Below are 72089 nucleotides of genomic sequence, written 5' to 3' on the forward strand. Positions count from 1 at the left end.
CAAATAAAGCTAAAAGTGTAGATTTGAACTGTTTATCCCAAATGTACATCCTTAATTTGTTCACACCTAATTTTACAAAACAGGGAAAACTAATAGACAAATATGAATCATAAATTACTTCTGTAAGAGTCAGATGTATGTCAGCACAACGAGGATTACGTATTATCTGAATTCTCTTATAAGAAAACAAAATACTCAAGGTCAATTTCGGCTTCATTGCGATATGATAGATCATGTAATACTATGTTAAGAAAAAATATAAATTAGTCTATCTCCTTTATACATAATTTCATTTCAGAAGTGACATTTTGGGTAGCCTTACATCTGTGCATATAGAGAGTACACTGGAGAAATTAGTTTCAGATTTGTAGGCAAAATTTCTTTCACTAGTGAGTCACTGTGTTTTCAGGAAAGATGACTCTTAATGAGAACACATATGTTTATGCTAAATAACCCGTAAAGGCAACTGAGGTGGCACAATCACCTCACTATTAGGAAGATTGATTTTGCCTCAGTGTATTGCTCTGCAACAGAAGTACCCTTCAGGTAAGTTCAAAGAGTTATAAAGCATGTAGTTTAAATGAACAGTGACGATTCCAAGAGAGGCGGGAGAATTGTAGCTCACCACTGAAAACATTGCAACTCCCAAGGAAGGCGAGCAGTCATTTGTCAAAACAAACATGGTGTCTTTTTTTTTTTTTTTAACTTTTTTTACATGTTTAATAACATCTATTAAGAAAACACAGTTATTTTCTTTTAGGCTCAAAACAAGACTATACTCTATTAGGTGCTTATTGGAGGGAAAGTATTATTTCCAAAATAATGAGTATTCAAAACAGTCTGAATATTCTTCAAGTAACATGATTCTAAATCTAGCATTGTAAGTTACTTTAATTCAAACAGCTTAGCCTTTTCATCATTTCTTTTCTGTATCTTACTGCTCAGTCTTAATTCTCTAAGCACTCAACTCAAATTCCATATTTTTTTTTACTGCAATCAATATATTCATTTGTGACCACTGCCTCTTCTGCTTCAATTACTTATTTAACATCACTTTAAAGCCTTTGTGAAATAATACTTATGTTTCCTTAAAATATTGATTTTGGATGAATTTTAGTAATAATTCTATAGTTACTTAATTTTAATACATTTCAATTGAACTTTTTAGAAAGAAGAGATCACATACTAGCAAAACATGAAAAAGCAGCATCATGAAAATACTGTTGCAAATCATTCAAAAAGAATTTCTTTCTAGCATAGATATTGCATCTTGAAAATTGTTCTTTCCTCAGTATTTCTAATTAATGTTCTTTCTAAATATGGTCTTTGAAATCTAAAAGCAAAGGAGAGCAAGAGAGACAGATGGGGGCAGAGGAGTAGAAAAGAAGAAAGTGGCTGGGGGAAAAGGGAGAAAAGAGAGGAAAGAGAAGACATCTCCAGCTTCTTCTAGGCTAGCCTCAGAATTCACATAGAACCACTTCCACTTTATTCTAGTCTGTAGAACCCAGTCACAGAAGCTGTCCTGAACCGAGGGAGAAGAATTAAAGGGTGGAATTCTTGTATAGGGAAGTAGCTAACTCATTATGATACATCTGTAATCTGGAATTCTGCACAACTATCCAAAATGAGAACTGACTCCAAGAAATAAAAATCTGGGCAGATAGAGGAAGGTGCAAGAGGCATGAATTGTATTTTTAAAATGACTTTGTTCACATAGTTTCAATTTTAATTTCTTTAATTCATTACACATCATTATATAAAATATATAATACCAACTCAAAGAGTAGTGATTATATTAATCCATGCTTTTTACTTAGGTATACTCTTCCTAGATGCTGAAACATTTGGAGAAAAGGAATAAAATGCTAATACATATGCCATTCTTTAAAAAGCACTGGAATGCTTGACTATAGACAAATGTGCATAAAAACAAATGATATCATGTGCTAACATTGGATAAGATACCCAATTTAAGTACTTTTTAAAATTACTGTTTAAGTACTTTCTTTTCACATTTCTTTCATAATATATCTTTATCTTCTGCAGAGAAAGATGCAAAGAGTAAATAATAATCTGTGAATACTTACTTCAGAAAAATGGAGTAATATGTGAATTGGAAGATATTTTAAAAGCTGAGTTGAAATATTTTGTTAAGACAGATAATATGACTGAGGGGGTAAAATGCTTCAGTATGTTTGTAGGTATTCAAGAAGTCTATGGCAAGGTCACAGTATGATGCAATGCTTAAGAGAATAAAAACATTAGAAGGGAAAGGAAAAATGATGAGAAAAGAAAAAAGTGGAAACAAAGTCTATGTAAATAGGGAAGAGTGGAGGGGATGAAAGGCCCACAGGTAATGGAGAAAAAATAAGAAGCAAGATGCATCATGTACAGTTACAAGCACACAAGGATAAATGTAAACATATTGTATACCTAAAATGTACCAATAAAAGAATTTAAGCAAAAAACAAAAACCATTACTATTGCACATAGTTTTAGAATGGAATACTTTGTTTCAGTAAACATGTTGTGCTTAAAACTTTTGTGTATTATTGCATTTGCCACTTTATGAAATTGTATTCATGATTATGTATAGCTTTGTGAATTTCTTATTCTACAGGGCAAATACAGCAATTGAAAATATTTTTCATGTTGCTAAAATTACATTAAAAATCATTAACTAAAATACAACTTAGGTATCGTATTACAGTTGTAATTTAATGGGTCATTTTACTTTTAAATAAGTATTTAATTTCTTAAAATAATTTTAGGATATGTACCCAATTGATATTAATGTAAAATGTGTGCTAATATAATTCCTCCATTTACTATTATTTAAGATATGATTTTTCATACAGTGTTCTGGTGGCTCTTCAGTAGAAATAATATTCATATTTAATAGTAGTTGTGATGCATTTTGGACAAATATAATAGTGTAGACATCCAGCAGTTCATGCAGTAGTAAAATTCTATGAAACAAGTTTTTAATGAAGCAGAATATATATTGACTAGAGGGGAAGAAGAATGAACCTGTAGACCCTCCATCTGTGGCTGAAAGGTAAATAAGAGGTTTACATGCTACAGAGAACATAATATTGACCAATAATAAAGACATACATGCTCAAAACATTTCAGCTACTAAAATCATTTTCACTCAAGAGAATTCATGTCACCTATCTGTTTCCATGTTTCAACTATAAATGAAAGCATTATACTAAAATATTTCTAAGCAGACTTCAATTTTCTGCATCTGTGTCTAGTTAAGGATTCAAAAAGGAGAAATAAAAAAATGAAAAGTCAGAATGACATAAATGAGAAAATGTTGTTATAAATAATATACAGCACATTAAAATGGCAGGTGTTTTAAGGTAATACTGACAATTAGTTGTGTTTCATTCATGAGTTCATGATGTAGTGATTTTCATTTGAGTAATGGTGATAATACATATTTGTACACATTTGTAAATCATTCTAAAATTAACTGATATCTGTTTGTGGCAGTCAAAAATTGGGATAACTGCAAAATACATTACAGATATTTTATTGTCAGTTTAATGACTTCTTCTATGTAAATGTTGCATCAAATCCTATTGATTGAAGAAGCTACTTACCTATCTCATTAGATTGAACATAAAACACAGTATAGAGGATAACATCAAACTGAAGAATATTTAAATAAGAGTAATGAATTACCCATTATATTTTTGAATAGTTAACCAAAAGATAGAATCCTGACCAATTCATTTTTTGTCCCTTGAAATGGTACAGTACAATGTATTATTTTGTCTGGAATATTTTTACAAGGTAATTTGAAATTTAACATTTTTCTTTTTAAATATATTTTTACTTTAACTGACACATAAACATTGTACATACTAACAGGTAAGCATAATGTTTTGATACATATATGCAGTTATAATGCTTAAATCACGTTAAATATGTCTTTTTACATGTTTAATTGAGGAAAGATTTGGCAGTGTAACAATGGAGAAATAAAGGAAGCTAGCAAAATACAGAAATTTTTACTGGATTTGAGAAATTGATTTAGGAGATGGGAAGGTTAGGGAGCAATTTTCAGTGATCAATAATATATTAAGGACAATTAGCAAAGAACCGAGGCTAGAAAAAGAGGCAACATAATATCATGTAAAGGAAATTTAATCACAGAGCCTAGAGCAAAACTGTGATTAGCTAAGAATTCTTGTTAGTAATGAAACTAATTTACCGTTTTTGATTCATTTTCCAGGAAACCTTGTGATTCAACCTGAATACTAAATTAGACAATTAGTATGAAACAAGATATCCAGGGTTTTCAAAGATATTCTTTTTATTTTTATCAAATTAGACAAGAAATCTCCAAGTCTTTCTAAGGATTTACGTTACACAAATAAAATCAAATAATCTGAACCAATCCAGTCTCCAATCTTTTGTTTCTACTGGAAATGTTTAAATATCACAGACATCTGGAGTTACGCGCGACACACACACACACACACACACACACACACACACACAATCTAGTGTGAACAAACTACTTTGGAAATATAAAAGTCCTTGGCGTATTCTTGAGGAGAATTTAAGCAAAAGAGAGCACAAGAACTGACGGCCAAAAGAATCATAAGAGACTGCAAGAAATATATGCGAGCGATGCTTTGAAAATGTGACTGAGAAAATAAGCAGAATGAATGGAAACCGAAGGGGTTTCTGGATTTGAAATAAGGCTTTGGTGTCTGCGTCTTTATTTTAAATTCTCTATTTCCGGACCAGTGTTCACAGAGAGTGGTAGAAAATTTGTGGTTACTATTTGGTTCAAGGGGTAGGATGGCAATGACAGTACCTGGCTGGGGACGTATCTTGTTTTATGTAAGATGAGACTTTAAGACAATCAAATTATCATTCTCTGCTTTGCATAAACCAAATATAACTTTAATTTTCACATTCTTACTTCATTTTCAATTTTTTCTTTTTTGGTGGGGGGAGGGGTACCCGGGCTGGAACTCTAGTCCTTGCGCTTGCGCAGCAGGCGGCGAAATCACTGAGCTAAATCCCGGCCCTCTTCTTTATTTTTAAAATTCAGGTTATTTGTTTTATTCTACTTTTCAGAGTCCAGCATTTTAACTTTTTTTTCTTTTGCAGAACTAAGGATTAAATCTAGGGTCTCTGCACTGAGTTACTTCTCTAGCCTATTGTTGTTGTTAATAATAATAATAATAATAATAATTATTATTATTATTATTATTATTATTGAGATAGGGTGTTGCTCAATCACTAAGTTGCTCAGGCCAGCTCCAACTTGGGATCTTCCTGCCTGTCTCCTACAGTGTTGGGATTACATGTGTATGTCACCACCCTTAGCTAAGAATTTAGCTTTTTATTCCTTAGTTATTAGTAGTATGAAAATTTAGCAATTTAAGATATGAAGTTTCCTGTAGATTTCTCTTCAATAACATGTTATGCTGTGGAACCTAATGTTTCATTTTTATTAATTTTACAAATAATTTAATTTTGAGAATGGAATTTCCACTTCGATAAAAAAAATACTTAGTAATATATTATATCCTGAAAAAGAACATTTGTATCTTACATTTGTTATATTATGGTGAAAAAATGTTTCTAATGTTACAAACTTATTGAATTTTATGTAAATTAATGACTAATACTATTATCAATACAATGCATTTAGACTCCATGTAAACTTGAAAAGGAAGCATGTTCTGCATATCTGAGCTATGTAGAAATACCAAATACCCACAATGAACATAAACACTGTAAGTCATAAAGATAAGCCAAGAATAATGATAACATGAATGAAAATGGAGAAAAGGGATTTTGAGAAGGGGGAGGGAAGGAGGTGGGAAGCAGAAGGGGATTCAAAAAAGAAACACACTGTGGTATGTACATGTACCCATTCCCCAGGATGAATGTAAACTTCATGGGCTGCAAATGCATGCTAATAAAATAAAAATTGAGATTATAAAAAGAATAATAGATTTTTAAAATTATATATCCATTGGATCTATCTTCATCATAATGTTTATATTATCTATATTTATAAATTTTCTGGCCCAAAACTTCACCTGTGTTAGGTTGAGAGTAGTGTCAACATTATCAGGTTCCTTCTTGCTTTATTAGTTTTTACTTTACTAAATAGTGCATGGAGAGACATAATTTGACTTAATTGTGAATTGTGGTATTTAGAAGTTTAAATGTGTTTTTATCATTCAGTGAGTTTTGAGCTTGAATTCTAATTTATATGATCAAATTTGTTACTCATGCTGTCCTGTTATTTCCATTTGCCTGAAACTTTTATCTATCTTTCATATTTATGAATGTATTAAGTTGAATTTATATATTTTTATGTGTTGTTATATTCACTTCTTTTCACTTTATGATTTTAATAATATCTTTTTCTTTTCACAGTTCTTAATGCACACTCTTAACACATTATTATGGCCTAGACAGGCTTTACTATGATTTGGTGGATTTTTCCTCCTTTTCATCATGTCTGTTCCTTAGCCCTTATTATTTTTAACATGGTTTCTTACCAATACTGGCAATGTTAGCAACTTTGCCATTGCAAGGGTTTAGAGACACTTGGCCCTGGGTTATGCCAGGATGCCTGCACTTAGGAAGCCTCTGCTGCCACAGAGCTGGGACATTCCTTGTTTGCTGACCCCTCATCAGATAGATCTTCTTTCAAGATATTCCTGGACACTTCTCCATTTTAACTGTTTTTTTCAAATTCAGGCCTCTGTAGTTCTATTTGTTTTACAGGCATGGAGTGGGAGAGTGGAAGGTATTATAAGATGTCAGATCAGTCTGCTTATCCTTATTGTAACCCACTTTCATGTGAAATTTTTTTAGTATCCCTACTGTCTGTTGCTATGTTAATGCCCTATAATGATAATGGAAGAAACAATGGTAAATACAGGGACATGTGCGATCACACAGGCTGCTTCTGAAATCACAAAATTTTATCTCAAGGAAGAAAATAATAATGACTCATAGAAGTTGGGGATCTCATTGGACATACACCGAAAACACTGTGAGTGGTATCAAGTCTTCACATACAATTCTAATGGAGGAAAAGTTCTCAATAGGTACACAGGTTATGACAGATGGAGTAACTGGCTGAGAACTTCATTCTAGAAAATTGTAAAAGTTGAGCATCTGCAAGTGACTGAGTAGTAGTTTTCTTTGCCTTCAGGTTCCCAATTACAATATGGAAGAGAGTTAAAAAGATGGAAACAAAACAGAAAAAGCTCAACACATGAAGAATTAAATGAGTGACTGAAGTAAACAAGATAATAGAGGAAGCAACAGAAACCATGGCACACATTTATAGGTTTATAGGGGGGGTTGCATCTTAACACCCTGAATGCTCTATCATAACGGACACAGTATAGACACAGGCAGTGATGGGCAAGGTAGCCTCAGTAGTATGTGCCACTGTATTCTCCAGGACAAGGAAAAACAGCTAGACAATACAAAATTCATAACTTAGAATCTTGGCTTCTCCACCTTCGCAATCTAGTATATGTTGTAAAACATTAGAGTGTGTGTTTATCAGCAAAATACGAGTATTTTCATCATTAACCTGTTTTGAAATGAGCTTGTCATTGGATGTTGACATGTAGAGAAAGTAATTTGTTTGTTGCATTATTCTCCAGTAAAATAATCGCCTTTTTATTTAAATAAAATGTTCTTCTTAATGTCTATAGTGTAGTGCTCCAAATTAGTAATTTATAGTATAGCTATAACATTAAAATGGACTTTTTTAAAGACATATTTGTAACAGAACTGGAATCCTCTTCTTGTACAAGGATGTAGAAATAATGAATTGAATTGAGATGATGCTAAACAAAACAGAGTGTGACGGACGGAAATACTTTCTTATACTCTGACATCTATGGCCCCAGTTTGGGACTGTCCTACCTTGTGAATTGGGCTAGTATGAACGTTTTCAATTGAGACTCAGTCACCTTTTTTTTTAAGCCATTTTTTAAAATGATCACTATTGGCACATTTTAGGTATACATTACGATCACATTCATCACTGGGAATTTGTACCTGAAAACAGTACTGAGATTCCACCACATTCCAGAAAGAATGGCTGCTATCAAGAAATCAACCAATAACAAATGTTGGGAGGGCTGTGAGAAAAAAGGAACCCTTCTCCACTGCTGGTGTGAGTGTAGACTGGTGCAACCACTGTGGAAATCATTGTACAGATTCCTCAAAAAGCTAGGATTAGATGTTCCATTTGACCCAGCTATTCCCCTGCTAGGTATATCCCTCAAAGAATTAAAGGCATCATACCATAGTGATTTATGCACTCCTGTTTATAGTGGCACAGTATGTAATAGCTAAATCTTGGAAATAGCCCTCAACTGGTGATAGGATAAAGGAGACTACATCACCCATCTCCAGGGGATCATTGCAGCAATTCCTATTTATTTTATTTTAGTAGCATCACTTTGATCTGAACTGGAGATGAGTAGTTTGTTTCTATGACAAAAATGTTCATTAGGGGTCTAGAAATACTAACCCATCAATAATACATTATCACAATGCATTATAAACAAAGTCAATGCAATATTAGAAAATTCAAATAACCTATACTTAGCGATTTATTTCCTATTCAAAAAGTAAATTTAATTTTATATTTTACAGATAATGAAGTATTAGTGTATTCATGCATAAATGTTTAGTCATGGGCAATTACCAGCTCGAGTGAAACACTTCAATGTATATATTCCACTTTCAAAACCCGTGAGAGCAGTTTTAATTTTTAACAAAGCATTACCTCCACTTGTAATATTTGAAGAAAAAATAGATGCTTAAAAATTCCACATAAAATAAAATTAATAATGAAACAAATTATTGGCACTATTCATGGTTAATGAACAGAACATAATATATTTTCTAATACAAATTACCAATTCTCTTTAACTATGCCTATTATATACCTATTAGAAAATATCAAACATTTTCCCTTTACTTCATGTTATTGGCACTTTATTTCAAATGTTACCTTCCTTTCCTTACATACTTTATTTCACTATTAGGAGAATGTGCAAACTGTTATACAAATAGATAAAATTGCTCTTACTGAGAAGCATATGGACCATTTTCACTCTAAACTGATTTGCTTTTTGACCAGATAATTGAACATAAAAGAATAACAGAAAAAATATATACTTATTTTAGACTCTGTGCTACAGAAAATCATGTCAGAAACTTGATTATAATAATTCTACACAGTTAAGAGGAGATAAAAAAGAAAATTGCACAGTTATTTAATTGAGAAAGTTTCCATTTTGCACTATACTAGTCTTTGAAAATATCCTGTTTGTGATAAAGTAAGTCAATTCTAGTTTAGTCTAGAGGATCTAGCTTTTTGGTGGTTGGACTATATTAACTTGAAATTTAGTTCTATGATTTCTTGTTTGCTAAGTCTGCCTTACAACTAGGTCTTCACAACAGGTTTATGCTATGAAGTCTTGAATTGAAATCATTTTGATGTCTTTGTTTCCTTGTTCAGAATCTAATATGCATCTGTCTTATTGTCAAATATTATTCTTCAGTAAATAGTATTCAAATTGAGGTTATAATCATTAGCTTATATTTAAGATAATATCTTTTTTTTTTTTTTTTTTTGGTACTGGGGATTGAACTTAGGGCCTTGTGCTTGTGAGGCAGGCCCAGTGCCACTGAGCTAAATCCCCAGCGCAAGATAATATCTTAATTATGAAAATAATAATTAGATTAAATCTTTTAATCATTATCACACCATTTCCTCACAATAGTAACAGTAGGGATGAATCACTTATAATCAGTGCTGAGCTAAAATAAGTACAATCCAGCTTAGTCCTTCCACGTGAATCCTATGACTTTTAACTTAGGAATTATTTATTTCCCACTTCCAAAATTATCATAAAATTTAACTCTATAAGTAAGTTTTACTGTGTTTTAAATCTCATCATATAAGTATTATATAATTTCGTATTTTCTCATAATACTCATACATTTTTTTAAACATGTAGTTATCTGCAGATCTGATCGAATTTCCTTCTAAAGATCTTACTTCATTGGGTACAAAGATCAGATTAAATAAATATTTTCTTGTCTGTCTTTATAAGTATGCTACCCAGCTGTTTAGAGAAGTTGAGAGCCAGTCATCCATAAAATATACCTGTTTAAGCGAGAACTGAATTTGTTCAAATGCTTATTGCCTTGCAAAATGTGTTTGCACCATTTATTTTTCACCGTGGCTGAATTGTGACCTGCCCTGTAAGGCAGTATTCTCTCCCGGTAGAGGAGCCCATTTCCTAACTCCCTTTGAACTTGAAGAATATTCCTGACTGCTGAGTAAAATACAAATGGGGATAAAAATCCAAGATGAAAGAAGTACATATTTATGGAGGCAAATCCTTCGATGTGTGAGAAAAAATGCTGTTTATTTGCATTAGACTACTTTTTTAGACTAAATTTATATTATGTTTAAACTAAAGAAGTCCGGTTTCTATGTAGCTTTATGTGAAGAAATTTCAAACTATTCAGCATCCTAACTGTAACAGAAGCTTCTTTTATCACTGATCCCAACTATGACTATTAACTTTACATTCTTGGAAAGATTTACAGAATGTGAATTGAGAATGTTATAAAGATGGAAGTTTGATATAAAAGATATGTTAAGAAATCACAGGAAAATTACCAAAGATAGGAATTTCTTAAGGGAAAGATGGTACTGTGTAATCTTGAAAGAAGTGGGAAAAATGGGAAATACTAAATGACAGGATAACAAAGCAACATTAAAGAGTAAAATTAGTAGAAAAAACCAGAAACCAATACATTTCTTGAAAGTGTGAAGAGTAAAACAATTATTATAGTGCCAATATATTTTCGTAGAGCAATTAAATATATTAACTATTGTATTAATTTTTACACAAAAATTTGAACAATAATAATTTTGTTAATCCAGTTTCAAGGTGTTAAATAACAAACTTAGAGACTTAAATACATTAATTTTTCCTTCCCAGATCTCAGAGAAGAATATTATAATGCCAGATCTTTTGAAACTCCAAGTAAGAAAAGTTTACTCTATAGTTCATCAATGATCATAATTAAATTGAATATTTCAAGTGCATATAAACATGAAATCATAATACTATCATTACATGTGAGAGATGAATATTACCTAACTTTAAAATGCTTATACTAGGTACTTTTATAAAATTAATAAGAAAATAAAACAGAAAAGGAACCATAATATAAATTATCAAGAGTAAGCTAAAAAGAAGAGTTTAATAGTCTGTACTTTTGATATGGAAAACATTGTGAGTACTAATTTCTGGATATACAGTTTTCTGTAAATTATTCCTATTTTTATGTAAAATTAATCTTTATTTTCAAAAAAGCCTGATAAGTCCTTTTTGTATAGTTTGATAGGTCTAACACATTTCACTTCAGCTAAAGTTTGAATCACAATTGATTCAAATCATATTTGTTGAGGCAAGTAATCCCTTATTAAAATTACAGAACTACAAAAGGGAATTTATTAGATTGGCTTGTAGAATCAGAGGCTAGATAGTCCTCAACGGCTGACTGGATGCTGGAAAGAGAGAACCCATAGCTGCTCAGTCAAGAAGCCTGAAGCTTCACACCAAGGATGCAGGGCCAGTCTGAAGCCGAAGGCCCAGACGCTCCCTGCAGATTTACTGGTGTGGATCTTCACTGCAAGGCTGGAGAAGCTGGGGCAGGGGTCCACAGGCCACAGCAGCAGCTAGACACACATTTGAGCATTGGCTTTAAGCACAGGTCAACTTCCTCTTATTTCCCATTTTCATTCCAACCAGGCTGCAAGCCTATTGGAGCTTGTCACCACAATCATGATGCATCTTTGCCCCTCAGTGTGCTGGTCTGCATGTCAGCCATCACTGCAAAAATCCACAGCCACTTCTAGAAATGTACTTCTCCGATCTCCTATACATCTCATAACGCAGTCAATTTTTAATCAAAATTAACAGTCACACATACTGATAACTTATTTCATAATATTATGTTTCTTTTTCCATAACTCATGAAAACTGCATTGTAAGCATCAGGATTGTAAACTTCAGCATTGATTAAAATCATATTTCCTACAGGGAATATTACAAAATGACCAATGCAAGGGAACTATTTAAAACCTTCCTAGTAACATGAAACCTTATGTACAGTCTCTGACCTGCCCTTACACATTTTCATCCACTTTTAGCCACTTGGGGGATATTAAATTGTCATCTGGAAAGTAACAAACATGAAAATAATAATTATAATAAGTGTTTTCATATTATCACATTTTTTTCTCACAATAGAGTTATAAAGGAGTCACTTATTACACTCATTTAAAAAGTGAAGACGCTAAATTTAATCTGACTCAACAGTTAATGGAAGAGCAAGGACTTAATATTATTATTGTTAATATTATTATTTCTGAATTTCAACTATATGGATAAAATTTCATTAGTTCCTGTTATTACTGCTCTGTAATATGTGCTTGTATTTATTCACATATTTAACCTTCCTGATATTCTTTATTTTGTCCTCAATTTTTGCATTTTTTTTAGATTACTTTTCTTCTGGATAAAGAATTGATTTGTTTTGCAGAAATTGTTTTAAGTGCAAAAATTCTGGAAATTTTTTTTTCTAAAAATGTTATTTCACATCCTTTTAAAAAAAAATTCTTACAGAGTATAAAACTTCAGATTGGCAGTTATTTTTCATTTTTTTCTTTAAAGACTATTGCATTTCCACCATCATTGTTTTAGTTGGGAAGTCATCTATATTTCTTTCTGTTTGTGCATTGAACATAACATATCATGTTTTCTGTCTGATTCTAAGATTATTATGCTCACTCTTTCTTTGTTTATATTTTGTTTGTGTTTTAGGCAATTTTACTGTGATGTGCTTAACTGGTATAAGAGGAAGTTATCTTCTCTAGAATTTGTTAAACTTCTTGAGTCTGTGAGTCTACCTGTGATCATTTTGAAAGTTTTTCTTAGATGATTTTGGTATGATTTATTATACATTTGCTTCTTCTTCTGTTTTAAAATACTAGTTGTAAGAATCTTTATTAATTCCCATTTCAAGGGTTTGTGGTGAATTAGCAAATGATCTACTTGGCATGCCCAGCTGGTTTCCTGGCTCCAGTGCAGATCCCTCAGCTTTCTGGCACAGACCCTTCACCCCACCAGTGCACACTTTCTAGCTTCCACCACTATTAGCCTTTGGCCTTTCCTGGTGCGGATCCTAAGTATGGACTTGCATGAGACATTGTCCTTTACTTAGACTTATGCAGGACATTGACATGGGCTCCAGGTCTTTAGCTAGACTTGTGCAGGACACTGCCATGGGATCTAGATCCTCAGTTGGATTCTTCAGATCTCTAGCATGTGAATAGATCTCTTTCACTCCTTTGCATTTGACTTTTTGGGTGACTATTATAAAATAACCCCATAAATTGTGTGTCTTGTATTAAATCTATTCCCTTGCAAAGTGTAACAACAACAGGGTTTATGTTTTAGTATCAAAAAACCCTGGTTGCAATCATGAGAGCTGACTTTTTATTAATATATTGGAAAATTATTTTTCTTTATCTTTCTTCCAAAAGCAATTTGAGAAGCACTGAGTAATCACACTCCTTTCAAGGAAAACAGCAGACAATAACCTTTTAAGTCAACAACTACACAACTATTACTAAAATCCAGGAATATATTAGTCATAAAGCCTTCAGGAAATTATATAGTATGATAATGTTAATTATCTTACACAAACATGCACTTCAATTTTTGATGGAATTACATCTTGATAAATCCATATAAGTTAAAATGTCCTTAGTTGAAACATATTTAATACCCAATTAAATCCATAACAGAGTTTAAAATGATACAGAACCATCATAAGCAGTATTCTGTCTATATAGATGAATAGTATTTCAGACTAAGTTACCATTTTTGGTGGGGGGAAGGGCTTGTTGGTTGCCAGGAAGAAAACCCATGAAAAGTGGTAGACAGAGCAAGTAAACTGACAGAAACTAAGAAGTACAGCAAAATCTATGTCATATATATGCTATATATATGTATATATATACACATATACACACATATATATACATATACACATATATATATACACACATTAACCATAAAGAAAGATAAATTTGTACCTTTATAGGAAAATAGATATACCTTCATACTCCAATGCTAAGGGAAGTACATCAAACATAGTAGGCTAAAAATATCATACAATTTCTCTTACATGAGAAAGACAAAGTGCAAAAAAGATAGATGACAGAAAGCAAGGAGGTAGACTTCATAGAGATGGAAAGGGTACCTAGGGATGGAGGAAATGGGAGAAAGTAAAAGAACTAGGATTCCATATATATATATATATACACACATATAATTTGCATATATGCCAGTAATATAATATGTATATATTATACCAGTAATATTATATATATATGTAAATTACCCACAATGAATGTTTTGATTATGCATCACAAACCTCTAGTATTAATAATAAAGAAAAACAGATGGAGCAGGTAGTAACCTTGACCCTAACCCTGTCCTTGAACCTAACCCTATTCTTATAGATTGTCTGTAAGCAGCTCTGTTTGCACCAGTCTGTTCCTGCTCCTCTATGTTTCTGTTAGTGTGTAATTCTGACCCACAACTCAGCAGTACTGAAGTACTCATACATACCATTGGAGGGACACAGCCTCTGTGTCTTAATTCAATATTTCTAGGAAAGACAATCTAATTTACTGAGATGTGATCAGGAATCAAGAGCCATTGCAATCAGTGTGACCAGGTTTATTATAATCAAATAATATGTAGGAATAAGCAGTTCCAAATTCTGGAAAGAAATGATTCACTGAGAAACTGGGTGCCTGCAATTAATGGAAAGTGTGAATATTGATGATGCAATTTGGTATAGCGCATATAAAATATTTAGCAAAATCCACATTTTATAAATGTAAATTAGATTTTTTTAATAAATGTACCAAAAGTCAGCATACTGTAGTGCTTACAAGCATGGGCTATGGAGTCATCCTGTCTTTCTGGGCTCTTGAGCAAATGGTTGTGATTGTTATATATGTGCTGCCAAAGCGAGCACAAATGGTCGTGATTATTAAATACATTAATTTGGATAAAACTGAAAACTATTTGAAAACTATATCAAACAATGAGAAGTTTGTAAGATTTGCTAATCAAGATTACTTCGGAAGGTCTCATCACTAGTATGGGATATGTACATACATAAACGCTCATACTTGTGTATATATATAATATTATATATAGTATACAAATACACATTAATATATATGCAATAAAATGTATTGATATGACCATATTCATATGGGTAGCAAAGATTTACAAACACCTCCTGTGTATGTATGTATTTACAAATAGAAGGATACAAATATATAGGGAGAGAATTTTTTTTCTTTTTCAACTGAAACATAATATTTTTCATGTATAACGTGGTAGTCTGACATATATACATTGTTTAATGTTCGAACTAGTGTAATATATAGTTTCTCACAGATTTTTCATTTTTGTGGTAAATTTTTAAAAATCCTGTCTTCTACTTTATTGAAATATACAGTATATTATGTATGAAAACCTTTTTGAAAGCGAAGTAATTTGTAATTTATAATAAAATAAAGATATTTTCTTTCTATTTGAGGAAAATAAAAATTAATAATTCAGAATATAATATTTTTCATAGAGTTTATTTCTCATAAAAATCACTGTTTCTTAAGAAATTTGACATCACTTAATATTTGAACATCCTCAGTACTTAAACTGGGAAATAAAGGGATCTAGTTTTTGTTTTATTGAATGAATTTCAACATTAATAAATGTTTGTAAAATCTTATTTAGATAAAATAGATAAATAAAAACAAGGATATAATAACCTATATTCCTAATATTTCCAAATAACTCTTATTAACTTTCTGGTATATACATCTTTCTGTAAAGTATCCCTATTCAAAAAAAATTTATATATATTTTAAATGAATTTTTGGTAATATCTTTTTCATGCTATTATAGAGTGTCTTACTACATTATTGGAGGCCAGATAACAACACAAATACAATTTAATTTAAAATTTTTCATACTATGTTATATCCTATTACCTCTACTATAAACAAATTTTTATTCTTTTCTGTAAACATTCCTCATTTCTATATGAATAATTCATCAGGATAAAATATTCAGTAGAAAATTTTAATAAAGAAATGTAAAATGTACATAATGTTCTAAAACTTGGCATATGTGCTCTTGACTTCCTTTAATAATTATTGTTTGATATCTCTTCTACCAGTTCTCTTCTCTTCAGTATTGACACTTGTAAATCTGATGGACTAGTATATATTTTTCTTATTTTAATTTGCATTATTTGAGTACTATTGATATTAGAGCACAATCTTAATATATTCTTTTTTATATTGATTTGTTTCTATGGTGAGTAAACAGCACTTTTCGTTGTTGAATATGCTACACGCTGTGTACGTGACTGTGCAGAGTTTAATGTTGTTTTTACGCAGTTCATTATGCTTTACAGGTGAGTAATTACTTTCATAGTTGAGTAAATAATTAACTGTCAATGCTGTTTCTCAATGCAAATATTCTCAGTCCTTTTCATCTTTGAAATCTTTCGGCTCATGCCATTATAAAAATTGAAATATTTATTAAATTTTTATTTACCTTAAAATTGCCCTTCTGTTTAATCCAAAATAGATAACATTGTATATTCAGTACAACAATCTAGAAAGTGTTCACAACAGTGAAGAGATTACAAAAAAATTTCATTCTCCCCTAATTGCAGGGTGATATGCTGTTTATAACCTTCCCTGAGAAGGGTTTGAAGTAGTGCATCTCTTCTATATGTGAAGGTTTTCAATGGTTTATAGAGCAACAAAAAGATTCTTTAAGAGTTGAAAACAAACCAGAATTTTTTTATAAAAGGCTAAATGTAGTCATTGTGAAAAAAAATAAGTAAAATTAGGATTAGCTAGTATATTCCTTGTTACATCGGAGTTTAAATAACTTCATAATTTATTCATACTGATATATTGTGTGTTGTAGATTACTGTGTACAAGATGTATGCATATTAATTACTACTGCTTGATGAGATATGGTTACTTAATAAAAATATCTAATACTACTGAAGCCCAATTAATGGAATTTCACATCCTCAGTAATGTTTTTAGATGTCTGCAACTTTGGGAAAACTAGCTAATTCCTACCTTTGTGCTAGTCAAACATTTTAACAGAGCCAAATCTATTGGTATAATGAAGAATTTGAATAGTTTCTGATAAGTTAAGTACTAACAAAAAAATTATTAAGATCTTCTGTGGCTTATTAAGCAGGAAAATATACATGGACAGAGCAGATTTAATGAATATGAACTGCATTAATAAGTATAACAGTCAAGTGACTTTTCAAATTTGTTGAATAGTGTTTTTGTTACTCATTTTAGGAATAAAACAGGTTTTCTTTCTCTGCTCCAACCCCAGCAAACTTTCTTACTCATTCCTCCTACTATACTTACCTGGGGATTTTCTAGTAAATTTTCCTGGATTTAAGCAAACTATAAAATGGGCAACACCATCTTCTCTTTCAGTCATGCCAAAGGAATTAAAGAAAGAAGAAACAATAAGAACTTCATTTATACAAAACTTTTATCATTATCATCAAACTAAGAAAACTGTTAAAATGTTACAGCTGATTTGAAAGCATGACCTGTTTATTGCCATAATTTTCAAACATATACTTCAAAATATTTTATGAATTGTTTTTGAGGATATGAATCTTCTAAAACTTGTAGTAGAGACTGCTCACTGCTTTTAAAAACCCTTTCTCCATTTTCTCATTAGTAGCAGAGCCTACTGATGGCCATGTAAAAGTCTATTTCCAATAGAGTCTTTCTGCTACTTCTGTGGATATGACTTCATTCTGGCCATGGAGTTCTACGGTGAGGAGTCCGTGGGACCTGCAAAAAAATCTCCCTTTTCTTTCACTTCCTCTATCAATTTGTCTACCTGGCATAAGGAGGTATTGGGTTAAATCATGGGTCAAAGAGCACTCTGCTAAGAGTGTGATGTGCTTGAATGAAGAAGAAATAAAGCCTCGGTCCTGTGAGAGTCATAGAAATGCTTACTCAATTTTGTACTATTTTTTGCAACTATGTTGAGTGAGAAAAGAAAATTCATACTTTGTTCAAACCACAATTATTTTGGTTTGTTTTTTGATTTTATGCTACAAAACACATTCCCTATCTGCTAATAACAGTAAACCTTATTTTTCTAAACACATTCTAGACCAGATGTAAGTATTAATTCACGTGTTCTTATTATTAATTACCTAACATATGGTACAGTAATCATTCAAAAGGTTAATACAATAGAATATACTAGTTTTTTAAAAAGTTCTGTGAACTTACCCCTGATCCAAGAATAATCACTTATTTACATATTTGCAAAATGTAATATATGTACTATTTAAAAATCTACCATGATCATTTCATTCTAAAATTCAACTTAATGTTCTGGAGATTACCAAGGAAAATACAATCCTGAATCATTTTGCTATATTCAGTGTTGGATTGATGTAAATTTGGAAAGATCCGATTGAAGAATAACTTACCATTCTTTTCAGGATCAAATTCTTTGTAGGTTCATAGATAATTTTTGATTATTTGATTTTACTAGCTTTTTTCCTTCACATTAAGTTTCCTAGAGAGATAGATACATATACAGAGAAACTGTGGATAAATGAAGACAATATACTTAGTTGTTAGGTTCCCTTTGCTAAATTCTTCCAGCACAAAGGCAGATTATGGCACATCTAAAGAAGAAGCACATTACTGATGCTCAAAAACTCTGTCAGTCTTCTGACCACTTTGTTTCTTTAACGTGAACACTAGGGAACCCTAATCTTTTCTATGACATAAAGCCTTAAAATAAATTTCCTATCTACCTTAGAATTTTTGGGAAAAAGACCATGTTACAGCTTGACTGTTTTACATGCAATGACCCCAACTGTAGGTAATTATGCCTCACCATTTGCAACATAACTTTATTAGTATTTTCCTCTTCTCTTCAGGAAGAGAGAGTGAAAGTTAATCATAGAAAACAGTAAAAGTTATCAAAGAACATTGATGGCACTGACTCTGCTTTGTGAGCCAGCCTTCACTACTTGCTTTTCTGACAGCCGTGTAAACTTGCTGACTTGCCAAGTGAAAGTTATTCGCTGAGAAGGAACATCTTGAGGACTGCATAAATTATTTTCTAGAACAATGGTATGATCTGAGTAGATTTATGATAGACTAAGGAACTATGGGAGGAAATTTATCCTCCAGTTATATTTCTTCACATATCACATATGAAACACATGTTACTTTCTTTTTTATCATTTAAGAGACCTTGAAAACTCCTCCTTAAAGGACATATTGTGGTTTCTGCTGGAATCTATGATCCCCAATTTGAAATTCCAAGCCCTCAAATAAACACCTAAAAAAAAAATCCAAGATCCTTCTAAACTTGTTGAGTGACAAGAAGAAAAGCATCGTTGCTGTGCGGAGAAAGCACTGAGATCCTGGCCCTTCTTTACTCAATTTTAATATTTTTTCTTAAACTGGTTTAATAGATAAGCCAACAGCAAGTCATGGATAGACTACTGAATTCTGGGGGAAATGGCACTTATCAATAAAGGACTGTTTTAACCATACACAAATCTTTATTTTGTACATAACTATTGTTTCTTTGGAAAGACTCAACTCCACGGAATATGATACTTTGTCTGTTACCCAGAACTCTGAACAGCACATGAAACTGAACTCAAGGTCAAAGCTTTATTCACAATTTAGAAATAATTTTTACATTATTTTAAGTGGGGGACATAAAATGTATTTATTAAATTATGCCTCTTCCATAGTTTGCACATTGTTGTTATTTTATGAAGGGATGAGGATTTTACATAGGGATGAGAAGGCAATGAATCATGGGAAACGCCTACATATGAACAATATGAATGCTTTCCACTAAGTCTACACAAGGAATTATGAGTTCTAAAGGAACTAGTTTCCTCAATTATGTAAATTTATGTCCTAAATAAATTTATACCCATATATCTTATCTCAAGAGGGATCTCCGTCATATTATCTTAATGATCTTGTTCTCTGATTTGTTAGATGTAGCCCAGTCTGAGAAATAAAAAAGTAGTCACTTTTATGGTGACCTCATTATGTCAAAAATTAAGTAAATCCAGTTGTAATCTCTTGTGAGATTAACTTTCTAAATCCCCCCAAAAATGAGCCTGTTGTGCTAGGTTCCCTAACACACAACACAACATAGGACTCACTGTCCCTGCATCAATAAGAGCACTTCTTAAGCAGAGAGGATGTTATGATATGCAGATGTTTAATATAAAGTATAACTCTATTACTGTTACTGTATCTATTATAAGTGGAAAGATAATAGCACCATGGGAAAATTTTCTTTTGTTTGTCTTGGTTTGATGCAGGCTGTACTAGAGTAAAAGAAGAGAACAAAGAGCATGAAAGTAATATTCTGTGTATGACTGATGTAGCTGCCTATTTTGAGTTCTACCTGCTATGCACCAGAAAAGGGTATAGGCAAGCAATAAGAACACAATGTGTGAATTTGAATGGAAAAAGCCAAAAATGGGAAATTGTTTTTTGTCATACAATAATAATCCCGCAAAACAGCTGGACCTGAATTAATTTCTCCTAAATTAAACAAAACAAAATTCAGAGAATGGAAGGAAGTCATGAGGCCAGTAGAGGGCAGGAAACGTTCTCACATAAAGCATGTCAGAGATCTGATGTATCTTCTGTTTTCACTTACCAAGACTATTCTTTAATTAATAAATGTAGCAAAAGAAAAACAGATAATCTTCAAAACTGTATGTAAGCAAAGGAAGCAAAGAAAAGGAAAATATGACTGTACTTAATGGAGGGCCAAGAGAGTTGCAGAAAAACAGAAATGCTATCTAAAGGACTAGCATTTCTAATGTCTCTAGAGGATATTTATATAAATGAAAAAAACAGATTGCATACTTGCTGTATATAGCCTGATACTATCAAAAGATTAAAGATCTGAACAGTTATTATCATCATCATTTGCCTTTCTAAAATTGCAGAAACTCACATGTAATCTTAGTCATTTATTTATGCATATATATATATATATATATATATATAATAAACCATTCTTCATCTGTTTATTGAGGGCAAAACAGCAGAAGGATTATGCAGCAAAAGCTTCTACATGATACCAACTTAATCTTTACACTCGAGGGAGGGTAATTTCTACCTAATTATTTTCAGTGAAGAACTTTTTCATAATTGAATTGCAAATTGTATATATACTTAGTGGGTTTGATTTTCTCATTTAGAATATAGTCATTTTAATAGAAGACATAATTAAGCAAAGACATTTAGAGGTTTAAGAATAGATTCTAGCTCAGAGATGTTTGTTAGATGAATCTATTAATTTTATGTTTTAAGTCTTAATACTTGAAGAGTAAAAGTTGTTTGAAGATATAATTGAAAACATGTTCAAAAGATGATATTTTTGTCCCATCACTTTCCCCTTCTTTTCACAGAAATACTTTTTATATCTGTTTATTTGAAACTCTATGATTACTGGCAGTTATTGTAAATCTGGCAAGATTGTTCCCATTAGTTTCAAATTTCTCCCTGTATTGCAATGCAGAGCCTAACCCAAAGCAGCATGAAAACAGTGTTTCTTTGTTACATTTAATAAATTTTTATATGTGCCTGATGTCATAACTCTTATTCTATGTACGATACATTTTATGCATTTTTATTTATCGTAAACTTGCATGTGTTTGTATAACATTATGCAAATATAATATGTTATTTTTTTCTTCATGCATTTACAAGATAACATAACTTCGAAGCATAAACAATTTGAAAATAAAATAAAACCAAAGTTAACAAATTAGAGATTATTTGAAATGAAAAGTCAATTTGTGTTCATTATCAAATTATTGGTAAATAGGAAGTACACATGGCAATGTACATGCCTTTTGTATTTAAACTTCCAAAAATTTCTTTTATAAATTAAAAATAAGATTTATAGGGATTAAGTAACTTGATCAAGTTATATTAGGAATAGTATGTAGAGATTTTTAATGAAAGTACTACTCATATGTTAGACTAACTGGAACTAATGGACATTTGCAGAAGATTCTATCCAACAGCTACAGAATACACACTCTTCTCAAGTTCACCTGCTACAATTTTCTAGGATAGATCATATGTCAGACTACAGAATAGTCTTAACAAATTCACAAACATCAAAACAACGTGTATGACCACAATGGAATGAAATTAGAAATCAGCCAAAAGAACTCTGGAAACACTGTAAATATGTGGAAGTTAAGGAATATGTTCCTGAGAGACAAATAAACTAAAGAGAAATTGAAATTGTTTTAGACAAGAAAATGGAAACAATATAACAAAATGGAAAAAATATAACAATTTACAGGATATGGCAAAAGCAGGCAAAAGAAAATTAAATTGATAATGAAACAGAAAATATTGGCACTGTACATGGTTAATGGACAAACCATAATATATTTTCTAATAAAAATTATCTAATCTCTTTAACATTGGCTGTTATGTACCTATTAGGAAGTACCATATATTTTCCCTTTAGTTCATGTTATTGGCCCTTTATTTTAAATGTTACCTTGCCTTACATACTTTATCTCTTTACTGGAAGAATGTGCAAACTGTTATACAAAGTTGCTCTTATTGAGATGAAGATATAATTGAGAGCATGTATAAACAGTGATTTTTTGTCCTACTACTTTTCACTTCTTTGCACAGAAATATTTTTTATATCTGTCTATTTGAAACCCTGTAATTGTTCCCATTAGTTTCAGATTTTTTACTGTATTACAATGTACAGCCCTATAATTTATAACATGGAAGTACATGATCATTAGAAATTATTATGAAAAACTATATGTCAACTAATTTAAAATGTAGAAGAACTGGACATATCCTTCGTCACATGCAAAGTACCCAAATTGAATAATTAAGCAATGAAAAAACTTGAATTGACCGATAAAAAGCAATGATATTGAGTACAACTTTTCTCAGTTACTGTCTCATTTCAGGGACACAATACCTGACCTCATAAGTTAAAGGAGGAAATGTTTATTTCGCCTCATGCTTCATATAGATTCCTGTCCATAGATGATTGGCTCCAAGACAGGGAAGCAGGGCAGAAGGACATGGCAGAGAATTGCTCAGAGAATGACAGGCAGAAAGTAAAGAGCTATCAAACCAGGAGTGAGAGAGGGAGATAGACCCTTCCAGACCACGCACCAGTGACCCACCTCCTCTCACCAGGCTTCACCTCCCAACCTCACATTTAACAATAAAGTCATCACTGGGCTAATGCACTGATAAGTATCACTCCTCCATTTTCCAATTAGCCCCAAAAGCCATGCTATAATCACATGAGGCTTTGGAGAGATATCTAGATATAAACTGCAACACTAATGAAAGGTCTTCCATTGAAGAAAACTCTAGGACTTGATGGCCTCACTGCAAAACTCACTACCAACTGCCAAATACTCAAAAAGTAACTAATACCGATTATCCTCAAAATATTCAGAAAAGATTAAAGAAGAGGGAATCTTTCCACACTATTCCATAATGTGATAATGCCAAAACAAGCTTCAACAACAACAACAAAAGAAAAGCGATGGGCTAATATTTAGGATGAACACAGATGTAAGCATCCTGAACAAAATACTAAGACAAATTCAACAGCATATTAAAATTCAATGTGATGAAATGAGATTCATCTCTAGGATGCAAGTGTTGTTTAATATATGCAAATCAGTGAATGTGATACACCACCTTCATCAATCGCAAATACTATTTCAATAAAGGCATAGCAAGGATTTGGGAAAGTCAACATAGTTCAATGATAAAAACTCAACAAAATAGTGTAGCTATAAAAGGCTATATGGGATAAATCTGCTACTATCATATTGAATGGGAAAGATTGAAAGCTTTTACTCTAAGGTCTGGAAAAATAAAAGGTGTCACATTATTTTCATTCTATATAGAATTAGAAGTAATAGCAACAACAATTATCCAAAAGAAAAAATAAACAGCATATCCACCTTGGGAAGGAAGAAGGTGAACTGTGAAACATATTGCTGAAAGTATATGAGGATATAAAAAATGGAAAGATATCCAATTATGGATTAGAAGAATTAATATCATTAAAATGTCTTTACCATTCAAAGCAATCTACAGATTCACTACAATTCATATCAAAATACCAACTCTATTCTTCACAGAATTAGAAAAAAACCTTAAAATTTATATGTGACAAAATAAAACATCTAGTAGCCAAAGCACTCATGAGCAAAAAGAGCTAAAGTAGCATTACACGCCCTGACTTCGAAATGAACTGCAAAGCTTTAAAATCACAACAGCATGTGATTGGCATTAAAAAAGAGATGAACCAGTGGAACTGAGTAGCAAAGACCAGAAATCACCTCACACATTACAGTCCACTTATATTTTTGCAAAGATCTGAGAACACACAAGAAATGATGACAGGCTCTTCAGTAATTGGTACCAGGAAAGCTGCATATCTATGTGCAGAAGAATGAAACTAGTCTAATATAAATATTAAACATGTTGATTCAAATTATCTACTTAAATAGACTGAAGAATGAAAGGTAGGAACTGAAACTACTGGAAGAAAACAAGGGGAATTCTTCATGATGTTGGAATAGTTAGTGATTTCTTTGTTATGGCCCACAATGTGCCAGCAAAATAACCAAATAGGAGTAAATCAAACTAAAAAGATCCTGTACAGCAGGAGAAAGAATGCACAGGGCAAAAGGACAACTTACAGAAAGGGAGAAAATATTTTCAAACTAATACCTGATAATAGGTTAATATCCAGAATATAAAAGGAATTCAGACAACTTAGTGAAACAACCCAATTTCAAAAAGAGCAAAAGGATGACCAGAAATTTTTCAAAAGAAATCATAATAATGAGCTAGTAAACTGGTGACACACTCTTGTAATCCCAGAACCCTGGAAACCAGAGGCAGGAAGATGAGAAGTTCAGGGCCAATCTAAGCAATCTAGCAACTTAGAGTCTGTTTTGAAAATTTAAAAAATCAATAAAAATTTAAAAAGGACTGAAGGTCAAGTTCAGTTCAAAGGCCCTGAGTTCAATATCCATAATTTTTTTAAAAATAATTTTTAAAAGGCATAGTGCATTAGTCAGAGTTCTCATTCCTGAGACACAATACCCAGTACCCACAATTTAACGTAGGATAGGTTTCAATTGCTCACGATTTTCCTCCATGAACTGTTGGGTCCAAGGCAAAACCACCATGGTACAAAGGTAATACTGAGAAAAGTGGGTTACTGCATACCTGGAAGGAGAGGAGGGAAACATTTCCAGAAAGGAAGAGGCAAGGGACGAGGCAGGGACTCCAGGGGCCATACCTCTAGGACCCACCCAGAAACACTTGATTGTGCTTCACCAATCTCTAGGAGTTAGTCCAAAGCCAGTAAAGTTAAAACTCCATCATAACCATCCTATCCCATCCCTTTGCAACTTTCTACTCAAATGCATCTCTTTTAAACTATATTTAATCTCCACAGAGACAATGACAAATTCATAATTCCTCTAAATACAACACAACTATCCTGCCTACAACTTGAAATCCAATAATGCCTTCCTCAAGGTATCAACATTTTTCAAAAGTATGAGTCCAAATCTATTCTGATATTCAAGGCAAATTCTTAGTATTGAACCTCAATAAAAATCAAATTTGAGTTATGCAATTCCAAGGTACAGGGCCATAAGGTAAAAAATTGCCATTCCCAAAGGAAAAACATGGGAATAGAAAAAAATTGGACCAAAGAAAGACCAAAACTGAGCAGGACAAACATTGCATCCTGTAGCTCTGTATCTGACATCCAGGGCACATGATGGTACAATGTGAGTTCCAAAAGGCTAGAGGGCCCAACCTCTACGGCCTTGCCTGTTGCAGCCCACAGAGCCTCCTCTCTCTTGGCTTAGCTCCATTCCTAGCCTACAGCTTTCCTTCACACACATACCATACTCCTAACACCTTTGACTTCCTGGGTTTCCACTGCAGTTTTGGCTATATTCCTGCGGGTTCATGCACTACCCTTTCAGGACCCCCTGGCTGGGCCTTTCAGAACATCTTTTCAGAGGATGTTCTGAAATCTGAGTGGAAACTCTGACCCCACAACTCTTGCATTCTGCCTGCTGATAAAAACCACCGTCACTTGGATGATGCCAAGGCCAGTTGTCAGTAGAAGCAGTTGCCAAGCCTCCTTGGGTTAAGTCTTCAGTGGCGTCTGAGTGTTATTCTGGTATTTATCTCACAGAAGGGTGACTATAACTCAAAATAAGGCATTGCATATCTCAAAACAGCTAGAAGAATGGAATTTAAATGTACTCCCCAGTCAAAAATGATAAAAATTTAAGGTGATAGATATGCAAAATATGGTGGCTTGATTACCATCCAATGCATGCTTGAACCAAAACATTATATTTTCCATCATAAATATGTACAACTTCTGCATTAATCAGAAAATAAGGTAGAATACTACCCCATTAAATCATAGAATTATAGAAATACAGATCTAGTCATTAAAGCAATTATAATTTATGGAACTCCTCAATCTCATCTCTAAACTGTTGTTATTTTTAGCACATTTCCAATTTTCTCCTACTACAAATCATTCTTTTGCTATTATTACAAGACATAGAGAAGTAAGTTCTTGTTTCTTTTATTTCAACATTGTATTTCAATGTGATATTTTTCCCGGCCAATTTCATTATGGGATCTTGATCTTCCTCATCTTTTTCTTTTTTATCTGGGTCCACATATATTGAAGGGTGCTGAGTTTCATGTATATGCAGGATGATATTATTCACAAATTTTGAAAAGTTCCCAGCCATTATTCTCTTTAATATTTTTCTTCTTCTTTCTTTTTTTTCCACCTGGGAATCTAATTACCCACATGTTAAACTATTTGATATTTTACCAAGCATCTCGAATACTCAGTTGTTTTCTATTATCTTTATTTTTATCTGAACTCTTTTTCATATCTTATACTGAGGTCACCAAATTCTTCATTTTTTGATGTTTGTTTTTATATATGCATAGATCCAGAATTATCACAGCATTATGCAAACAGAAAGAAAAATAGTTCTCAAATTGAGAAATAAAATAGTGGAAAATAAGATCTTTATTCTGTACTAACACTGTTCAATTTTGAATAAATGCATCTTTGAGCTATGTTTAACATTTAACACATAAATACATATATATGTATGTCTATCCATATATCTATCAATATATTAGAAAGAGAGGGAGACTGATTGATTCCTGGATAAGAGTTATCAGACCTTTGGTAAAGAATGCTTCAAATTTTATACTGATAAACTGTTTATGTTTGTCAAAAATAAATGCAAGCCTAGTAAAAATGATAGCATATTAAGTAATCTTTACAATGTATCAATAAACTAATCTTTAGCTGTTTTTTATAAACAGATACATAATGAAGATATCTATTATTCTAATATTGAAGTCATATTTATGGTGCTTAAAGTCAAAACCAGGGTGTATGTGTGTGTCTGAGAATTATACAAAATAGATTTTACGTAAGGATAATTCAATGGAAGTTATTTGTTCCATAAATCAACATTCATGCTCTTACCCTACCCGCCACCCTTCCACAAAAGGATTCCATTGATGGAAATTATTAAGTCTGAATGTTTTCAATGAAGATTTAAAAATCTTAATAACTCCCTAGGAATAGGTTAAAATTATATTTATGAATAATGATAGTAATCTGCTATGCACATCTCATTTTTATTTATAAAGCTATGCAGAACTGACAGTATTTTCAAAATTAGAGCTTGCTGTAAGTGGGTAATAATTCTATATTAAAACATACAAAGTGGCATACAGCAAGTAAGCAACATTTACTTTTTCTCCTAATATTGATATAAAAATGCTTTAGGTAGTCATTTATTACTGAACATCACTTAATGACAATAACATGATGCGTTTCTGCTTGGTGTCATATGTATCACGTAGAAAAATGTTCCTCGAAATGATCAGCAAAGTTGAAATAACAAGGTGATAGCTGTACTAGCTTTTCTCATGACTGGGACAAAATACCTAAGACCTCCAACTTAGAGGAGGAAAGTATTATTATGGCTCAACATTTCAAAGTTTTGGGTTGTGGTATCTTGGTTCCAAGACAGGAACATCATGGCAGAAAAGCATGAAGTAAGTTTGCTTACTTCCTAGAGGCCAAGAGGCAAAGCTTGGGACAATCACAATGAAGAGATACATCTTCGAAAGGCACATCCCAGTGACCCACCTGCAACTGGGCCCATCTGCTAATTGCACATTCAGTTTTGCACATCTGCATGATAAGTACAGATAAGCACATTACTAGTGGGTGTATTTATGACCCAGTTACCTCTGCTGTCCCCTTGGGGTGACAATTCAGAGCAAGTAGTACAGTCATTGTTTCTAATAGTAACTCAGATCATTAAAAAGTACCTTTAAGAAAGCTGAAACTCATTGATTTTTCTGCATTGAATAGTTTTATTTTTGATGCTTTGTGCAATAGAGACCCATTTTAAAACGTCTCTAAACTAAGCCTTTAGTATAAAACTGGATAAAAACTAAGACAATTCACAAAGCAGAAAATAAAAAGTTAACTGATTAATGAAAAATGTCCAATTTCACTATTTTACTAGTTTTTAAAACAACCATTCCCTTGGATATCATTTTTCAGTTTGAATATTTAACTGTTCTGTCTCTTGAATGTGGGGGTGAAAATACAAGTCTACATATGTGTTAAAATTGTACTGAAAAAAATATACATTCATACACAGGGAGGAGTACAATTAAAACTGGGAAATTTTGAACAAGTTCAGTGAATCGCATCAATGTCAATATCCTGGTTGTGATATGTTATCATTGGAGGAAATCAGAAAAACTGCAAACTGTAACTGAGATCTGCTTTTTTTTTAATAACACATGTGAAAATAAAATTACTTCAATAAAAACGAGCTGAAAAACTTTTACAGGTTAAATTTATCCTTTCATCACCAAGACAAACAGAACTTTTACATTTTTCCTCAAAGTTAAGAGTAATACCTTATAAAAATTAAACCTAGATTTTAAAACTAGGTTTTATTGGATATGCATTGAGATTTAAATGTTTGAGGGTATCAAAATATATTTTACTTGAATGCTATCCCAATGGATGATGTGCTTTCAATTATGTCATTATGTTGAAATTACATAAACATTTTTATATTCCTGATATTGAATAATTGTGCATTAAAATTATATACAAGGTTTTATCTTAATTTTACTCTTTTTAGCATTCTATCAAAACATGGCGATTTTAGATGTATCTGTTTGTAGGTATCTATTCATAATATGGTGGCACTCAGGTATAGAATAAAAGAACAGTGAGAATAACTTGAGGATGAGGGCTGAGAACCTCTGTTGACTTCATGTGGTTCTGAATTTACAATCTCCTTCAGTGGTCGACGCTATTAAAATTTTAAATAATTCACAATTTACTTGAATTTTTACTGTAAAGGAAATGATTCAATCTCCTCTCTTTTGTCAGCATTATTTAATTTAGATTCTGTTAATGTAGAAAGATGTAAGACAATCTTCTGTACCATGTATTTTGACCATTCAACCACCTCTAATCATTTTGTCAATCAGAATTTTCACATACACATCCGAAATTAATTGCAGAGGAACTCATCAATAGTAATTTCCTTCACAATCATCATCCCACTGTATGTCTATTATTACATTATACTGTCAAATAAATACATCATGTCACAAGCTTATTTAAAAATTGTTGACAAATTGCTGGTTTTTTGGACAGCCACAGAATTTCTGCCTAGAGAGATGGCTATTGTAAAAACATCTGAAAATATAACTGAATTTAGGCTGCTTTTTTGTATTTTTACTACTTTGGCTGAACAGAGCAATGACATTATAGTTGGTGACAAGTGACCTGTGAAGAGTGAGACTGGAGTTTAATCACTATTTTGATGTTCTCCCTATTATGTGTATAATTTAAAACAAACACAGACTGTTACTCTTTTCATGCTTATTCAACATATTATATTTGGGCCAAAACCATATGCCAAGAATGAGCCAGCTATGCACAGCATAATTGAATAAAGCTACAGTTGTTACTAAGGTGATAAAACAACTTTGCTATTATTAATATGTATGAAATTTTTAAAAACTTAGTCATTCATAGCTTTTATAAAACAGGAATCAAAGAGTAATAGTGGGAATAAATAAAGTGGTAGGAAAAAACCATCATAAGCTCTATAATGTCAATTTTTAAAGATTATTAGAACAAGATCCATTCAAATAAACAGAAGTCAAAGACTAGCACAAAATCCACAAAAAAATGAAGACCACAGTACTAAAGAATTAAAACAGCAAAGAAAGGGACTTCTGAGTGCAAGAGCAGGAATAAAATAAAACTATACATGTGGTTATTTCTTTTTAAACTTTACTTCTAAAGAACATGTATAGATCCTATTAGCTGAATCCAGCTGTGTGTGTGTGTGTGTGTGTGTGTGTGTGTGTGTTTTCCCTGCTATTTATAATCTTGGTTAACTGGTTTATTGACTGTGATATTTATTGCTTCTAATCACTTTCAAGACAAAAATGAAAATATAATTACCCTCAAATACAAGTAAAAACCTTTACGTACTGCAGCAATGTTTTGTTATTCCAAGTAGTAAAGACTTCCAGACTCTCTACACCAAACATCAGGATTAGTCTTTGTAAATTGTCAACATGTTTCATTGCTATCAAACCTTTAGGATTTCAAAGATATGCCTGTTGTTAACATGATGAAATCTAAGATTCTTACTGTGATATTTCTTTCACTCACCCTATTGATTCTGTAACTACGCATAAGCTTCATGTGGATTAGGATCCCAGGTATTCAATTCAGTATTTCACATGCACTGATGCCTGACACAGAGTAGATGCTCCAAAAATATTTATTAAATTGAAGAAAGTTTCTTTTATTTTGTGTTTCGCACTGGCCACACTCGGACTTTGCTAATATGGCCTACAGGAATGTTCTTCTTTTGCTATGTTTAATTGAAAAAAATACATGTATCCTTTAGGAATATTCCACTAAATGGACCCTTAGTGAGAAATGACCCCTTCCTCTCCTATAATTAACACTGCTCCACTCTGACTTGACATCATTTCTACTATAATATCATTATGCCAATTTATTTTCACATGTAGCTCTTTTCATTGTCAACTCCTTTAAATCACTGACTGGAGTTATTTACATTTCTAATGTCATTTATTAAGAACAATGCACTGGAGAAAAGCTATAGCATTTTCAAAAACTAGTGCTGGAAAAATTGTGTATACACATAAGAGAAAAACATTACTTGGAAACCACATTTGCTATACAAATAATACTAGCAATCAATAAGAAATAGACAAAATAAGTCTACCACAGAATAAATCTAAACCTCCTTTAAAAATAAATTATGGAATAAATAACAAAGAAGCATGCAGTTTAAAAACATACTTTTATGGAAGAACAAGCAAAGTGAGCAAAATAATAAATCTGGCCCAAGATAAACTTTGGGGAAAATAACAAAAAGTTGTTAAACACAAAATAACACTTAAATTAACAGATAAATAGATTAAATATGAATATCATCACCCCCAAATATCAAACGCACCCAAAGACATCAAATATCTCCAGATTATGTGATAAGAGAAAGCAGTCATATAAAAATGGTAGTATTAATTTTGTGGAATATTAAAACATTGTAACATTTTTTCAGAAAAACAGAGAATGAAGAAATCTCAGGTAATATCCAAAATGAAAGGAATTGTGGTTTGATTTTCTTCATTAGATATCAAAGGTCCTTATAAAACTTCAACAGTTAAATTATGTAGATAATTACGTAGATAAGAACAAATTATTGGGCCCAGAAATGGATATTCTTATACATACTTACTTTATATGTAGAAGTATTGTTAGAAGCACATGTCAATGTATATCACTAGGGAAACATTTATATTTGAAGTAAAAGTTTCCAGTACTGTTAGTTCATAATGAAAAACATAAAATTAAATAAAATTAATAACTTTTTAATAAAAGAGATCTTAAGCAGAAAGATAAAAGAGAAATTGAATGAAAATATCTTTAACATTTGTATTTGAGTTCACATTAGTATTTATAATATATAATCAATGTAGATTTGAAATAAGACAACAAATAACTAAAGAAATATTAGGTAAATAACAGGGAAATTTTTCACCAAATAGATGTTATGATTGATATAAATATGTGATTAGACAAATTGAAATGCTAACCTGAAAACATTTTTTAAGTTGTTAAAGAGAAAGCAATTGGATAACAAAATTTTGGCTGAGGAGTAAAACTTCCAAAATATAAAATGTAAAACAATTTAACAGAAGTTTATGAAATTAAACATAGACATCTTCATGTGTCAGTGTTTAGTCCTCACTTCACAGTGTAACATAAGAAGATTTGAACAAGAATGTTTATACCAGCATTGTTCTTAACAACAAAAAATAAACAGCCCAAATAGCTTTTGATTAATGAGTGGATTTTAAAAATCTGCCATATTCACATAATTAAATTTTTAATTAAAGTAAAAATGAATAAATTGTAATTGTACAGAATGCATTGCCATGAGTGAATTATATAAGAAAATAAGCCATGTAAAACCTGTAGTTCTTTCAAAAACCTGAAACATAGGTGAAATTAATTACTATATGAATTATGAGGAGGATGAAAGAGAATAAAAAAATATAAAACTCAAGAGTAATTTTTCCCCAGGCAGGGTGTGGGATTTGTGGGGATAACCAACTCCTGATCAGAGTCAGGGTCCTGAGTGTGCAACTCATGTGGTCAAATAGGGCTGCATTCTCAGAAGAGCTCACGGGAGACTTAATGTCCTGCTGTTACAGCCTTGAAATTCTTGATAATTTCGTCTTTGATGCTTTGAAAGCAAGGCCAGGGGGACTGTGGAGCATGTATGTGAGCAGTGGGGATGCCAGTCTCCCAGCCTCACACTGAGAACCCAACCTCTCCGGGTGTAGGTGTAGCAGGCTGAACAGCATGCGCATCACACCCAGCAGTCTGCGCTGCTGCAGGGACCCGGGACCCGAGTGCCTGGTCCAGGACAGGTAGGGGTGATAGTAACAGCAGCAGCAGAAACAGGAGAGGTCATAGCAGTAGCCAAGCAGTGGTGGTTATGAGAAGAATGGAGAGACTTTCTTTCTTTTTTTTTTTTTAGGAGAGACTTTCATGTGATGTCATTTCTTGACCTAAATGCAGTTTTCTTTGGCAATAATTTGTTCATTGTACGTGTGACTTCTTATATAATTGCAATAAATGTTCAAATTTACCAAATATTAAATAGGAAAAAATTGGCGTTTATCATCATATAATAAATGTTCATTAATTTTTAAATTAAGCATTCTAATTGAATGTGTAATATATCATTACCTATAACAATCACAACCTTAAATCATATAAAATGATGAAACTTATTTAAAATATCCAGAGATTTTTATGATTAGATGTTTATTATAATGGTTTCTATAGAAAAACTCTTGGAAAAATACTACATTTGATGATCAAAAGTATTCCTCCAGTTTTAGTCTTCTGCAGTCCTATATTGTCATTATTTTGGCCAGTTATTAGTAAATTCTGCTCACATGTATACATGGACATATATGTATATATATATATTTTTTATATATGTATGTATGAGAATATATAAATACAGAAATTAGACAATTACCATGTAATTTCACAGTTTCAACACTGAAAAAGACTTTTAAAAACTAAATACATTCATTTAAAATATTCATATTTTATGAAACACAAATATTTTATTCAAATGCACACAATAAATCATTTCTATCTCTTCAAGGAGACCACTATTTTTGGAAAAAAGCCATTTATCTGGTATACTTTATATGTATGTGTATATATATATATATTTTTTTTTTATATTTGTATCTGCATTTGTACTAATCCCTATACCTATATAAATATCTATGCATAGATCTATAACTGACTACACTATGGTGTCTTGGATAAATGACAGCTGATATTCTTTTCTAGCATCAATGGTCAGTGTCTGTCTGTTGTAACATAGGTAATTAAGTGCAGAACTGAATCTCTGTTGAACAAAATGTTTGATTTCTAATTAAGTAGTCTTTCTACAATGTACTGTGTTAGATTTTGCTGTCTATAATGAGTTATATTATACACATATAAAATATTCTACTGTTTTATTAATGGTCTTGGTATATATTGTCCAGGCTAGATTTTTTAACTCCTTGGAACAAGTGATCTTCCTGTCTCAGCCTCCTGACTGGCTGGAACTATAGGCACACACCACTGTGTGTGGTTTCATTCAGTGATTTTAAATGATTATATTTGGCAAAACTGATTTACTTACTTGGCACACAGGACTATTTTTATCTTAAAGATTTTGGCATAACTCATACATTAGAAATTATAAATTTTTTATTTCTCAAGAAACAGAAGCTGTTCCCCAAATCTTAATAGTCCCAGAAGGCCTAATCCATTGTTTACTATTGAACAGATGAATCCAATTGCAAAAGATCCACTAATTTTATTTTTAAATATTCCAGAATATATAGACTACGACTGGAAGACCATTTGGTAATAAGTGACTCAAACACATCAAAAAGAAATACATATTATAGATAGATACATTCATTCATGTTAAAAGCAAAGGGTAAAAGATTGGCTGTAACAATTCAAGCAGCACTTTAGAAACAGGAAACAAACTGGGGACAGTAAACCAAACACCAACTTTCTGGCCCATTTGATTATAAAAGACTGAAACATTAAAGTGTTCAAACTAGAGAAAAGATGACAGTACCTTAATTAAATTGATACTACTAGTGACACTCTTATAATGTACTTGTCAGGGCATAAATTCTTATAACACCAAATTAAAGTGACAAACTTCCCCCAAGGACCTAGAGTAAGTTCTTCTGGAGGGGATTAGTTTGTACAAAATCACTCAGAAGGAATTTTATTTAAATTACTTAGAGTCAAACTGAATGTGGGCTCAGCTAAACCATTTGCCCCACCTGCTGCACAGGCAGAAGAGATGAAAAGAATTCTGGGACTTTTTACGCGAAATACTGGCCAGAGCTGTGATTCTGTTTAAGAATACTTTTTATAAATTTCTCAGGACAAGAAATCTTGAAGGATTACATATGGCTCCATTGATAGCAGAAGGCTACTTCTGTAGTGATGCAGCGTTTTAAAGGGTATATAGCAAGCTGTTGTATTCATTTGAATCCTACTGCAAAGTTCTCCTCTGTAGGAAGATTACACATGACTTGCAAGTTAAAACTTTTAATTTTCTACCAACTTTCTTTCCCACTTCTCTGTGAAATGAAGTCTAGCTTTGCCAAGCAGAAAGTGTGTCAAACATAATCATGAATGCTACTAGGAAATGATTCTTATAAAACAGATTGTTTTTGTAACCCTTGTCCCTGACTGCTGAGAGGTGCTGAACCTGCTAGTGGCACGAAGAGAGTGTTCACCAACCAGTGTGACAGTGAGAAGATAAAACCCGACATGCAGTGGGGTCGTCAGACTCCAGAAAATCACACAGAACCAAGCTGACAGCTTTAAGAGGAATCTTGGATTGAGGCTGCTTTCCTCTGAGCTAGTGCACTGCTATCTTCAAAAGTGCCAAATAGAGTCAGTGCTATGCTGCGACTTTACCTAGAGAGGCATACTTTGGCATCAGTGGCCTGGTGCTAAGAAATGGGAAATATGGAATTTTTGTACAAGTTAGTGACTTCCTAAGTGATAGCTTAAGAAGACTCACTAGAATCCATCTGGGCTTCAAACATGACTTTCTGGATTTTGGGGCTGTACTTAGCACCTTTTGTACAACTGCCTTTAGGCTAATGTCTCTCAAACCCTTCTTGACAATAACTACTAGTATATGAAAGCATACCATTAACATCTACCAATCTTTACTCATGACAAAGGATTGCTTAATTAGCCTCTTTCCAGACAAAAGATCTTATTATATAGACGAAGAAAAAAGTAAATTGACCTTTTAAAAGCATCTGGAACACAGTTCATTCTTTTCGGACTTCCTTGCCTTTTGTGTTCCCTTTCCACTGTTTTACCATATGCAGTTGATGTTTGTTTCATCTCATCTATATTTCTGATTAAGGTGAACATAATAAAAGAATATTTAATACTTTTATCAAATCTTTTGAAATAAGCTTCCTTTTAAGTCATACAAGTTTAAAGACAACTTTAATTTCCATTTCCTTAAAAAAAAAGCCTTGAAAGCAAGAGGATGAAAGGGTTGGGAAACTCCTTGAGCTTTGCAAGTGGAAGAGCTTTGACTGACACACCAGGAGAAGCACTGGATTATGGGTTATAGGAATCACTGGGTTATGGGTTATAGGATTTATATCCTCAATAGGGAGATTCTCAGATTCTCTCCACTATTCCCATTATTCTGGAGCCCCCTGCAGTTAGGGTCCACTACCCTACCCAGTATATGGTGCAAACCTGAGAAATAAATACACTAAGAGACAGAACTAAGAAAGAGAAAGTGGAGTCCCAGGACAACCAATGCATGTGGAATGAAAAAAGGCGCTGGCCAATTCTAGCCACTGACTTATATTGGCCATCACTTGGGGTAAAGGCAAGCTAAGTGCAATTTCTATGGAAATTAATGTAAACAAGGCTTGCAAAGCACAAGACAAAACATTTTCACATTAGGAACAAAATAGAGAAAATATACAGTTGCAATTAGAACGCTGAACTTCTATTCAGAAGGCTTTAGTTGTGGGAACGGAATTTAGGTGCGAGTTACTCTGACCTCGGCACGTAGGCTTTGGCTGGACTGACTTCTATAAACAGTAAACTCTTCCCAGGGTTAACTCTTCCCAGCTTGCTTTGGTAATAATCAGTATTACAGTCCTCTGCACCATTACACACAGTCATTCAGGTTGGTCATTCTTTCTCATGTTTATACTGAAAATTTTTCTCAGAGTTACACAGAAATGTGCAAAATAAACCTGCTTTATCATTTTGTTTGTTTCTTTCATTATTTCTCTACAATTATAGCCTTAGGATCCCCATTCATTAAATGGCCTGACCATTCAAGATGGTAATTGGAGCAGAAGAACACAAATAGACCGGCCAATTTGCATAATGTAAAAACTAGCATCTTGTTTATTGCCAGCTAATGGGCTCTTCATTTTTCTTCATCCTCCCCTTCTCTTCTGTTCAGGGTGTATCCATTTCTTCAAGTTTAGCTCCTTACTTAAACTTTGTTTTCTCCCTGTTTGTTTGTTTTTCAGTACTGGGGGTTGAACCTGGGTCTTCACACTGAGTTCTATCCCCAGTCTATTTTTCCTTTTTTATTTTGAGACAGAATCTCATTAATTCCCTGAATTGCCCAGAATGGAGTCAAACATGAGACATTCTAGCCTCAGCCTCCCAAGCTGGAATTACAGACTTGTGCCGCTGCACTGTGAAAATAGTAAATCTTCTAAAATATTTGTTACTGGTTTTACTCTGTCATATTTAGCATGCTAATTGCATAGCAAAGTTGTAAAACCATTAATGATTGGACTCCACTAGAAAACAAAACTAGACTTAAAAATGTATTAAATGGAAATGAAACTTTGAGTGGTCACTTAATTAGTCCATGTTTTTAGGTTATAATGATATTTGTTGAAATATTTTGATGACTTTGGCTTTTCCATGATTTTTTTTCATTTGCAGGAATTCAGATAATAAATACTCTAATGTGGAGACATTGTTTTATAAAAATAGATCGGTTGAACACAAGGGTTGTGGTGCATGTCTCTATCCCCGGGACCAAGGGGGTCAGAGATAGAAAGATCTCATGTTCAAGCCCAACTTAGGCAACTTAGTGAGACCTTATCTCAAAATAAAGAAACTAAAAGGGGCTGATACAGCTCCTGGTAGATCACTTCCGGGTCCAAATTCTAGTACCATAGACACACAAAAAATAGTTTAGCCTGACAAGTATTGTTGGATGGGTTTTTTTTAGCTCTCAGTTCCAGCTGTGTCCATTAGCATTGATAATGAAATTTTCCAAGAATAGACAAAGTTATTCCCTTATTAATTTTGCAAAAAGATAAATCTCCAAGCTGTTTTTTGAATCTTTAATGTATGATTTTTTACCAATGTCACCGAACACAACCTTGCAGGATGTCAGCCATGGAATTCAGCATGCAGTAAGAGCGCAGTGACATGTTATTTCATTCTGATGGCCCAACTAGTAGCTTTCATATGAAGCAAATGGACAGATCACAGCCCCCAAAAAAGAGACAAGGAATGAACAAGAAACATCTCAGCAATGGTGACCTCTAAGTGATAAATAAGCACTAGACAGATCTCAAGCTGTGAAGAACTCAAGTGTTCCAGACACGTGTGTGTATGAAGAGAGGCAAAGGCTGAGTAAAGTGATAAAATTCAAGATATAGGTACATTGGTACAAAGAATAGGGAAAAATAACCAAGTTTATTATTCTCTACTCTGACACATAGCGCAATGCTGACATATCAAACAGTTCTGTTGAGGACACCAGCTGAATGTCTTCTAATGCAGTTCGATGGCAACAATGTGTACCTAGAAATAGAATCAGATCCCATCCCAGAGGTTGAAGGTCCAGTCCCACAACATTCCTCCTTCTCCATCACTTCAGATGCCAGTAGCAAGTAGTAGATGATCACACATACTTCTAAAATACACAGGCCATTAGACAGGTTACCGTGATCCCCCTTCAGGTTGGACTGATTTACTATAGCTACTCACAGAACCCATGTATACGATTAGCACATATGTTATAGAGAACATTAAAAACGATGCCAACAAAGAGATGCATACATTGAGGTTATAAGGGATATGATGTAAATCTACCATGTCCTCTCTGAATGTGGTACACTCCAGGTGTGCTACACTCTGATTTTCAGTTACCTAGAAAGTCTTAGGACCCTATGTTTAGGGACAACTAGCACATATCCTGAAGGTCCTAGTTACTTTTTCGTTATTGGAACAAAATATCTAACACCCAAATGTTAAAGGAGGAAAGATTTGGCTCACAGTTTCTACAGTTCAAATTCCATAGTTGACTGGTTCCAGGGCAGGGCAGCGTGGCAGAAAGTCCATGGCTGGGCGGGCATAAAAAGCAACCAGTCTTGCCTTCCAAATTTCCAATTTTTTTCCATCCAGGCTTCAAGCCTATTTGTTTGTGCCACCCACTCCCAGGATGGGGCTTTCCGTTACCCACAACCTGAACTACACTCATCCAGTTAGAGGATTAATTCAGTACCACACACCCTACATCCAGCTTCCTCTAGAAAGCCCCACCTACGAGTGTTTGAGGATCTGGGGGCCCTCTAACTACAAGCCATAACACTGAGCCTGTCCGGGAACCCCACTGTAAAAGACAGTCCCGTCAACTTTGAAATTTCAAGTGACTAGTAGTTCTGTGCCAGGCATTGGTATCAAAGACCAAATGATAGAATAAAGGCTTCTCTTATTTACCAAGATTTCAGGAGCTTTGTGCCAGGAAGGAGGTTATGAGTTTGGGTCACAACACACTGATGAGAGGCCACGATACTTTATCATGTTTATTTTGCCTCCTTTGATAGGTGATTCCAATAGAGCAGATTGCATCTGCTGATGAATGTTCCTCTGTAGGAAAAATTTTTCTCAAAAGGTCAAAGTGTTTTTGCAACATTAATTTTACTTAAGAATATCTAGGATCCTTTCAATACAAGAAATAAATAATGACTGAAGCAAAGAATAAAACCCTTGCCTGCTTGTATATATTTGAAGGTGATGGCATTGATGGTGATAGTGGAGGTATTGGATAGACATGAAGGAATTTGGGGTTTTGTCTCCTCTAAAAGTTTGCATGACAGTCATGCTTTTGAATTTTTATGGAATAATATGAAATTCAGGATTACTAAAACTTGCTTATGCGTACCAAAGTTATTTTCTCATAGATAACTAACAATGCATTTTAAGGAAGGTTTATAGCGATGCTATTTAATTTCTGTTCTGACTATATAATTACCAAGCAACAGTTTGAAAAGAAATTGACTGTATATAAATTGCAAAAAGTAGAACATGCTGACATGTTCCAAATTATATCCAAATCTCCCTAGAAATTATTATTATTTTTTTGCTTGAATGATGGTTCATCTTTAGCAGCTATCTACCTTTAGTAAATATTAATATGCTTTTCTGACCTAAAAAACTTAAGTCTAAATTAAAGACTCCAAATCTTGGCCATGTGTTTATTACTAGCATATTTCTAATCAGCTATACTTAACGATAGAAATCAGGTAAAACATCCCACCTCTAATTTAAAATTGAAATGTACAGTACTCTGTTGTGAATGGTTCATACAAAGATCACTGTGGGAGCCATATTTCTTACCGCAGTCAAATTGTATTAGGCGTAAATCAAGTAAAATCTGATGGCCTCCTAACATAGGCTAATGAGCTAATTAAGGGTGAGTTTTTATGACCTTATTCAGGATTCAATAATCGTTTCTTCTATGTGCAATTTTTAATTCAAAAAAATTTAAAAACCTCTTTAAAAATGTTCTTGAAATACTCAAAATTATTTTAATTCTAGGAATAAAAACTACATAGGCCTTAGAATAACTGTTATGTTAAAAGAAAACTGTTTCCAGGTTATGAGTAATAATGCTAAATCTAGTATATACTTTATCTTAAATTTAGACATTTAGAAAAAAAGTGAAAGTGGAAAGATAGCTACTTCAAGGATCTTCAGTTTCTTAAACTTCTATTCCTTAGTAGGAGACAGAGAAATGGAGAGAGGAAGCAAGAAAGCAAGTATTCTTTGATATGAATGAATCAGCAATTTGGCCATTTGTTTAAGGCATATATTAACAACTTCATGAAATGCACATATTCACTTGTCTATGAATGGAATCTTCTAGACTATTTTAGTTTCCAAAATGTTTTTTCCTGTAATGAATCTTATTTTACATCATTAGTTGTAAGAAATTGTGACAAGAAGCACTAAAATTAGTGGAAAAGCAGACAGAAGTTCAAGTCTGTGAATCAGAAACCTGCCAAGAAAATGTATTTTTGTCACATACAACAGAGAAATAGTACATATGTGATAGACTCCTTTAAACGTTAATGAAAATAGACAAATATAAATATATACTATCACAGAATTCTTGCTCTGCTATATCTCCATTTTTGCTGCCAAGTGTTCTATAAAAGTTAAATCATTCCTGTGTCCATGTGTGTGATCTGGTGTATCCACTGAAGGGAGAGAGATACTGAGGGTAAATAATACTGCAAAACCAGTGTTGAAATGAGAAAATGGCAGTGAGCAGTAGAAAAATCCCAGGCTTTGAACTGTGAAGCTGAGTTTGTGTACTGTGTCTTTTACTAACATTCACCATGCCACTGTAATTTCTAGTGCTTCCCTCAATGAGAAACATTGAAAATACTTAGGATTGCTTAAACTACTTATATTCATTATTTCTTCATTCATTCAAAAACATTTATCAATTATTGGATTCCACTATAAAGCCTAACTTTAAAAGATCAGATGACATACTCAAAGCAAGGAGGTTCTTAGTGACTGAATGATAGGATCTAAATCCTCTGATGAATATCCAGGATATTTTGCTCACTACAACTCTGTTTAATCCTCATCTCTGCATATTGGACTGTTCTGAAGAAAAAGATGGAATGGATATCAAACCTAGGCCATGTAACTGTGAGCTCTTTTTCAATGATCATTCTCTGATCATCTTTCCCAGGTAAAATTCTCTTTAAAATTAAAATATGAAAGAAATGGCAGTTAATTGCAGTTCATTCCACTTACTTCAATGAAACTAATTAAAAAAAAAAACTTCCCACCTTTATAATTCATGAAGGAAGGCTGCATGAGCTAGACATATTGATAAGGTATTGGATATATTATACAAGACACTATTTAGTGAAAGGTCAGTATAGACTAGGAGTCTGTGGGTTTTATATTCTCTCCAATTTCATATCAATAATGTATCCGTGTGTGTGTGTGTGTGTGTGTGTGTGTGTGTGTGATAGGTGGGCAACAGGAAGATGGAGTAGTGCTAATGGATAAAGAGGTAACTGAAAGAAATTACTTTGCTCTCCAGCTCCATAACTTTGGTAAGATATAAGGATCCACACAATGCCTTCCCCAAATTCTGCTATAAATATCAAAATTTCTGTTGCCCCCATATGGTGGACGAATATTGGTTGACCATGAATTGGGTTGAGGACATTAATTTTACCTGAGTAAAATTTAGAGTAATCTAGAGAGGTTTTAAAAATTCTGTTCCATGCAAAAATTCAGATTAACTTCTGTGATGTCAGAGTAAAGAAATCAATGGAAACTATATCCAGAACAAAAATTTAAGTAATAAAAATTGTATTTAAAAGAAATCCATTTAAATTCTCTAGCAATTGTCTTAAGGAAATATAGTAAATGGAGAGACATTCATGAAAGAAAACCATGAATCCTCAGTAGGAACAGTAAGAGTGTGTGGCTCTTGAGACACAACTTGTTACTCCAGTCCTGACCAAATGTCTCACCATTCGCTGGTATGGGAAGGAACAACGGCAAGGCTATGGGCTTTGTAAACTTAATCAGGTCTTTTTCTGGCTGATCTTTATCCTGATTCTGATCATATAGACACTTATTGCCTCTGCTGCTGAGGCTAGCTGATGGGAAATTCATTTTCCATGTCTGGATATTTATTACCTGTGATCTTGGAAGTTGCAATAAATGAGGGAAAAATAACTAAGAAAAGAGCAGATCAGAGAAAGAAAAAAATGGAGTCAGTTAGGACAATGATTGGGCTCTGCTTCACACTCACTTCATCATGCCATCCCTGTGTTAGAGAAGCTTCACTTCAACAGGTGAAATCAGGAAGTAGAGGCTTTCTTCCCCTCCAACTTGTAGTCCAAGGGTTGTGATTTCATCCTGGGAGGAAAAGACTACTGCCATTTTTTATCCCCTATCCTTCACTCAACAACGTGCTGCAAAAGGTCCAGTTCAAGTATGCATAGATGACAGGAAGGGGGATCTCTTCTCCAGTCCACTCTTCACTCCTAGGTAGGAAATCTACCATCTACTCTGGGCACCACAGACTGAGGGTACTGCAGTCTTCGCTCCCCTGCACCAGCTCACTTGTAAAGTGGAGGCTCAAAGCGGGGAGAAGCAACCAAGTTCAGAGCTTCCACTCCTTCCATATGCCCATTCATAAATCAGCTGTCACTCCAAGAAAAGTAACTGCCCCCAGCTATAGCATAGAGGTGCAGGAACTCTGCCCTCAGAGAAGAGCACAATGTAAGAACTACAAGCTTCACAGCTTTGCCTGTTAAGACTGACTTTATTTGGAACAGAACAAAGAAACCATATTCCTAAAGTCTTGATCTAAAACAGTGGACAGCGATTAAGAGAAGACTGCTAATTTCATCACTGCGAAAGTGACAGAGCTGCCAGAAGTTTAATAGAAAGAAGTAGGGCAAGAGAGAGCCAAGAAGAATCATCACATTGAGATCAGAGTCAACTCTGAGTAACTGTAAGTTGTACACTTGGAGTACTAGGGTTTACCTGAAAAGAGCAATCAGCAATCAGCGTAGAAGTTGGAGTGGACTCAAAAGTATTTCTCAAGATGCACACAAACTTAATAACACAAAGTAAAAATCTCACTGGCAGGAGGAGCTTAAACATAACCTATGATTAAACACTCACTGAACAATATTAGGAAACTTGGCTTAAATATACCATTGTAGTCCTCCCTGGCAGTTTGAAAGACTGGGGGATCCCCACAGCAGAGTCCTCTCAAAAGCAGAGGTGACCTTCCAGGTAAAAGTGGTTGGTTTCAGCAGGGCAAAATATTATACTCACTGAAATTTAAACTTGAGGCCATACAATACACACACACAGTAATTAGTTAAGTGAACTTACATATAACCATTGACCAGGGCTGGGAATTTAGCTCAGTGGTTCCTGCACCTGCCTTGCAAGTACAAGGTCCTGATCCTAGGTACCAAAAAAAACATAAAAGGTCACCAGTTAATGGTTTCTGCTGACCTGAGGAATAAAAGATATTCAGATCACAGCAATAAAGTGCCCAATTTCAATTCATTCTATAAATTCGGTGATATACTTATAAAAACAAAGACAACACTGGCCAATAGTACATATGTCAAAGTGTACAATATATGTAAATGGGCTAAAATTCTTCAATGAAATATTTGCAATAAGAATCCAGCTGTTGACTACTAAGATGATGAGGGTTTATTATAGGAATGCAATTTTGTTTTACCATTATAAAATCAATTGATGTAATATGTTATGTAACAGAATAAGGAGCAAATGACCATCTTGATAGATGCCTAGAAGTGAGTTGACAAAATCTAATGCACCTTTAGGATGAAAATGTGCAGCACACTAGAAGACTCCCTCAGACTGATAAAATGGTATCTGTGAAGACCTCATAATCTCTTGGCCTTTCACTGGACATTGTGCTGAGCTTCTTGGATGTGTAAGTAGGAACAACAACAACAACAACAACAACAACAAGCAAATAAAAGAATCAGCATCGGAAAGGAAGGAGTGAAAAGCTTTTTATTAGCAATGACGTGACTTTGTGCATAGAAAATCCTAAGCTATGAAAGAAATATTAGAAGTGATGGATGAGTTCAGCTAGTTTGCAGAACACAATATCAGTACATATACATCGATTTTATTTCTATATAATGGCAAGAAAAATAAAATTCAGTAAATAATTCCATTTAAAATAGCCTAGAAATGTTCAGGAATAAACATAATGAAGGCATTGCCAAACTTGTATACTGACAGTGACCAGGCATCATTGAAAGAAATTGCAAATGATCTATTTGAATGGAAGTATAAATCCATATTTATATGTATTGTTATTTTATGTTATCAATACTACAAAAATTAATCCACAGATTTAAATAAAGCATATTTTTACATAAAAATATATGCACAAATGATTAGAACAGCTTTATTTATAATAACTAAAATATGAAAAACAAACCAATGTCCATAACTGGTTAATGAGTAAATACAATGTTTTATCCTCATATTTGTGTACTGGAATGTCTGTTACATGACACAACTTGGACAAATGTAGAAAATGTCACTTTAATTGCAGAAAGGCATTTACAAAAAATAGGATATGATTTTCCTTATTTTAAATCTCCAGAATAGATACTTTTACTGACAAAGCAAGTAGACCAGCAGTTGCAATAGGGCTAGCTTTCTTAGTAGGGTAAAATGTGGGTGACAACTAATGCATAGGAGTTTGTTTTAAGAAACATTTGAAAATACTCTAAAGTTCAATTATATTGGTGGTTGGTGCAACTGCACACTTTAAATAGGTAAATGCTCTGGTTTGTGAATTACATATTTCAGTAGAGTTTATAAATAAATAAAGAGCTACCTAAATAAAGATAAAAAGTAAATATCAGTATTTATTTACAACCTCCTTGCATGCACATTATCTGGGGTAGTGGCTTTAAAACTATCAATCCAAAGCTTTGTATGCAGATCCTCCTATTGTTCTACTTTGAACCATACTTAGATAATAGTTAAAATATCCTTGGATTTTTCGAATGTGTACTTTGTCTAAGAACCTTTTTAGCCAGAGGAATAGCATGAAGACATAAAAGGAACACCGAAAATATTTGGCTCAAATATATGTGATATCAACTCCAAAGGACAGATCTTTTCTTCTTTATTTTAGTCTAGTTAGAATATAATGACCCTATTTTACACTTTTCTTATCAAAAATCTTGACTAATTTTGCATATAAGATAAAACGCCAGGAGTAAGCTTTTTCTTCTGCTGCTTATTACCATTATCAAATTAATTCTGAGAAAAAAAGTCTTCGGATATTTGGATTTTAAATTACTGATATTTTTTAAAGTTTTTGAAAGATGCAGCTGTCCACAGTTTCATTTGATGCGTTCTCATAAAAAATTTCTCATTTGAAATATTCTGCATTTAGCATCAACTTATCATCAGACCAAAACAAAGTTCATCCTAAAACTACATGTACAATTTATGCAAAACACCTCGTGTAAGTGATATCTAACCAAAATTATGATGTCCGTGATGTAAATATGGATGTCTCATGACAGTCAAAGGTCAAAATAGCCACAGTGCTGTAGCCAGGAGGAAAATGTTCCAGGATACCTTTGGGATTCTAGCAACTTGGTTATGCATTAATGCTTATTAGATGAGAATGATTTTCACTGTCCAGATTAGATCTTCAAACCTATTCTGCCACACCGACAGGCTAATTAACAACAAATATTAGCTGAGTTTAATAGTATTTATCTAATATAAATTAATAATTATATTTTATCATTAACTACAATTGATTAAAAGTAAATGTCACTATACTATACGGTAGATGAATAAAGTGCTTGAGTGTACGTTGCTGAAGATTTGAAAAATTACAATGTGATAATCAATTAATTGTGTATAAAATGTTTAAATCATAAACATTCTACATTTCACGTATTATTTGACACAAATTCTTACAGAATTGATTTTGTATTAATATGTTAAATTTGAGAGATTCAAGCGAGTGTGATAACATAATGATTTAATAAACAGAGCAAATTACCGTATCTACATCCAATGTGAAATTTTCTCCCGATCCACCATCCTTCATTAACTGTAATGAATTGAAACATTTAGAGTGGTAATATAGAATTTCAAGTGATTCTTGTGGCTTCTTTTGATCAATGTTATATTAGGAATCAATATAATCTATTAAGTATAAAAAAGACTTGCAATAATTAAAAATCATAAAAATAATAATGTAATGCTTTTTACCTCGTAGTTATTAGGTAGATAAACACATTATCCTATTGAGAAAAATTAAGATTGAATCATGAATACTAGTTGTGTTGTTTTACTGAACTGAAGTGCTATATTGATTGTTCTAAACTTTTTCCCCTAAAACCTTATAAGTAAGATCTTTGCATTAACTTTCAAATAATTTTTAAAGATTCTGAAATGGTCGACTAATTAATAAGTTATGTTGTAGATAATTTTTGTTTCTTTCTTTGGCACTGGGGATTGAACTCAGCTACTTGCACTTGCAAGGAAGGCGGCTGCACCACTGAGCTAAATCCCCAGCCCATGTTGTAGATAATTTGAATTTATCACTGAACTGTTCATTTGCACTATTTAAGTGAAAAGAAACCTGTGCAAAACTCTGTCAAGATACTTAATTCACTAATTACTAATTGGTCCATCACTCTCATTTCATTAGTCACGAGTTCTTTCAGTGCAAACAGTGATTCTAATTCATTTTTCATTCCTAAAAGGTAGCTAACATAGATTCTCAAATACTTCTTTAATGATGAATTATTGAATGAGTGAATGAATGAAGAGATGACATAAGACCAAAGCACAATATTATACATCTAGCAATTCAGCTAATTTAAATGTAAATGAAAGTTCAAAAAATATTAGATCTGTCTCTTATCATTGTTAAAAGTAACAAGACAACTAAATTAATGTCATTATTTCTCCAAGACATTGAGCTCAGTAATTCTAGATTATTGCATATTAGCTTATGTTCAAAGAATATTCTATCAAGTGGTAGTTATAATACTGATTTCCCAGTAATAACATGAAAGGACATGTTGGACCTTTTAGTTTAAATGATATAGACTTAATCTGTATTTATTAATAGTCGCATTTTATCAAAACTAGCTTCTCTGAGAGCTCGAGTCATTTGTCAAATAATGAGATTTCAACCAATGAGAAACAGCATATATAATGACAGCTTCAGAAGATTATGATAAAGCTAAAACTTTCTACCACCTGGAGATGCTTTAGTCACCATTATATCATGATGTAACATATAAACCAAGGGTTTGCAATGATGCCGGGGGAACAAACCTATTGCTCTGTCAGTTGTACAAAATACAGCAGATGATTATGTATGGTACATTATACTTAATAATGATAAAAATGACTGTGCAACTAGTATATGTATTTTCTGTTATATATTTTGTCATTATTTTAAAGTGTACTCTTGCTTATAAAAGGGTTTATGATAAAGCAGTATCCTATAATACAGGGGCAGCACCCTCGTAGGTGTGTTTACTGCATCTCTCAATTGAATAATTTTCTCTGTGTCTTGATTTAAGCTCAAATTTTTGTTTTGTTTGTCACGACCCTAGAAATAGTAGGTGGTATGGCAATGTTCTTTCTATCATCTATCTGTCTGTCTGTCTATATCTATTTATCGTCTATAACACATAGCACCTAGATATGTAAAAGGCTACATCAAATTGATTTATATAAATACACTCTGGTGTTCACAACACATTTGTTCACTTATCAGAATGCATCTCTATGATTAAGCAATGCATGACTTTATTTCACAGTAATTGAAATTATTTTTTCATCTTATGCACAAATGAAATGTATTTACATAAATATTGCTGAGTCCTACTGGAAAAGAAGAAGCTATTGCATGTTTCTTAATATAAATTTAGTAAAATGTAACCAAATATATTGCATTTGATCACAAAGGATTCTTTCCCTGCTGCCATCTAATATATAATATGCTACACAAACTTTTATCAAAATATTTTTATTATCACAGTATTTCTAAAAGGAAATATATTTTTAAGTTTTAAAAGCAATAAATGTAGCACCTGTTTGTTTCAATCTAAATATATTCAAAATTTAATAAGAATACATAGAAAATTGTTTTTGATATACTTAAATTATAAAATTATTAATACATCTATAATTGTATTCTCAATATGAATATGTAGTCAATTTTCTATCGATGTGTTCTGTAATAGAAGTAAACTTTGTTTTGCTCATTGACAAACATCTCACCAAGAAGAAAACACACTTTGATGTGTGTGGACAGGGAAGAGCATGACGGAAAATAATACTACTTTGGATCTGTGGCAGAATTTGCCAAGACTGCCTCTGTCATTCGCAGCACTCTTAATATAATGTTTACTAATAGCCCTGCAGAGGAGCAGGATTTCCATAGCAACAAATGAACAATACTAGAGAGATTAATTGCCTCTACATTATCGGTATCCAGTTTGCTGTAAAGCAGTGTTTTGTACTTTGATAATTGCAAGTCTCAAATCATTGTATATTATGAGTTGATTAGAATAAACACTTAAGATGAAGAATGTCCCTGTTGAACTCTGTTGAAATGGGGAGAGCATTGTAGAATAGGCAGGACTCTAAAATAAATGTGGCCATGGTTCAAAGGCCATGTGTACACCTAGTAGAGCTCTTAAATGGTGGCACTAGTCCTATTATTTGACACTCCTCAGGTCTTTTATTGGCAACACATACACACAAAACACACACACCCAAACCACATACACATACCACACACAGACACACATACACACCGCACACACCATAGCTTAAAGAATGACAGTTTTAGAGAGAGATCCCATGGGGATTGATCTCTACACAAAGCCATTAGCTGGTGTCTGGAAGCTGCAGCCTTGAGTACAAGTAAAAACTATGTGAAAGCTCTTTATAGTCTTCCTTTCCTTCCCACTCTCCCTCCCTATCTCTCTCTCTCTCCTTCCTTCCTTCCTTCCTTCCTTCTTTCCTTCCTTCCTTCTCTCTCTCTCTCTTTCTTTCTTTCTTTCTTTCTTTCTTTCTTTCTTTCTTTCTTTCTTTCTTTCTTTCTCTTTCTTTCTTTTTCTTTCTCTTTCTCCTGCAGTCTTTTTTCTACAAAATCACTGTTTTACCTTTAATCATTCGAGTATGAAGCATATTAGCCATCCACTCTCAACTCTACACATTTTACATAGTTAAATGTTAATCTTGCTTTTTAATTTATTTGTAAACACAAAATAACTGAATTTCAATATAGCACTTTCATACATGCATATACTATATTTTGATCAGGTTCCTTTTTTTAAACATGTATATTTCATGTTAAGTTCATTGAGTGTAGTACAAATTGGACTATCATAAATTGCCTCAGATTATTGTAACCTGTTTCAGGATTTTGTTTTCTTTAAGGCTTTTTATGAAGTGATTCTGAGAACCGCAGAGCAATTTCATACGTATACAGGGGCAAAGATTTGCATGCATTTAGTAACTCTGGCTAATGATTCAAAAACTAAAATCATGAGTAACTTTAGCTGTAATGAATGAGAGATGCTTTTATAGTTCTGTAAAGTTATTTGGTTTTTTTGTTGTTTTTTTTTTTGTACTGGGGATCAAACTCGGGACCTTGCTCTTGCGAGGCAGGTGGCAGAACCACTGAGCTAAATCCCCAGCCCTGTAAACTTATTTGTAAAAACAAAATGTTTTGTAAGATTAAATGCCACTAATGTCAAGAAAAAATAATTTAAATATATTAAAATTGCATCTAACTCTTTGAAAATGAAAACTAATCTATAGGTTAGCCTATATTTGAATTATCTATTTTTTTAAAAAGTGGGAAAAATTAGTAACAAGGAAAATATTTTTAAATTATTACTATATTTTCATTGAAAGACATAATAAGCAGTTGGTCTGCATAAGTATGTGCAGTTTGGATATCATAATGTGCCTAGTGTTTACTTTTATTATTTTTATAAGAATTATTTATTTAAAAAGGAATTGATATATGGCAAGTAAAAAAATTCACTACAGCTCTTTAGTAATGAAAACATAACTGAACTGTGCTTGAAAATTTTCATTTGTATTAAATATAATTAGTATAAAGGGAGTATGTCCAATTTGGGCAATAAATATTACCTATATGATTCCACTAAAACCTCAGTTCAGAATGGTTGTAAAGGAAACAATGACCAAGAGGGCACCTGGGGAGTATATAACATCATTGGAACAGACCCAGGAAATAATAAGAATGTGTTGCCAATGAGCAGTCCAGCTGTTCTTCCTAATAACTACTTCGCCATTCACTATGGATTAATCAGCAAACGCTCATCAGCTTCTCCACTAAGCCATGGTTCTTCTCACAGGCTACATCTAGGAGGCTCAATTGAATTTTATAGCACAAAATATCAAATGTTTGCAATAGAAGGAATAGGAAAAAGAGAGTCAAATGACATTCTACATTAATACATGCTATCTGTTGATTATTGCCATATTTGCATCAATATTTTATTCAACAACATGGACTCCTAAAATTGTACTAAAATGTTTTATTAATATTTTTCAAATAATTTATAGCATTTATTTTAGATGAATGTATTTATATTTGATTAATTTGCAAAAAAATAAGACTAAGAGCTCCACGAAATTCCCAACTATATTTAATAATTATATAAATAAGCAAATACTACCAGTGTAATTCTTTGAAATAACTAAATTTTTTGTTTCTTTTAAATTCATATTTTTGTATACCTGACTTTATTGAGGCTGAGGTTACTGTAAAAAGAATGATGAAATATGTAGATGACTAGACTATAAAGTTTGCTAATATAGCCTATATGAATAACAACTTTAATTTACTATTATTTTGATGACAAATTTCATTCGTACACTGTATGCTCTACTGAAACAGAGAATATAATGCATAAATTTAGACTTTAGATTCAACCACTATATTAAAACATAAAGGCAAAACTGTGGATAGTAGTTTTAAAAGCATTTTTTCTCAAAATTACTTTCCATCTCATCCTTGGGGAACTTAGAAGTGTGTGTGTGTGTGTGTGTGTGTGTGTGTGTGTGTGTGCGCGTTGTTGTTGTTGAAGGTAGAGGATAGAATTATTGGTATTTTCTGTGATAACTCCTCATCCTTCCTTCTGATGCACTTAGTGTTTTTAAAAATTTTGGGGAATATACAGAATATCTTTGCATAAATGGATAAATACATCTGCTTTAGAAAAATATTCATGAATTTCATATTTACTAAAATTTTTATATGGGGAGTACTGTATTTAAAATATTTTAATTCTTTAAAATTACAGTACTGTCAATATTTTGTAAAACTATAAAATTATCATATAGATGATATAGAAAAATCTGAAAATTTACAAAATAGAGAAGAATTGTACTACTGTATAATGTGTTGTGTCATATACTCTATCTGAATCCTTTAGGGGAGAATTTCATCAAACCTTAAAAAATTTAAAGCAATATCTTTCAATGACTGCAAGCTAATACGTTTTATCAGTGTAAAGCACTCTATATATTTTAATTTTTTTTCTTGCCTAACTCCTTTGTTAGCGCTTCCAGTAAAATGTTGAATGAACATTTCAAGAGAAAAGATATGTGTTTTGCTTCATTTTTATTTAAGGGGGAAAAACCTATTAGATTTTTAACATAAAACATAATGTTAGATGTATATATTTCATAGATAGTCTATCAGGTTGAGAAAGTTTATTTTTGTTCTTGGCTTGCTGTGTTTTTAGCAGGAAAATTCATTGAATTTGTCAAAAAAAACCCTTATCTGTCAATTGTACTCATCAAATCTTCAGAATTTTTATCTTTTTTTCTATTAATATGATACAATACATTGAGTTTTTTACAGTGAACCACCGTTACATTCCTGGTATAAACTCCACTTGAGTATGATAAATAATACTTTTATTATGCTACTGAATTTGGTTTATCAGAACTTTCTTGAGGATTTTTAAATCTACATTTACAGGGGCTGAGGAAAATGTATGTTAAATGGGTAAATAAAATTTTTATTTCAGTGAAAGAATCAGTGCCATAAACACTATGGAGGCTCACCATCTACCTCATTCCCTGGCACCTGACAACTTCTGGCTCTTTCTTAAAGTCACAATGACTATGAAAAAAAAATATGTTGAATCGATTCAGGACAACAAGGAAACCATAACAGTGCAAATAAAAACATTCAAAATTTTCACTAGCATGCATTTTTATACAAGTTCTTTATTATGTCTTTATTTTTTTAAATGAGTTGTGTTGTTTCTATTTCTCTCTTGTCATTTAAGTATCTGTTCTTTTTGTGTCAATCTAACTTAAGTATTGTTGATATTATTAAAGAATCAACTTTTGGTTCTATTGTTTGTTCATTTTTCTACTCTTTATTGCATTTATCTTCATTCCCATATTTATCTTTTTTGTTATTTTTCAATCTGCTTATTTTTGGGTTACATTTGCCCTGCTTTTCAAAGTTCCTTAAGTAGAATGTAAGATCATCAATTTAGAATCTATTTTATTTTTTAAAGCAAGTATTTATAGCTATAAATTTTCTTTAAAACCTGCCTTTGCTGCATCTTATATATTTCAGAAAGCTGTTTTCCTTTTCATTTACCTCAAAAGAATTTAATAGTTTCTTTGTGATTGTTTTGAACTAATGCATGTATTTTTTAGTTACCACATATCAGATAAGTCCCAGGGGTTATTTTATTCTTTATTTCTAATTTCAATCCACTGTGCCAGAAGAATATACATTTTATGACATCAATATTTATGAATTTCCTAAGACTTGTGGACTTGCATTTTTATCTAATAGATTATCATTCTTGCAGAATGTTCTTTGTGTACCTGAAGAGGGCTGTGCTTGTGCCTATTAATTGTGGTTGTCAGCTTGACTGGATTGGAAGCACCTGAAACATTAGTGAAGTACACTTCTGGATGTGTGGGGGGTGTTTCTAGAGACAGTTGACATGTAGGCTGGCAAATTGAGGGCTGGCAACCACACTGATTGCGGCTGGCACTGTCCAACAGGCTTGTGGTAGACTGAAAGGGGAAAGAAGGAGAACTCAGCCTGCATTTGAAAAGCTCCAATCTGCTTTAATGGGTGCATCTTTTGCTGCTGCTATTGCCCATGAACATCAGCATACACTTTCTTCAGACCTTCAATTTGGACTGTAGGGGTGCTAAATCATTTTTGTCACTTGAATTAAATTTTTAAGGTAAAAATATCAAACCTCTGAATGAAGATAAAAAGTCATATAATTTCCACATTGTCGACTTTAAATTCAGTTGAAAAACTTCCTCAGCTCAAACTGGCTTTTAGTATTCTTGTTTTGTCTTGATAACTAATCATTTACTGAAGAAAGATCATTTTAGAAAATAGTTGTTTGTGAATTTCCATCCTTGAATATATTTTAACATATAGCGACTCAGTATTACCCATCTCCTTCAATTTAGAGTTAGTTTACAAATTCGTTTTCTTAAATTACTTAGAAAATCAGAAATAAAGTTTTAACTTCATGAACTTCAATTCCAATGATCTAATCAATCTCAACAGATGGGATTTAAAATGCCTCAACTACATAACTACTTTAGCCACTTACTACATAAAAACTACTGTGCCATTAGGTATTTTCCTGGCAGTCTGCTTTTTGGAATTTCTTGTCTACAGAGACTAATACAAGAATGAAGGGATGAGTAACAGAGGAGTCTGAAAGAAAAAGAATGCTACAAAAAAATTAATTCAAGCAGGGAAAATTTGAGAGATCTGAAGAGGGAGGAACAAAAAGGAATGCAGTATGGTGCGCAGTGCTGATCTAGCTCAACCTTTTCCTGAAACCAGCCTAATGTAAAAAGAGGAGACAATGTTTTCTGCTTATATGTGAAATAATGTTGATGTTTAAGAAGATGTAGTCTCATTATATTTTTAAGGTATCCTTTGGTGTGCTTAGATGTTTTACATATTGTGGGGGGAATATTAAAATAATTTCCTTTGGGTTATGATGTTATTGGCTACAGATCTAGGATGACATGTTTTATAGTCATCCTGATAACTAAATTTTCTGATGTAGGAACAATTTCAGCTTATTAGCTCTCAATAGATTATTAATTAACACACACTTCATATTGAAGCAGGTGTGCTTTGAAAGTGAATAACATTTGATATATGGGATATAAAATCAAAAAAACAAGAAATGTGTTCATTGATTAGCCATTCAATTCTATACATTATGATATAGTTACTACTGAATATATGATTGATGATATAAAACATTTCTCACACAATTGGTATCATTTTTAATAAATTATACTATTAAATAAATATGATGATACAGCAAAATGCATTCCATTGCTCCTCAAATTTGTTTTATTCTTGCTTTCATTCTTGTTATGAAAGTAATAGCTATTTTATGAGCAGGTACAATGAGAATATATTTGACTTGAAATGACACATTTAATCAAATGATTAAAAAAGAGATAAGCATAGGAAGAAATCTGGAGAATTTTGAAGATCAAGTACTCAGTTATGAAGATTCATTGGGGTTTTAATTATTTTAATTCCATGACTAATAATACAGTGAAGGAAATAAAAATTACACACCCATGACAGTCTTTCACTTACGGGATGCAGTATTATATCTTTGAAGGCTTCTAGGTACTCCCGCTATATGTCATATTCCTTCTTCCTCTAGAAGTAACTATGCATAATGATTTGTTAACTCATTCTTCAATTTTTCAAGAATAGAGTCACACTTTTAGATATATATATATATATATATATATATATTTAAAGGCATAGTTTTAGTTTTGATTTTTAAGTATCACAGCTTATGAATAGAATTGTTGTTTACATTATGGCTTGCTTTATCTGCTTAGCATTCTATTTCTCAGTGTCATCAATTCTGTTGTCTGTATATATGTCTTTCCTTTATTAATCATCAGTGATATATATTTCATTGTGTCCATGTGTCACTTGTTTTTCTGTTCTTTTGTTGAATGAAATTGTTTTCTATTGCTGTTTTATTTTTGTTATTATTTATTGTCAGTTGGTATTATGATGTTATACATGAACATAACTGCATTTCTACACACTGATGCTTATGTTTAGCTATTTAAAGCACACTTTTAGGAGAAAGGTTGTTTTAACCCACAGATTCAAAGAATTTTTATGTATTCTGATATAAATCCTTTATAGACTGTATATGTTATAGATATCTTTTCTCCATTTTTGAATTATACTTTCTTTAGGATGACAGTTTCTGACTAAGAGGACTTCTTAATTTCAATGCATTCAAATATGACAGTCTTTTCTTTATGAATGGCACCATTGGATCTTGTTTAAAAAACTCATGCCCAACCTTATATTTTATATATGTGTGTGTGTGTGTTTGCTTCTAACTTTAAAATTATTATTATTTTAGAGTCCTTAAGCCATTTGCAGTTGGTTTTACAAAAGCTATGCAATAAAATTTCATTGTACTTAATTCTTCATTGTGAACTTTTGTTTTTCAGTGCCATTTACTAACTAGGCTGCTTCCTTGCTGATGCTGACTGCAGTGAATACACTTTCTGTCAGATGCTGACTGCAGTGAGTGTGTGAATTTGTTCTTGACTCTGGCATATTCCACTGGTCTCTTTGTCTATCCCACTACTCAAAATTCACATGATTCATGTTACCTTTCTCAAAATTCTTAATGATTAAAAAGACAAGGACCTGCACCATGCTGTTCCTCAGGATAATTTTAACTATTTTCTCCTGAGTGTTTTGCTCTCTCAAACTATTCTCAAAATCCTCATGGGTTTTTTTATGCAGATATTTAAATATATAGAAAAGTTTGGGAAAATTTACACTTACAATGTTAAGTAAAATTAATGTTTAGTTTTTGAAGTATAATTAAATGTTTAATTCCTTACATATTACTTGTTGTCCTAAGATCATAAAATATTTTGTTGCACTTATTTGCAGATATTATTTACTGTTAATATGAGTGATTATCTGTTAAGCTATATATTCTTTTTACAAATAACAACTAATATTTGAACAGCACATGGTATTTTAAACTACTTGCTGGTATAAATATTTTAAATATCTTATATAGGCAATATGATTATCTGAAAATAATGGATGTTATACAAGTATTATAAAAGTGTGCATTCATTGTATTATGTTATTATGTCATTTAAAAAATTAAGTACAACGTTGAATACAAATGTGATAGTGGAGTTTTTTCTTAATTTAAAGGGAATGCATATTCTAAAGTGTATGGAAATTTACTTTTATTAATATAGTTTTCATAATAATTAGATACTGGATTTTATTGAAAACTTTTTCATATATTAACATATTTATTTTTCACTAGTTTTCCAGATTTGAGTTGATGTTACTATCTTATCATGAAGCAAATGATATTTTGTTTACTTCACATATACTGAGATTTGTTTGCTAATATTTTGCCTAGCATCACATTTCTGCACATTTTCCTGGTTTTGAATCTGAAAAAATGCCAATAAAAAATATAGACAAATTTTTGAAGAGACACTTTTCAAAACAGGATATTTACAACCATCAAGAAAATGCAAATCACAATCCAATGAGTTATCTCTAGTCAATACATAGATTAAAAGTTTTAATAAACTCAAAGAAATGTTAATACTAAATATCAGAATTTGTGGCAAATGTGTTCTCACTGTGGATGTAGGAGAAAATTGGAACTTTTATTATGTAACACTTCTAAGAAAAATCTTTTAATGACAAATATGTCCAATATTACCCAGCTATTTTATTCCTAAGTATAAACCCTATGTATATAAAATGCACATATCATATGCATTTACAGTATGCTCATTGAAGGATAATTCATAATAAATACAAGCAAGAAACAAAATACATATAAAAATTGTCATTTATACCCAGGAGCAGAGGTTTGTAAATTGTAGTCTGTTTACATAACAGAATATGCGGCCCTAAGAATTTATGAAGTACATATACATGAAGGTTGTTAATGCATCTCACAGACAGAAGACTAGACTATATTATTTCAAATAAGATCCAAAATTTCCTTGCATCACCAGAATTTAGTCACATGCCAACAGCTAATAGCATTTTATTTAGAAGTTAAGTGTCTACATATATAGACATTATTTTGTGTGGGTAATTTTTAGAAATTCCAAGAGAAAAAAAGAAGGAAGGAAAGAAGAAGGGACAGAAAGAAGGGAGGAAGGGAGGGAAGGAGCAGAAGAAAGAAAAAAAGGAAAGAAAGGAAAGAAAGAAAGAAAAGAAAAAGAAAGAAAGAGAGAGAGAAAGAAAGAAAGAGAGAGAGAAAGGAAGGAAGGAAGGAAGGAAGAAAGGGAGGGAGGAAGGAAGAAAAATGAAGAACACTATTTCTGGTCTGTCTCATTGATACTGAATTAGAATTGATTGTAATATTCAAACAAACTGTAGAGTGAAACAACATTGGCTCTTTGGCACATATAACAATCTATTGCCAACAAAAGTAAGGAGAAGTCTGATATCTTATGTGCTTCTACTCTTCAAGTTTTTTAATATACAAAATGTGCTTCAGGTATTCTTTCAGAAGAACTCAATTTCACAACTCTTGATAAATCTTTTCTACCTTTCCTATTTTTCATCATTCTTTTCAAATTTTGTTTGATGTAGAAGTCAATTAGAATGAGTCACATGAATTCATTTATAGTGGCTTAAATTTCTAAAGATCTGAGAGTTCATATTTACATTTCAATAGAAGTTTCATCTCTCTCTTTCCCTCATTTTTTTTTTTTTTTTTGGTACTGTGGATCGAACTCAGGACCTTGTGTTTGCAAGGCAGGCAGCAGAACCACAGAGCTAAATCCTCGGCTAGAAGTTTCATCTCTTAATGAAGCAAATTAACTGTAATTGTAATATTGTTTGCATGAGGTAGAAACAAATGGAAAATCAAGGTGAATAGCTGGGACATAGCTGTATTTCAAGATGGAAATTGGATATTGTCTCTATATAATGTCAATTCTTTTTAAGTCACACGGAAGAAAATTTTTAAAAGTGAAAAAACCAAATTCATATATAGCCTAATATTTTTGTATTGATGATTTTGTATTAGGAGGAAATTTTTTTCTGGATAAAATTTCTTGTACCAAAGAAATAATATATTTTTACTTCCTTATTATTTTTTTTATTGAACACAGGACCTTCTCACTGAGTTACATTCTGGTCATTCTTTTATATATATTTTTATTTGAAATAGGAACTCACTAAATTATTAAGTTGCTCAGGTTGGGGTCAAACTCAAGATCTGTCTACTTCATCACCTCAGAGTCTTGTTATTAACAAACAAGCACAAGCAAGCCTGATTCCAAAGAAATAATATTATCTTAAGGGATGTGGAAAAAAATAATGAAACTTGAAATTACTTAATTTAAAATAGAGTAGAATTTGGTCATATATGATTTACTTTATACTGTTTTTCATGAACAATAAGTTTAGATCAAGCTAACAAAGTTTTAAATATATTAAACTCTAAATTTTTCACTACATTTAAAAACTGTCATATTGAAAATCATGATCAAATTAATCTGGAGTTAAAGAAATCTTGGAAAATTTATTTTTCATCACCAATGATACGATGTAGAAATGTATAATGTCATTTGCTTTAGTATGGCTTGCAAGGCAATTATGTATCATGTGACTTGCAAATCAATTATGAATCATGTGATTTGGTAAATGACACTAAACACAAAACACGTTCATTTGGTCTCATCAGCTGGCAATAACCCAACATATTTTAGGCAACAACTCATGCTCTTGTATTTTCTAACAGCTGTTAACTCTCTGTAAGGCATTAGAATTTTTAAAGTAAACAACTTTATAGACAGTAATGATTTGCTTTCCAATGAAAATCAAAGTTTTCAGTCCTGTTGAGGAAGTCTACCACCAAAATGATAAGATCAGTTATTTCATTCCTCTCTAGTTCTCTGCATTAGGAATAATATACTCAATAGAATACTGCAATACTAAGCTAACTAAAATAAAAAAGGCAATTACTTGAAAATCAGATTTGAGTAACTCCGTGTAAAAGGAATACATGGTTAATTTCCCTTGGACTGCCCCTTGGAGATGGGAAAATTTGCAAAATACTCATTCAAAGTCATATAGTTAAATGCAAAACAATTGAATTTGAAGCCAAGTTTTGCAGTTTCAATTTTTGTAGTTTTCTTTAATTATAATACTGTTCTTTATGATGATAATTTCCAATTTCCTTGCCAACTGAAGACCAGGATTATTTTCCCATGTTTCACATTACTAACTTTGTGATCTTGAAAAAATTTTATGTAAATTTAGGTACCCAATTTTGTCATTCCAATTAAAATATAACAGTCTATCCTCTTGGAGATTTATGCATATAAAGTAAATATGCACATATTCTAATATTACAAAATTTCTCTGGTAAATCTTCAAGTGCCCAATGCAAATCTGGCATTTTGTAGCAATTCTAGTATTGAGTCTTTTGAGTAAGAACTGAATGAAGTAAATACTGGCAGCTGGCAAAAATGAAAAGGAATATTTCCCATGAAGGTAGAAAGAATAGAACTCTATCAGTGGTAGAGTGTTATAATAAAATTAGGTTCAAAATTACACATAATGAAAAGCTAGATTCCAGCTCAGTAATCAAACACAAGAATCCTCTTACACTGCTAGAGGGTAAGAAATGAAGAATAGTGCTTTTGCAATAAGGCATGTTCCATAGTAAGGTAGACACGTAAGCTTCCGATCTTAAATCAGGTTTATCTGGTGGTTTGTCTACACATTTGAAGCACAGAAATTGAAGAAAATCAAGAATATTATTACTGATAATTTTATAAATGAGATTATAAAATTTATTTTGCAAAACTACATGCTGATATCTCAGGCTTTTATAGACTTTTTGTATGATGTTAGCAACTTTAATATATTCATTGTTTCATTGCAGTGTTGAACTCTAGAGTTTAAAATCAAGAGTAAGAGAGAAATTTTCATTGCTGTTCAGACATCTGGATAGTAGTTAAGCTATTCATAGACTTCCTAAATAGCATTCTACAATCACAAGTTTTCCTGTGTTTTAACTTTTATGTTTTACTCTAAGCTTCATTTAAATTGTCTTTTTTCCAGTGTTCTCTTAATAAAAATTAAGAATTAATAAGGACTAGCTGCCATGAACAAAATTCAACAGCTCAGTAAAAGAGAAGTGCCATCAATTTTAACTCTCATTGTTGCTGTTAAAATTTGTTGCTATTCATTAGTGATATTTTCCATGTTGACATCCTTAATTTTCTCTATGTCCTTTATTTCATTTCTTTTAATCATTCTTTATGTAGTGGTTATTACTGTTTTAATGTTTACTCATTACCATTATTAATTTTAATGAAGATTGAGAGATAGGTGATGGATAGATACATTAATTGTAATTTTCTAAATATACACAACAAGATTTGGTTAGAGATTTACTTGGGAAACATCTCTGAAATGGGAATTTGAAGGGAATGGGGAGAATTTGGGAGAACTTCATATATAGATTTACCTTTGATGTACGTGAAAGAGAGAAAGAAGAAAATATTTTAGTTTCATAAATTCTATTAAAGTTTGAGCAAAGTCAGTGGAGCCCATCAGATGGAATTAAAACATCTCCCAGAAAGCCAAGCTATCTGTGCCACATCCTTGTCTGGAAAGGCCTATCTGAAGCTTGGTCTCTAGCGAATAACAGTGGTGAGTTTTCCAGTGCATCAACTGAGGGTAAAAGTCAATTATGCGCATGAACAAGAAAATATGAAAAATGTATTTTTATTGTCAGTACAAGAGCCCTTGCATGCAAACAAGGGTGGCTAAGGGCTTATTGTAAATTTGGCTTATATTATAGATGTACACTGTATGATAGTTGTCTCAGTTACTTTTCTTGTTGTTGGGACAAAACACCCTACACTCAGAGTTAAATTAGAACTTTATTTCAGCTAACAGTTTGTAGAGGTTTCAGTCTATGGTTGACTGGCTTCAAGGCAGAGTGGCATCTTAGAGGGGCTTCAGAGAGGAGAAACAGTCCATGGTATGGTAAACAGGAGACAACAAGCTGTAGCAAGCTTTTCTCCTCTCTCCCCCTTTATATTCTCTCCAGGCTATAAGCCTATTGATTGGTGCCACCTCCAAGCAGGGTGGGACTTCCACTATCCATAGCCAGAACTGTGATAAGCCTATTTAGTTATTACACACCCTTAATCCCAATAAGAAACATCGTAGATCCAGACACCTCTGAAAAGTCCCACCTGTGAGTGCATGAGGCTTGGGCGAACATCTGATGCAAGCAAGAACAATAGCTATATACTGAAAGCTGTTGGTAAGAGCTCAGAAAAACAAGAGTTAATGTTTATTTGTGTTTGTTTCATAATCCACCCAGTTCTGTTCCATATAAACTTCTGAAAGAGACATAAATATTTGAAATCTAGGATCCTTGCAAAGCAAGAAAGTAGGACATCCTACTGAGTGTGCTCTCAATTTTATCTTCAAATATAATTTTCTCAAAATAGAACATATTTCTAGCATAGTTCTAAGAGAAGCTTCAAAATGATTTCTGAAAGCAGCAATAGGATATTCTTTACTTGGTTTATTCTATCTGCTGCTAAAAATATTCTGGGAAACTTTATCTACCTTTCTTTAAATCAGTATACAGAAAAATCACATACATAAAAACTAGAACAACAATGAAACAAGACAAATGCATACAAAAATTCTGTACTTTTATTTATTTTCTATCTTTTCACCTTGTCTTGCAAGTAAAAAATGGAAAATAACATTTTCAAGTGTTCTCAGAATTTTTTATCCTCTTAAAATACATCTCTACTTATTCTAATAATATTTTAAATTGATAAATAATCTATGACAAGGAATATAATGTCCTAGTATTGTTTTCTTTTTACTGCTGTAGAAATGTATCACAACTCTGTTGTATCACAACAATACATTAATGCAACACAAATTTATCTTACAGTTCTGGAGGCCAGATATCCAAAGATCACTGCTCTAAAATCTATTCCAAATCAGGGCTTGATTTCTTCTTGAGGTTCCTGACGCCTGCTGTCTCACCTTTTCTAGTTTCTAGAGGGTTTTTGCACATCTCTTAGGTTGTTGCCCTTTCTAATTTCAAAGTCCCCCATGGCCCCTTGAGTCTTTCTCAGGCTGGCTCACTCTGGCTGGACTCTCCCTGCTCCCTCTCACACTAATAAAGACCTTGGTGGTTCTATTAGGTCCACCTCACTAACCAAGTCGCATTCCATCTTCAAGTGCCTATCTTAATCTGCAAGCCAGGGCCCTTTTTATATAACATCAAATATTTCACATTTCAGGGATTAGAATGTGGGAATTCTTAGGGTGGGGTAGGAATGAGGTGGACATCATTCTGTTTCCCACAGGCTCTCAAAAACAGAGGACTTTAGACTTAAAAATAAGAAAAAATAAAAATTTTTAAAGAGAAAAAACCTATTATATGGATTAAATGATCCCCAACAGGTGTAGATACTCAACACATGCAAAGTCTGTCAGAGAATTTAAGGTCAATGGAGATGCTAACCACCAAAATGAAGAATTGCTAATCTAGTGTCTTGACACAAATTTAAAAAGAGTTAAAGGGAAAATTTTGAATTTCATTCTCTTTGTTTTTTGTTTTTGCTTTTTCATATGGAAGAATGGTGATATTCTAGAGGTTGGAGATTAGGGTAAAATAAAAGAATAAAAAGAGAAGAAGCAAGTGAAAGTTGATGTGTTACTGTGCTGGGTTATTTTGTGGTGAGCTACAAATTATCAGTTCAGGGTCATAAAAGGCATCTCAAGCAAAATCACACAAAATGGAAATGAATTTTTCAAAAACCTAATATTTGGAACACCATGAAAAAGGGAGGACAGGGAGAGACTACATCTTCCTTGCTCTTTTTGACTTCTAAGTTCCATATCCAAGGGCTGTAGCAACCTCTGCTGAGTCATAGCCCCTGATGCTGCTCATCAAAGGTTAGTGGGGAAGACCAGGCCACCCAGGTGGATCATCAGCAGTGGATCTTCTACACACAGCAGAAACTCTGACGTGGAGTGAAGTGTGTTGGTTGTAAAACCCAAGTGTTTCAAAATATTCCCATCACAGCTTATGCAATTTGACAGCATCTGAAATTTGATACATCCTCCAATGTTCTACCAATGGACATATAGTAAGTAGATGATTCTGCTATAATTGTAACCATAGAAAATACTTACTAGATATTTTTTCATGAAATGTGTCTACTACATTAATAATCTGATCCAAAGATGATTTGGCAAATTGATTTATTATATAAATCTAATAGGGCTATTTAATATCCAATTAGCCAATCTTTGTGAACACAGTGCTCCTTATGTATTTGTTAATTAACAGGTCTAGTGAGGCATAATTTACATATAATGAATTCATTTATTCTGATGCACTTTCTTTACATGGTATTCTATATTTCCACAGCAATAGTTTAACTTTTTATTCATATGTCTTGCACAAATCTTGTTAAATACATTTTCAAGTATTTCCAGCTTTTAAATTCTTACTGTAAATTTTTATTTAGAAAATTACATCATTCCAATTGGTTGGCCACACACATCAAAATAAAGTGACATTTACATTGTCTATACATCTTACAAACTTGATAGATTTCTTTATTATTTTTACTAGTTTGGTTTTCTAAGGATTTCTTCATAATCAGTTGTGTCTTCTTAAAAATCTCAATTTTCTTATCTCTTTAATAATGATAGGGTCTGTAGTGCTATGCACTGTCCTGTTTTTGATATTGGTAATCTTTCTTTTCTTTCTTCCTCTTCCTCTTCTTCTTCTTTCTCTTTTTCTTTGTGCTAAGGACTGAACCCAGGGCCTTCACGCTGAGCTACACTCTGAGTTTTGTTCTTAATTTTTAATTTTGAGACAAGAACTCACTAAATTGCCCAAGATAAGCTTAAACATTGCAATCTTCCTGCCTCAGGAAGTGCTAGGATTATAGTTGTGTACCACCATTTCCACTTATGTTATTTTTGTCTTGACTAATATTATTGATCTTCTCTTTCAATGTTTATACTTTCACAGATCTTTGAAGTTGAATTTTGAAATTTGTGTTTTTTAATTTTTTATATTTTTATTAGTTCATGCTTACAGTACGTAATGTTTACATCGCTTGTGCGAGTTTTGTGCAGGTGTGTAACACATCTCACTCCCTTTCACGCCGTCCCTCTCTTGATGCCCCCTCGCTCCCCTCCCTCCATCTATTGGTCCCCTTTCTGTTGGAGAAAGATCTATCACCCTCAACTTTAGCTTTCTTCTTCAGCACTCTTCAGTTTCCAGATAATTGGACAATTGATCAAACACTCTTGTCTTTCTTTCTGGAAATAGTCAGAAAAATATTATAGCCTAATTGTATTTTTTCATAATTTAAAGATATCTTGGGACTGCTTTCTAACATAAATTCTGATTAAAGTTTATATAATCATTATATTTATTAGTCTATATGTCTGTCTTCCCTTTCTGATGTCTTTAACAATTTATTTTTATTACTGCCTTTCAACAAAACACTTAGCTTGGTATATTATTCTTTAATTATTAAGATCCATTAATTTTTGTATTTCTTAGATCTGTGGGTTTATTCTTCTCATCACTTTTAGACAACTCCAGGTGCTAATGCTTTCCTCTGCCCTTTTTCATTTAGGCTTCTAATTACACATATGCTAGAACTGTTTGATAGTGAGACATAAACCACTGAAGATTTCTTCCTCCCTCTCTGCAGTGTGTTCAAATTGTTTCATGTTTTCTACTATCTACACTACTGTTAATTTGAGTAATGCTTACTTTTCAGATATTATGCATTTGTCCCTATAATTTAAATTTAATTTCATTTTTATCTTCAATTTCTCTTCCATTTTCATGTTTTTCTTAAAACATCATATTTACAGCATGCTGTAACTATTTATATATCCATAACTGCTAATTTATTTAATAGACAGCAAATCATTTCTCATTTCTGGAACCATCTGATGACTTACTCAAATCCTTGTATAAGATGTATTTTTTCTACTTTTCAAACAAGATAGGAAGAAAAATGCTGCCAATTCCTCAATGATGTTCTTGTCTTTGTCTCTGGAACCTGTGAATCTGTTAATTTACATGGAAAAAGTGATTGAACTTTGCCATTAACGTTACAGACCTTGGGATAAAGAGATTATTCTCTATTAGCTGGGTAGGACACTATCATTAAAGAAGACTTTAGCTGATACCATTTTTTTAATGAAGTAAGAATTATAAAACATAAAAAGCAATTGTTGATCGCATTTCTGTCTTTGAAGATGGAAAAAGAGGGCCATATATCAAAGATCCAACAGCCTCTAGATAGTGAGTGACCCTGAATTTATAGAGCCAATGAGAGAATACTTCCAAAGACCTGATTCCATAGCTGTTCAAATAAAATAGAAACAAATTCTCCCCTAGAGCCTCTAGTAAAGAATTTAACCTGCTATTACCTTAATTTCAATCTGCTAATAACCTCAGCAGATTTGTGACCTACAGCATTGTAAATTATATATTTGTACTTCAGCCCACTAAATTTGTGGTAATTTCTTGTGGCAGAAAGAGGGACCTATAGTACATATTCCTAATAAATTTTTATTTGTTGCCAGGTATTGTGAAAGTTATATGACTGAATGTTTGGATTTAGCTTTCTTTTTCAAACAACAATGAATTTATTTGGCAGGTAGTTGTAGTATTTGCAGAGTAAATTAATCTTTCCAAAATTTATTTTTAAACTCTTTAAAGTGTTGTAAAACTTAGCCCAGTTACTGAGGTGAACTATACTGGCTTTTCAGAGTATTAAAATAAGTTTCCTGTATTCTAAACTGGTAAAATTTAAATGGCATTCTACCAGATGTTGCTTTGGGAATTCTATAGTCATTTTCTAACTTCCCAAATGTTGCTTTTCTGCTCAATGTCATGATTTTTCAGCCTCCAAACATACACATATTTAGTAAAATTACGGGGAACCCAACTACAGACTTCTGAGCTGTTTCTCTGAGTTTCTTCCTACTCCCTAGCACCTGCCCCACTTGGTCCAGCTACATTCTTTGACTCAAAATCTCTATCATTTTCTTTATCTCAATGAAATTGCAAAATTCTGCTTTCGACCATTTTTTACTTTCAGAAAAGTATCTTCAGGGAGAAAGACACAGCCATTAAAGAAATCAGCATATTTGCATCCCTCTCTGAATGATCAGACTTTTATTCTGCGTTAATATTCAATGCATGAAAATATTTATTTCATAAATTTCCTGACTTATTTTCCAGTTTTGCCTTTGTAAACAGCTGTGTTTTCAATGAGAGGGTAAATAATCATAGTTAAAAATAAAATTGTTGTGCTCGCTTTGGTAGCACATATTCTAAAAATATAATTGTCTGCATTCTTAAGGCAAATTAATTTTGTGATAGAGGTTTACAAAAGTCATATATATGACATTTATATAGATATGTATACACTCACACTCACACATACACATGTAGTAAAATTTAATATATATTTCAAGTAAACTTTTATGAGTCATGCATCATCCAGGGATAATTCTCTAGGCAGTAAATATTTGATCTTTAACCATCTGAGGGACACTTTGTAGCTTCAGTAAGAAATCTATCAATTGGGAGAAAAAAATAAAGTAAAAATAGATACATGAAAAATGGACATGTAAAGGACATTGGTTTTATATTTAGTGAAAAATATACCCTGTTAGTGCAGTACAGACATAGGTCACCATTTTTAGATAGATACACATTTACATCCGCAATCAATTCAAGGAAGCAAATATTTACTTAGCAAACTCTATTTTTAAAGCAAGAAGGTGATTCAGTGAGAACTGCAATTTAATAAGATTAATCACACAGAAGCCTGTGCCTTATAGGAAGAAGGGAGACTTTAGAGCCAAGTGAACCAATTAAAACACTACTGCCTTAATCCATGGGTGCATTTGATAAGGACTAGCAAAAATGGTAACTGTAATGAATTACAAAGGACAAAGGCAGACATCCTCACTTATCTATCAGGTTATTTTTTCTTAACATTTAAAAAATTACTGATACTTGTCAATGTCATCACAAAAATGATATTGAAAGGATATTCAAATTAATGGATACTTCAGAACTGTTAATAGTTTACCCTCCTAAGCCAAAGAAAAGAAACCAAGATGAAATCTTCCTCCACTAGTGTTTACAGTAAATCTATTAGAAAACTATTTATATCTAAGCATGTCATCATAACAGGAGATGAGTACTGTGGTTCTAATGGGATGAAAGATCACAGTGTAATGACCCATACACTGACAGTCTGCTTACGGCAATAATCTTGGAAGCCATTTCATTTAATTTACCTAAGGTAAACTAAGGAAGAGAAACTTTTAATAAATTTGAGACAGGACTCATGATGGTTTCGTTGTGCCTTCTAAATATAAAGTCAAAATCTTGCTTTAGTTATCACTAACCCTCAACCACAGAAAAAGAAGCTCTATGATCCAAAGTGAGGTTCTAAAAATACATCAACTAAGATTTGTTTTTAGCGAATGAGAAGCTCCAGGAAAATAGATACAGTAGATTCAACGTCGTGGTAAGAAAATAACTGATAGTTGCACAGTATATCTATGTTGCAAAACATCACAAAGATCTGCAAATCCTCTTTGCTCTATCACAAAATTTCTCCTTCATTCTCTCTATCAAGTGAGGTTAGATGGAAGAGATTTCTTTCTAACTCCAAATTCATGATTTTTATTTTATTTAGTATTTTAGGCTATATTTTCTGCATTTCTCCTGAAGCGTCCCTAAAAATAGACTGTCAGCATCCCACTTGAGCAAACTTGTTCTTTTAAAATAACTGATATTAACTTCAGTGACTGGTATAGTTTAATAGTTTTAAATATAAATTTCAGTGGAACAGTGCAGTTTTATGATTGTGCAACTATTACCACAATCAGCCTCCAGAACAATTTTATCTTTCTCTCTGAAACCCTGTACCCATTGAATATTAGCCACTCATGTCTCTTTCCCCTCAGTCAACCTGCATTTTATTTTATATGTCTATGGCCTGTATCAGAATTTTCTCTCTCTTTAGGGCTCAGTGATTTTCCATGGTGCCTGTATACTCTGTTTATCCACTGATGGATAGCTGGACTGAGTCTGTCTTTTAACTATCCTGAATAATGTGTATAAGGGGCAGGGGATTAGCTCAGAGGCACCATGCCTGTCTGGCAAGTGCAAGGTCCTGAATTTGGCCCCTGGTACTGAAAGCAAAACAAAACAATACAATACAAACAAAAAATGTGTATAAACAGGGGTCTAAAAATAAGTCTTTGAGTCTTATGCATGTACTATACTCAAAAGTGAGATTGCTAGATCATGTTGATACTGTTTTTTTGAAGAATCACTACAATTTTTCACAGTAACTACACGACTTTGTATTCTCATTAGCTATGCACGAGGGCTCCAAAGTTGCACATCCTCGTCGGTACTAACTTTATGTGACTTAAATATGTCATTGTTATTTTTACTGTTATTATCATCATCCACCTAATTAAAAAATAAGCTCAAGGTTAAAGGGATTTTACTTCCTCTTTTTTTAAGTGATATGTCTACATATCTGAGACATGACCTAGCATAAGAAGAGACTCATCCTATATTTTTTTGCTAAGGTAGTGATTTAAGGATGTATAAGATGTGCTTGGTTACATGTAGGCTCATTCCAACCCTAACACTTAGAGAGTGACATAGAGAAAAAAGCAAACACATGTACTCAACTTTCAGTTAAACATAATGGATTGTACATAAGCATTTATCATTTCTATCTGTAGGCTCTGTAAAATGAGAAGAAAGCAATAAACTTTAATAATAAAACACCTAGAAAAAGGAAATAAAAGAAAATCAAATGTACTATACAGATGGTGGAAGAAAACTTAATTAAAATATCAGATACAAAGGTATGAAAAAAATAGTTTAAATTTTAAAAAATTATCACAGAAAAGGACACATTGCCAGTAATTGTCCTTAAAATACTCTGCATTGCATCAAGTACACTTATTCTATTGCTCTTGCCACATTCTGAAGGAGTCCTAGAAGTCCTTTCCATGAGTGTTTTTAATTGTGCTGTTGTGGCTGCCTCAATGTCCTGAATTGATTAAAAATGTTAATTTTCATGGTCATTTTACTTTGTCAAAGACCCAAAAGTTACATGGGACTAGATGGAGTGAATAAAGTAGATGAGGCCCCTTTGCAATTCTTTTACAATTCTGCCTTTCTTTTGAATGATGCCGGGCAGCTGCAGTCACCATATTTTGGATCACACAAAGACAAACACAAAAAAAGACTTCCAGAACTGCTTCAGACAATGGCAAGAACAGTGGGGTAAGTGTGTCTGAAGTGAGGGGGCATATTTTGCAAGAAGCTAATGGCAATGTGTTTTTATTGATATATTTTAAAACATTTAAGTGTTCATTATATACTTTGAATACTCCTTGTGTGCATGAGAGGGTACTACATTTGTGATACAAGAAAAGTTTATTGAAAAAAGAATATTCAGCATCTGGAAGTATAGCTCAATGGCAGGGAGCTTCTTTGATATATATACATTAGGTTCAAATTCCAGCATCAAAACATTAAAGAACTTTCAGAAACCAAAAGAAGTTTTACAAATTTAAAAAATGATAGATTAAAAATAAAATTTCTCAACTTTTCAAAGTTAAATTTCATACTTTTCCACAGAAGTTGAAAATTAGAAAATGAAAAGAGTAAAAATAAAATTAGTGGAAAATATTATAAAGTGAGGAAATGGAAAATTTCTTAAGGATGAGGATTCTGAATTTTTAGACAAAATGTTGTAGCAGCTGCCCAGTATAATTGATAAAAAGAGACCTACTTCAATATAAATATCAAGAATTTCTATAACAGTAAGAAAAATATCCCAAAATTATCTAGGGAGAAAACTAAAATAGGGTTCAGGTAAAATAAATGGAAATCAGAATAATTTAAGGTATTTTAACAATCTATGAGGATTCTAGAAGAATAATGAAAAATGCCTTCAAAATCTTGAGTAAAAATTTATTTTCAATCTTAAATGTTATACTCACCTTACTTTGAGTGAAAAAAAGACAAAAGATAATTTTGTGCATTGTCTTTCAGAAGTTACTAAATAATATGCTTGACCTAAACAAGTAAGTAAACCAGACAAAAGGAATATAAGAATTCCACAGTAGAAGAAATACAAAGAGAGTGCCCATAACACCACTAGAAGTGATACAAAGTCCAGAGTTACTATGTTAGTGTTACATATCAAACAAGCAGTCCTGACAGAAGCAATGGAAAGACAATCTAAATAAGATTTCACCAGGAGCACAAAAATGAAATTCACAGATGGTCTAAAGAGTTGACTGGATAAACTTCTCTGGAACAAAATTTGAAGATAAACATGTATATGATTTATAGAAAACTATACTATACAAAGAGCAGCAGTGGAAAGTTAATTCAATAGAAAACCAAGTGAATTAGAGAGCAGCTCAATCAAGGCACATTGTATTGCTCAGCTGTGATTAATGGTCATATAGTCATATAGTCATATGAACTATTAAATATTGTGTCAGTTGATCTTAAATGTCAATTTAATTGTATTAAGATAGGCCTAGAGAAGTGATGGGATCATGGAGTACTATACTGATAAGTTGATGAATACACGGATTCTCACAGCTGAAAGGGCTGTTTGGCAGTTGGACCATGGTGCAGGAGATGGGTCCCTGGGGGCATGCCTTGGGGTGCTATGTGTCTTGCTGGCAATCTGGCCCTGTGCTCTCTTTCCTGGGCTCCCTGAAGTAAGCATCTTTGAACCACCGTGCCTTTTCACCCTGATCTTTCTGCCTTGGAACTGGCTACCATGAACTCAATCATCTGAAACTTGGAGCCAAATATACCATTTCCTCCTTCAGCTTGCAGATGTCAGATATTTTATCTCAACAACAAGAAAGCTAATCAATACAAATATCAATGTAATAAAATGAGATATTGTAAGGATGGGGATAT

Source organism: Heterocephalus glaber, unplaced genomic scaffold (genome assembly GCF_053883595.1).
Source record: "Heterocephalus glaber isolate CG9 unplaced genomic scaffold, H.glaber_assembly_v1.0 deba00000331, whole genome shotgun sequence".
NCBI classification, from domain to species: domain Eukaryota; kingdom Metazoa; phylum Chordata; class Mammalia; order Rodentia; family Bathyergidae; genus Heterocephalus; species Heterocephalus glaber.